We start from the raw sequence: 72,089 nt of genomic DNA, 5'->3' as shown, positions 1-72,089 counted from the left end.
GTCCCACAGATTTACATATGTGTTAAAACTCATATAAGAACCACACATAAAAAAAATTTCAAGTTTACTGAATAGCTTTTTAATTAATTAAATTAAATCAAATTAAAATTTAGAAGGTCTTTTCTAAGCAGTCAAGAAATAAACAAACCCATAGGCTAGTTCATGAAGAAAGTATCATTGGAAGTGTCTGGACAGCCAGCATCCGGGTGCCAATCTTGTGCATTTCTTCACACAGAGGCCCCAGTGTCACTTGGAGATGGCCTCAGGGATGAGGACAGCGGGGCAGTAACTATTCACAGAAGCTAGTACATCTTTTTACAGAAAGGCATTCTCCATGCACAGTGACTCTCAGGGGATCTCCAAAGTGTGCAAAATAAAGCAGCTTGCAAACATGAAAAAGAAAACGCTCCTCTACCTGATTAGTTAACCAGAAAAGTCATCACCAAAAACAAAAAAAAACCCATGCTTACAATGTAAACAGCACAGTCCATTCTCTACAGATACCAGCACAAGCACAAAACTTGCTGCCTGGAGACATCCAATGACTCACAGAAACCCAGAAGCAACCATGCAGCTGGGAAGGAGGCTGGCACACAGGCAGAAAAGCCCCAAAATGAGATAAAATCTTCCATCAGCACAGTACGATGGGAACGCAGAATAAAACTTGGGTTAATTTATGGGCAGGGATAGAATTTGAGATTTCCTACCCATCTGAGATTGGTGCCTGCCATGCCAACAAAACTCACACCCTGATCACCGCTGATGACTAAGTGGTATTTCTTCTTCCCCTCCCACTCCATTTCCCCAGGAGTCACAGGGATGGTCTCTGTGCCACACACAGTGACTTCAGCTGCAGCTGGGACAGCTGATTCCCATGCGTGGTCCAGGGAACCAACTCAAGCATCCTCCTTGTCTCCGCTTGTCTGCCTCAGGGATTTTTTTTCCCTAAATCCCAATTGTTAACAGCAGTCTGAAGGCATTAACACCCACAAGGGCAACCCTCAACCAATGGGGTTGGAAGTCAGTGAATAAAACCACCAGCCTCCCCTCCAGAGGGAGAATCCTGACAGGTACTCAGCAGAATTGAGCCCACTTGCCCATGTGGTAAGCAGCTCACTATGACTCTTCCTCCTTCTCTGTCTCCCTTGCCCCTTTTCCTTGGATCTCTGCCAAACAAACTGCTCCCCAGTCCTTTTTTCAGGCTCCTTAGTTTGGGGAGCCCCAAACTAAGACCAATGGCTAGATTATTACTCTCTACTCCATCTCACTCATTCTGTGAGGTCCTAGAGCCAGCACCTGAAACATAATTGTGCATGGCCATCCAATGCCAATGGCTGGAAAAACATGAATCTCCTAGTGTCAGTAAAGGCACTAAGAGTTTTTGGCCATTTCTTTCTAATGAGGAAAATGCAGCCTCCTCCCCTTCATCTCAGTCGCCTTTAACCATTTCAGGAAGCTGTTCATGCCTCTCACCCCCAGCCTGGGTTCCCTGTGGCCCCCTGACTGTAAGCAGCAGATCCTGACCGTTTGGGTTTTCTGCCCCCATTTGTGTAACGAGCCCCAGGAGGCTGGCACTCTAAGCATTTCAGTGCCCACTGAAGGGCTTGCAATTTCTTCACTAATTAGGGAGGTGAAAGGACGGTGCAGGGGAGACTCTGCTCCTGCATCTGACACCAGCATAACACCAGGTGGCCCATCCTTCTCCCCCTCCCTCATCAGTCTGTTCAAGCCCATTGCCTTCCAGCCACAACTGCTCAGGTTAAGATACACCAAGATGGAAAGTTGCCACTTGATTAAGATAAAAATAAATTAATCAAAATATGTAACACATTTCTCCCTTGAACAGATGGCCGGGGAGCTTGCCTCATAATGTTGAACATCAAAAATGAATCAGAGGCTCATCTTCCTGCATAATCAAGAATTTCCTCACTGTCTCTACCACAGCCAGGCGGGGGATGGAGATGCCATCAGCAAAGGCTGAGAAACATTGATCCCATCTCGAGCCTCTCCTTAGGCCTGTCCTCATCTGTCAGGTAACACTAGTCTGCATCAGACACCATGTCAGTGTGTGCATGGGGGCAGGGTGGGGGAGACAAGAGGGTATAAAATAAATGAAAGATGTGTCAGTCTACCCTTTCAGGAGTGATAAAGATACCCTTTATCAAATTGCACCTGTTGACATTTTTTCAAAGAAAAGGTGTTCCAGCCACCTCCTGTTTTTTATCTCTTGGAGACTTCCCAGTCCAGACACTTGTCACTTCACTCCAGTTACAATATTTGGGCATATTGCGTTATGATTTATTTGTTTACTTGTCTTAGCTCCCTTAAGCTCTTTGAAGGCAAGGATAATTTCTTATCCTGGTATCAGGATAAGATATCTGGTATCACTTATCTGGTATCACTGATCCCAGCAAAGACTTAAATAAATGTTTGATGAATGAATAAAAATAATCAGAATTTTTAAAAAATCTTTATTGAACTTATTACAATATTGCTTCTGTTTTATGTTTTGGGTTTTTGGCCCTAAGGCATGTGGGAACTTAGCTCCCCAACCAGGTATCAAACCTGCACCCCCTGCTTTGGAAGGCGAAGTCTTAACTACTGGACCACCAGGGAAGTCCCAATAATCGGAATTATTGAAAGAGCCTCTCAGTTGGTCTAGCTTCCTCCATTCTCTTTGCTCTATTCCGCATGGACACCCATTTAAATCCTTCCAAAACCTTCAGTAAAACAGACCTATAGTTGTTATGAAATTATCTCCAAGATATAGGATGAGGTGAAAAAGGAGGATTAGGAACAGTGCATGTATAATGCATGTACAATTGATTTAAAAGAAGAGGAGGGATGTGTATATATATGGTTTATATATTCCTAAATATTTCCAAGATATATAAGCAAATGAAAAAAAAAAAAAGGATGACTCTGGGAAGGGGGAACTGGGATCTGGGGATACAAAATAACCTTGCTTTTTTCTTACATATCCCTCTGTTCCCTGAATTTTTACCTTCATTGCGTGTATTTCTTTTTCAATTTAAAAAGCCAGTTAATAATAATTTTAAGAATCACTGGTTAAATTACCCTCCTGCTCAAAAACATCCATTGACTACCTACTTTCTATAAGTCAGTTAATCTCGTAAACCCCAACCTAACTTTCTAATCATTCCCTGATGGATACCCTCTGCAGACCCTCTCACTAGTAAATTTGTCACTACACTCTGGGATCATATCTGTTAGTCGTTAGAGATGTTCACAAATATCCCTTCTTCCAGGCACGTGGTCAGACTGTATTTCCCTGCCTTTTCTAAAGCTAGGGGTGGTCATGAGCATGGATGGAATGTGGATGTGTTAAGAGCTTGTGGTAGGCACCTTCCAAAATGGATTGAAAGAATCCTCGCCTCCTGATGTTTACACACTCATATTGTCTCCTCTCCTTGAGTGTGGGCTGGACCTAAGGACTTGCTTCTAACAAATAGAATAAGGCAAAAATAATGGGATGCCATTTCACTTGGCCAGCACACCTTGCATTCATAACATAGGATGCCTTAAACATAGCACAGTGCCTTGCTCATGGTTGGGGCCAGTAACTGCTAAATTAATAATATACCACAAACTCAACAAAGTATTGGGGAATACATTCATATAGAATAAGCATGTATCAATATAATGGAGTGAATACAATTCTTAAGGAAATAATAGAGCAAATGAGTGCAGAATATGGGTTGAGAGCAGACAAGAAAGGCTTTCTGCAGGAGAGCCTGGGTACGAATTTTTAAGGTGGCAGAGACATGACCTCATATCCAATGGGTACTGTGCCAGGCACCAGGCTAAATGCTGTAAATGTATGATTTTCTTTAACCTTCAAATCAGCCCTGCATGGTAGGTTCTATTATCCTCACTTTACTAGAGAGGAAACAGGGGCTCAGAGAGGTGAAGTGATTTGCTAGAGTTCATGGAGCTAACAAATGGCAGAAATTACAACAGACCCAGATCTGCCTCTCTCCGAAACCCGTTTCTACCATGCCAGAATGTAAATGTGGATGCCAGCCTGGCTCTGCCTTTTATTGGGCAGTTTGCTTAACCTCTCTTGCCCTTGTTTCCAACTTGGGCTTAATCACAGATAGTACCTATCTCATAGGGCTGTTCTGAGTATTAAATGACATATGTGAAGTGCATAGAACAGTTCCTGGGCCACGGTAGGTACTCAATAAACGTTAGCCATTGTTACAATTTTTTTAAATGCATTTCAGAAAAAAGACTTTTTCCCCTCCACCAGAAAGGAATTCCTATTAATGCTCCTTTCACTGGCATCTGCTTTTATTTGGTATTCCTATAGCCTGAGTTTTAGAGCTGCAAGAAGGGAACATAAAAAGCCATGAGAAACCCAAGAACAGAGTTCATTTCACCTGCCCCCTCCCCCTCCCCACCCACTTCTTGCCGACTCCACACTAGCACTAACTCAAGGAGGGGCTAATTCTGACAGATCCTCAAACAGGACTGGCTACACAATTTGCAGGGCCCATAAGGAAAATGTGGGGTACATGTTTTCAAAAGGTATCACTCAAGGTGTCACTCAAAACAGTGACAGCAGAGTGTGAAACCAAGCACAGGCCCTTCTGAGCATGGGGTCCGAGTGACCGCACAGGTCACATGCCCATGAAGCTGTCCCTGTCCTCAAACCTCTTCACAAGGGGCAAAATGGGGCTGGGAGAGCCTGATGGAAATAAGCCATCTCCCACCCTGGTTTCTCCATCCAGGCAAACCCTGATGTCCAAAGCTCCTTCCTGCACATTCACTCAGTATTTTGATTAAAAACCATGATAAATTTGTGGGTGCAACAAAAGAAGAAATTGATGTTTTAATACAACTCATTAGAGCAACTTTATTAACTCCAGAAATAAAAAGAGGATATAAAATAGAAAGATTAGTTTAAAATCAACACTGCACTGGTAAGGGCGGCTGCAATTACAGAAACATTAATTGCTGGGTCGTCTCATTACTGATTAAATAAGAAACCTCAAATACTATTAGACAATTGTGATTAAATGTATGTCATTCTAATTGAATGTGTGGTTTATTGCCTTCCCCTGGATTGGCAAGTCACCTTCCTGTTTGTGTATTTGGAAAGGGCACATCTATGCGGTGACAGCACGCAGAGCCATTATCTCTCACACAGCCCTGCAACCCTCAGAGTTGTATCCTAAAATGTGGCCGTATTTGCAGGTGGGGAAGGAGTGTGCCGTACAATGGGGAGCCTAAGATGATGGAAATAAATCCCACTTAATGTCATGGCTGGGCATTTTCCCCTCTCATCTCATTACCTGGCTCTGGGTTTTCTGACGCTAGAGCTGCTGACAGTCCCTCTGGCTTTGGAATCACTTGAGGACTAGAGGGAGTGGGGCATCTTTCTGGCTCAGACAGGAAGCTCTGAGTCCTTGAAACTGGATCTGGCTGGGATCAGGGAGAAATGAAAAACCTTTGGGCTAACTGCTCCCTCAGTCATGCTAAGGAACCTGGGCATAAGAGTCTTCTAAGGCCTGTTCTTTTTCATTTCCCAAGGACAAGGGTACAAAATTAATTTTGTCATCACTCTGACTGGTTTTTGCTACCCACCTATCCCATGGGACATGGACTACTCTCTCCCTTCCCTGGTCTTACTTTGCTTGGATTAAAAGCCAAAGTGAAGTGGGACGAGCATCAGGCTGTGTGCTTATGAGATCCAATGCCCCACCAGGCACATGATCCAGTTAGGACCTTGGATCCAGAACAGGACAGCACCAGTCCCCTGGGGGGATTATACAGTTGGTTAGTCATTTTTAGGAGCCTTTTGTGGCACACACACTACACACACACACACACACACACACACACACACCCTGCTTGAGTCTGTGCTTTGGAATTCAGGGGAGGGCGAAACAGGAAGTGGGGACGTGGAGGGTCTTGTACCCGGGAAGGCCCCACAGTGTCCTGCTCGGTTTCAGTCCCCCCTTTTCTTTGATACTCATCAATCCTGAGGGCAGCAGGGATGGGACAAGAAAGGGAATAAAGTTTTGGGTAGAAAGGTTACTCATAAACTCAGCAGGGGAACTCGGTTTTAGGGGGACTCAGTTTCATTTTCCTCCCATTTTGCATTCATGTCCCCTTCGCTCTTTCCCTTTTCTCCATCTAGTTCCTCCTTTCTCCCCTCCTACACTCAGGAAGAGCATGATATAGAAAGGCTAAAAGGAAAGCCTTGGGTCACTGCTATTGATACCGAGCAGGACCCTGTAGGGCTCCTGGGCACAGAAGCCTTTCTGGGTCCCCCACTTCTTGAGTACAGGAAATAGGCTTCACTCAGCCTCCATGACCTTCCCTGAGCTCCAATGGGCAGGTTCAAACGCTGCTAATTAGGGATTGAGGAGATGCAAGATAAGGGAGGAAAAGTCAAAAGAAACAATAGTGCAGGCTTGGGGCAGGGTCCTGGTTCCCCCTCAAGGAATATACATAACAATATCTTTGAGCTATTTTGCAGATATTCCCCCACCAGGTGGGAGAAATTAACAGTATGCTGCCCACAAGCAGGTAGACTCCAGACCAGTTGGAACCAGAAGGCTGATGATGCCGACTCCCACTTACGTCACCACCGACTGATCAGAAGAATGTCCACGAAGCTGACCACGTCCTCCTCTTTGAACCATTACTGTAAAACTTCTCACTACCCCCTCTAGGTTGGGATTCACACAGTTTTGAGGGCATTAGCCTGCTGTGGCCCCCCTTTGCCTGGCAAAGCAATAAAGCTATTCTTTTCTACTTCACCCAAAACCCTGTCTCTGAGAATTAATTCGGTGTCAGCGTACAGAGGCCGGATTCAGCTTCAGTTTTGTAGGTAGATCACAGACAGAAAAGGCTCTACCAAAATAGTTATGCTGCTTTATTCAGCCAGCTTCCTGACCAGCAATCCTCTGGGTAGAGAAAGCCTGAGCACTTCTGTGCAGTCTGAAATAAAGGATGAGGGAAGTACAATCACTGGGCTGACAGCACCTGTGAGATGCAAATGCAGGAAGGCTTTCTTTCCATTCCATCAATTCTTCTTTGGTACAGAACAAAAATCAATAACAGCTCACTTCAAATTTACAACTTTCGCAATTTGGAAGTTCAACTTTTAAGCCTCCTTTAAACATGCAGTCCTAACTGGGGCCTCAGTTCCAGAGCACAGAATCCCTCCACATAGTCCATAAACACAGCCAAGAGAGGGTCCTTGGGAAGCCAGGGCTGCAGCCACCTCTGAGAAGGGTGTCTCTGCATTAGAATCTGTCAAAGGCCCCAGTCTGCCCTGGTTCCGGAATCTCATTTCATTTCTGCTATGTACTTCGCAGGCTGGTAGGTGTGACAAATTGCCTTATCTTCGTCTAACCTTTGTTGGACCCATGCTTGCTTCAGGGTTTCACTTTAATATATGGCTTCAGTTTAATAGCAAAGTGGTTCTCTTAAAATGTCAGATGGTAAAATGCTGAATCATTCACCAAGAAAAGACTGGTCCTGAGTTAAAATTAGAATCACTGGGATATGCAGAGTAAGACCACACATCTTCAGTCTAAATAGAGGGAGATGGAGCTTAAGTTCAGAGTAAATTTAGAAGGTAGCTCTGAACTCCAAAGATACTGTGCGCTCTGTGAGACCAGAATGAATCAGCTAGAAGGATGAAGCATCAATGAAATATTGTTACACCTGAAAGCAAACATAGCGAGAGCAGAGTGGATGTGACATTCAACGTTTTATGTACTTAACCACTGACTATGCTGTACTAGAGACAAAACTATGAAGACAACCTAGCAAACATATTAGAGGTGTAAGAAGAGATACAATCATGCTCATAGGCCCAGAAGGTTCTTTTATTTTTGCTTTATAATTCTCTTGTCTTTGCGTTTGTAAGTGAATTAAACTCCCGAGTAATAATTGTTTCAGGCAGAACCATTAATGAATCCTAAAATCAGTGGGCAAAACCTGAGAAGAAACAGGATATTTATAACGTAACTCCCCACCAAATACTTATTACAAAAGTAAAAGCAGTAAGTTTACAGGGGAGAAACCTGGCAGTCCCCACCTTAAACAAGAGACCAAAGTGAACATCACAGGTACCAGAACAAAGAGAGGTCATGTGCCTCCTGATATGATGCTCTGAGAAGGACACAACGTCACTTCTGTGGTGTTTTTGCCAAAAATGCATAGCCTGGATTTAAATCACAATGAGACATCACATAAACCCAAATTAAGAACATTCTAGAAGATAACTGGCCAGCACTTTTCAAACATGAAAAGGTCATCAGAGACAAATTAAAACCAAAGAACTGTTTCAGATGAAAGGGCACTAAGGAGGCAGGACAATCATATGTAACGTGTGATCCTAAATTGGATCCTGGATTGGATCCTGGACCTGAGAAAGGGCATAGTGGGACAACTGGCAAAATCTAAATTAAGTCTACAGACTAGATAATAGTATGTATCAATGCTAATAGCTTTGATCATTGACCTCTAGGTTATACAAGATGTTAACGTTTGGGGGAATCTGGGTGAGGGGAATTTTTGGTACTATTTTTGCAACTTTTTTCTTAAGTCTGAAATGAATTCGAAATGAAAAGTTAAAAATAAATAAAATGTTAAGTGAGTTAAAAGATCTCAATTTAGCAGTTGTAAGGATAGGCGGAGGGGACCCTTGTCCTGCAAAGTCCCTCCTCCCCAGTCTCAGAGAAAAAGAGTTTGGATAACGGTTGATAACATAATAGTACAATCAAAAATATACAAAACCAGCTATATAAACAATGAAGCATACGGCATGGGTTTCTTTTTCCCTGTAATTGTGTAAAATCTGTGCATTTTTCATCAAGATGGACAACCTGAGCTTTGAGGCTAGAAGACCCCAGTGTGAAGTGAGGCCGAGCGGCGCTGTCCCCAGTGAGCAAAATAGAGGCAGCCGCCACCACTGCCTGGAGGCCCAGGCACCCTGGCTGAGTTCCTCGCAGCTCTGTCTCCTCCTCCATTAAACAGATCCATCTTGGTTCCTGTGCTAAGAGGTATGAAAGGGCAGTGCAGGCTGAGTATCCCTGTCCCCCTGCAGAGCGGGGCAGGGCTGTGCTGCCAGAGGAGCAGCCCGGGCCACTGCAGCTTGCCTGGCTGGAGGAGAGGGCCGCCTTCACTCCAGGACAGCCAGGTGTGAAGGCCCTGGCCTCAGCCTCCATGCCTCCAGGCCAGGGGCAGGCGAGGGTCCTCTGCAAGGGACAGCACAAGCCCCACACTCACCACCAGAGTCAGGCCATTTGGGATTTGAGCTGCCAGCTCCCTGCAGCACCCCCACTCCCCTTCCGTGCTCTCTCTCTCTCATCAGCACATTCCCCGCTGCCAGGCTGCTGTGTTAGAGGCACAGTTTACATTTTACATCAACAACCTGGTGGCAGGCAGGTGCCGGGGTCTGGCAGGAGACGGGAGACTCACAGGCTTGGGTCCCACCGAGCTATTTTTCACGGAGACTGGGGTGGGAGGCTGTCAGGGTGCCCCATTCCACCCCAGCCACAAGGAGATCTCATTCATTCCCCATCCACAGCACTCACTCCTGCTGCCACCGGCTCATTCTCAGCCCCTAGAGCGCGCGCACACACACACACACACACACACACACACAGACACACACACACACAGACACACACACACACACACAAATTGCTGCTCTTGTGGAGGGCATAGAAGCCTACCGTTCCTCCAAGTCCTGCACTGACTGGTTCACAGGGCAGGGGCCAGGCAGGCTGTGCTTGTTAGTGTCAAAGTCACTTTCTGACCCAGCCCATCAATCATTTAGCCCCTGCTCCTATCCACCTGCCTGTCCTCCAAAGGCAAATGGAGAGCAGTGAAGCTGCTTCCCAGCCTCTGGGAGCTGGTCTCCCTCTCCCCAAATGGCTAAGTCGACAAGTGTTTATGCAGCCCTCCTGTCTGTCAAATAAGGCACAACTGTCAAAGGGGATCTGCAAAAGCCTTCAAAGTCAGACAAATCGGGATGCAAGTCCCGGCCCTAGAGCTTGCTAGCTGGGCATCCTTGTCTGAGTCACTACCTTTCTGATTGCAATGACCTCACATGAACAACAGAAAAAAGACCTACCTTGCAGGGTTGTTCTGAGGCTCAAACAAGATAATGTCTACTAATCACCTAATGCAGGAAATGGCACATACTGGACAGTCAGTAAATGTTTAGCTCCAACTTCCTTAATAATACAATGATTGTTCATGGAGCATACCAGTCTCTGATGTGGACACTTTACCTAAATCATCTCGTGTAATCTCACTGTAACCTTATGAGGCAGCGATCTTTATCCCCTTACAGAGGCCAAGTAACTTGCCTAAGGCCATACAGGCAGGAAGTGGCAGAGCAGTGACACGTCCTTCTCATCCCAGACATGAGGCTTTCTGGTCTTCAATGCATGGGCTCCCTCCTGCTTTTTCACACATCAGGACTAGGCTGACATCAACAAATTGGGTGACTGGGAGGCACCAGATCCTGGAACCAGAAGCAGGGACAGGAAAGAAAGCCAGACCAGGATCCACAGCAGCAGACCCAGTGGTGGAAGGAAGGGAAGGCGCACCTCAGCTCAAAGTACAATCACACAAACTGAGAGTCGCACACCAGCTTGGTCGGGGGCGGGGAGCCAGCAGGTCCACCTGGCCGACTGAGCACAGCTGGGGAGCCTGGGTGGGAGGACACTCAGAGCACTGCATGGGAGGTGTGCTGGTCAGATCACCCTTCCATTCAAAGTGTGGTTCCAGGACCAGCAGCACCACCTGGGAGGTTGTTAGAAATACAGAACCTCAGGCCCTCCCAGACCACCTGAGTCAGAATCCCATGCTGAACAATATTCACAGGTGTTTCTTATGTACATTCAAGTTTGATAGGCACTGGGTCAGAAGGTGGCTGGTCCTCAGCCACTAAACTTGGGAAAGCATAGAGAAGCGGTTCTCAAGCTGGACTAGATATTGAATCACCTGGGGAACTTTTTAAAATCTCAATGTCCAGGGCCAACCCCAGATCACTTAAATCAGAATCGGATATCAGTGTTTTAAAACCCTCCGATAGGCATGAGAGTATGGTTGCTAAGTGGAAAAATTCTGGATTTAGGTTCAGATTCTGATTCTATTTACTGATGGCCTCACCTTGGGCATGTCAGCTCACGTCCAGGATCCTCATCTGGATAGCAGTGACAATGACATTAAGCGGTCCACAGGGTTGTTTGTAAGGATCTGTGACCCAAGAATCAGGAATTGCCCTGGCAAATTCTAAAGTGCTAGAAGGGTGGGGCCTACTCTTTTTGCTTTTCACATCACATTTCCTCTGCAGCTCAAAACCAAAGGAAGTGAGACCTTGTTGCTTTGGCTTTTATCATTTAACTTAACCTTAATTCACACCCCCCCTCCACACACACACACACACACACACACACACACACACACACACACACAGTCCCTAGAAGGCACAGGAGAAGAAAACCATCCTCTGGATTTGCCTCACTTAGTCCTGAGTTTCCCACCTACCCCAATCCTTCTCATCTCCCTCTCAACACCCCAAGGTACATGATACACTGAAGCAAGGGGAGAAAGAGCAGGCAGGTCTGAGCTCCCAGGCCTTAGAGTCTGACAAACCAGTCAGAACTTTTAGCTCTGAAGTCTTGTCCAGGATGTACACGGATGTACTCAACACGTGGGCTGGGGGTCAACAGCGCTACTTCGATCTCAACACAGCCTCTTCCTCTTGGTCAGATCAGGATGGGTCAACTATAGACTAAGACAGGAGGTCCTGCTAGAAAGAGCAGATACATGGAGAAGACCTGTGATCACGTGAGAGAGTCTTCAGGTGGGGGAGGTCCAGAATTTCCTGCTTATCCCCAGCTCTGCCTCTGACTTACCTGTGCCACTGGATGAATTGTTTAACCACTCTCAGTTCCTACCTCTCCTCCTGGTGTTGCCCTCCTGCATAAATCTCTATTAACCCCTGAAATATTGTTAGAAAGTTACAAACAGTCCATCCAGTGTCAATTAATCAAGAATGGCTTATATTTATAGATCTTTGATCCTATTTAAAGCACTTGATAGATGGTAAGCAAAGTAAGTATTATTATCCCCATTTTATAAATTTAAAAACTGGAATTTGGGTCCACTGATAAAATTGCTCAAAGTCTTAAAGTTTTATGTGAAAGGCAATGTGGAGAATAAAACCCAGGACTTCTGACTCCTAGGCCAGTGCTCTCCCACACTGCTAACTCCAGCTGCATTCTACTAAATGTAGCCATGAGAAACATATTTCCATTTCTACCCCCATAGAGAAAAGCAATGGTGCAGGTGTCCCATGTCCAGTTGTGACTGGTCCTGCTTTAGAGCTGAAGGGAGTGTTTACTTTCCAAATAAAGTCACTGCTAGAAAGAAAGTTTGCAAAATCTGGATTTCATACGAAAGAGTTTTTCTGATTAGAGGGAAGCGGGAACAATGCCAAGGAAAATCTAATGGGAGACAGCTGGAGATGCAGGTGTGCAGACTTATAAATTACTCTGCAACTCTTCAGGAGAGCTCCCCAAGACCCACAACTCAGTGGGATGAATGGTGCTCTCTTCCACCCAAGTAACACATAGGCCTGAGAGGAGGGTCATGGCCTGGCACTCCAGCTCCCCTCAGGACAGGACCTAGTGGGCTTTCTTCCCAAAGCCAAGAGTGATAGGCACCTTTGGGGAGCCTGCCCAAGGCACAATGAGCCTCTTTCTGTGAGAACTGCTGGCCCCCTGCCACCCCCTCCAAGCCCTGAGTTGGAGCCAGCAATTACGGTAGTACCTTCACATACATATACATACCCAACCACAGCTGATTGGGCCAGACTGGTCACCTGACCCAAGCCAGGCCCGTCAAGTTCCCTCTCTCCCTGGAGTCTGGAATTAGGACAGACTCCAGGAAGAGCCGTCAGTCAGCCTGAGGTGGATTACTTGAACAGAGAAAATGCAGAAGCTCTGAGGCATGCATTTTACTCCACACCCTTGAGAAGCAGACAAAGTCACATTACATCCTGAAAAGGCCCGTGTTTACGAATAATGTTTCTTTCACAGGAAAGCAGGAGTTAGAGAGTGAATGGAAGGTCTGGGTTCCTAACAGCTTTGGAGCTTCTAGTCCAACTGTCCTTGTATTCTCTAAGGTACTCCAGCATCCCAATATACGGGGTTTTTTTTCTTTTCTTTCTCTCTTTCTCCCCCTTCCCCACTGCCTGTAATTAGTTTCTATCATTAACAATCAAAAATACCTTGAATAAGACCCCAATAAGAATTACTCTCGACTTGATGACGGTTTGACATGGTTACCTGCTATCAAAAGAAGTCTCACCCCTGCCTCCTCCAAAGGCCCATGCAATGAAATTTAGAAAAGTATCTGAAGACAACTTTGGACCCAGTGGATGCTTCATGAAGTGATTTAAGGTAAACAGAACATAAGTAAACTGAACAAATTCCCAGACCTACTTTTTAAAAAAATCAAATCAAATCACTTAAGGTTTAAAATGGCATCTGGCTAGATGCTCCTGATGAAGTGTCTCCAAACTTTTCCCTAAATTACTTACAAAACAGAAAAAGAAAAAGGCAAAAATTCACAACAACATCAAAAGTGAAGATGAACCAACAAACTGTTACCTGAATCTAAAAGGAATTTCTATTACCTCAATAAAGCTAATGAAGCTAAGCTGCATTGAGACAAACAACCCATGTTTCACCTTGTAAAACAGAGTAACCCCACCCACCTGAAAAATGATAAGAATATGTTGCCTTTCTCCTACTTTCTACCTGCAGTTCAGAGATCCAGGACCTAACCCAACAAACAACTGGCTCTCTACTATGGGTGCTACTCTCTGGATAGGCCAGAGAACTATTCTGTCTCCCCCAATCTATCTACATCCATTCACAGACAATTCCTGGGAAACCATGGAACAGGAATTAGCAGAGGACCAGCAATAGCACATTTTGGAAGGTATCTTTCCCACACATGATGCTTCATAGGCAGGACAAAGGCAGTTTGTGCTGGAGAGTAAGATTTTAACATACTCATCAGTTCTGACTGTTAGAGGACAGGCAGAAGTAGGAGGAGATCCCACATCAGTTCAGCAGGGCTGCACAAAATGAATCCCATCAATTCTGGGAACTGCTGAGGAGCTATGCACCTCAGCTGGCCCTCCAGCTGCACACCTAAGGAACAGGGCAGTGAGGAAAACCAAAGACAAGCCACACTTCCTCTGTTAGCAAGCACCAAGTCTCCACAGAGCTCTACATGCTTTAAGGTAAATAAAGTGAAGAGGGTAGTGGGGTAGGGGCAATGGGACCTATACAAAAACAATGTCATAAACAAGAAAAAGAGAATCACCCAGAAGACTAAGAAAAAGAACACATCTCTGAAGATGATTTACTACAGAAACCAGAAGAAAAGTTTAGGAAATTGGCATCTATAATATGAAAAACATAACATGAGGTTTTTATGTTATGAGGTTGAAACTGAAAACAAGCTGAGATAAAACTGATAGCAGGATAAACTTCAAAGACTGCCACCTTGAAATGACATTATAGGTCCTACAAAAATGTGATGGGGGGAAGCTCCTTTGTTTATGCAAAGCCTAATTGTGAATCTTTTAAAATAAACAATAAGATATAACTTTTAATAATAAAAGAGACAACAGTTAGTTAAAAGAGTGGAGTGTTTTAAAATGTCATCCAAAACAACATTAGACAATGTTCAGTTATTATCCATGCAGGTTTCAGTCACTTGCTTGTGAGAGTTCTTCTTTTCTTCTTTTATCAAATGTCTGAGCAAATCAGAACTCCATATACCCATTGGGGAAAGGTGGTATTCTGAAACTTTTTTTTTTGGCAGAAGTGACAGGAGTGTTAAAATCCAATAATTAGGACTTCCCTGGTGGCACAGTGGTTAAGAATCTGCCTCCCAATGCAGGAGACACGGGTTCAAGCCCTGGTCCAGGAAGATCCCACATGCCACGGAGCAAGCCCGTGCACCACAACTACTGAGCCTGTGCTCTACAGCCTGTGAGCCACAACTACTGAGCCCACGTGCCACAACTACTGAAGCCCACAAGCCTAGAGCCCGTGCTCCGCAACAAGAGAAGCCACAGCAACAAGAAGCCTGCGCACTGCAACAAAGAGTAGCCCCCATTCGCCGCAACTAGAGAAAGCCAACGCACAGCAACTAAGACCCAATGCAGCCAAAAATAAATAAATTTATTTTTAAAAATCCATTAATTACTTCATTACCTCATTTGAGATAGTTTCAGTGTCTAAGTTACTCTCTTTTCTTAGCAGCAACAGTAATTAAGAAAGCAAAATTTAAGGCAGTTCTCATAGAAATTTTATAAGAATTTTGTAAAAATCTTTTAGAAAAGGTACATGGTGACTTCAGAATATGTATTATTACAGTAAATTCAGCTGCTGTACAAATACACCCAATATTTATATATTGGATGAAATATAATGAAAGTTGATTTGTCACTTAGAAAACAGCCTAAGACAAATGTTCCAAGTTGCCAAGAGCAGCTCTCCAACCTTGGGCACACAGGATAACAAAAGTTCTGCCAACTTCATCATGTGGCCTCCAAGGCTGTCATTGTCATCTGCTGGCACTTAGCTGGAATAAGGAAAAAAGAGCACGGAGAAGAGCTCAATGAATGCTCTTATGGGGAAGTTCTGTAAGTCACACACATCACTCGAATTCACTAGAACTCAGTTGTATGGTAAACATCCAGGGGCTTCAGGCCTATAAAAGAGAATCTGACCAGTGGTTTCCAAGAACAGATAGAAAGGAAGCTAGTTTTGATAAGAAAACTATCCGCAAGAAAATAAAATTATTCAACAATAATTAATAGGAAGCAGTAAATGAGTGGAATTGACATGGCAGAAAATCGAATAAGTATTATGGATGGCAAACTTGAGAAACACTTCCAAAATGCAGAGAAAGAGAACAAAGAATTGAAACTATCATATTTCACTGATTCTAAGATGTCCATTTTTGCACATGTTTACAATTCAGAAATCAGGTTACGTCTTACAATCGGTGGCATCTTACAATTGGTGGCATCTTACAATCATAGTGGACCAGGGGTCTGTCCTGGTGAGGTTGTCAAGTCCTGGGTATGGCCAAACGTGGTCTCAGTTGTTCATGTTGTAAGCACTTTAATTGATTTATGTACATTGTTGTGATTACATGTGAGTTTAATTGCCATTTAAAATGTCTTTTATAAGATTACACTATGATTTGGCATTGAAACAAGAAGTTATTGTGTATGCAGAAAGGCGTGGAATTAGAGCAGCGGGATGTAATTTGATATTACTGAAGTAAATATCTGTTATTGGAGCAATGACTGCAATTCCTTTTTTTTTAAGCCAAGTTCTTTAAGGGATCAAAGAAAGGTAAAAGAAGTTATCCTTAAGTAGAAGCTTAGAAGCTGTGTTATGTTTCGTAACTGAGATACACGCAAAAGATATTGCCTGTCACATGCCAAACAATGCAATTGAAGGCAGGAGAAACTTCCAAATCTCTCAAAATAGATGAAATACTTCAAAACAAGAAGGAAGCTGGTGGATCAACTTACCAATTTCACAGGGCTATAATTATGGCATTACGTCATAATTTAATTGGCAACATTTTTTCTTCCTTAGTTGTACATAAAATATAAGTGCTTCTTACAATCAATAAAATACAGAAATTAAAAAAGAAGATAATAGCTATGGAAGACCAGGAACAGAGATTCAGCCCAAGAATTATGTTTCTGAAGAAGAATCCAGAACAATCAAAGAAGAAGCCATCACTGAAGATATAGTAAAAGAAAACTTTCCAAAAAGGGAGGGGAAGAGGGAAAGCTGAGAGAAAGAAACGGGTTCACCAGGTTCCAGGAAAAAGTAACTAACAGAGACTCACACCTAAAAATATTCTGACAACTTTTTAAATTAAAATAGAAAACATGTTTTCTATGTATCTATCTCCAGACCAATAAAAGAAGATAAAAATATCTATAAAGGAATAAAAATCATGCTGACCTTGGTCTTCTCATCTATGATAGAGTGATGTCTATAGAGTTTTGACATAGAAAAAATTTAGATTCAGGTATTTTACTCACAGATAAGTTTTAGTTTTTGAGAGGAGTTAACGAAAAAGACATTCATAAGAGCTCAAAATGTCTGCCACTCATATACTGTTTAAATCACTTTAAAATATATTCCAACTGCTCAAGTCATGACAAAATTAGGAGCTCAAGAATGGGAAAATCAAAATATAAAAGGACTAGCAGTGAGCATTGAAGCCAATCACACATAAAGATAGGTCTAAGATAGTTCTTTAAATACAGTTACAAGACAGAATGTAAGTGTCAAAAATATGTGTCAAGAACATAAGTGTCAAAAATCTAGATCCAGGACACACAACATCAAAAAATAATTTAATAATAACCCAGGTTGTAAACCCATAATTAACTCATAATCTTTCAGGTAAGAAGGAGGAACAGAGGGAAATGAAAAGATACAAAAGTCATTATCCTACACAGTTGTGAGCCTAAAAATACTGTTTTACTCTTGACTTTACCACTGGGAGAAATATTGATTGGTGTTCACATACATTTTTAGAAACACATTACATATGAGAGTAGGGGGCTGTCCTTAAAAAGATTAAACTTCACCCCTGACTCAAGGTCTTTAGTCTGAGGACAGAGGATAGATTTTAATTTGTTACAAGACTAAACAAATGTTAAATTCCTGGAAGAAACCTATGGAGAACCAGTCTTCAAATGGTGATTAGACTTTACTGCTTACCAGTATTTTCCATTCCTTCTGGTAAAAGATTCCTAAAAATCTGGTATGTAAGGATGCAGAGTTCTTTACAGTTCTTGTTCACATTGGTGCATCTATACCTGAGAGCACCACACACACACAGATACACACACACACACACCACAGCCCATGTCTGTGTAAACTGTGACAGTCCTCAAACTGGACAGCCTTGTTCAACAGCATCACTGGTGTCACAGAGAAAGAAAAATACAAAACTTCAGACCACAGGGAGGTGTTCCATGGTGACTATTGTGACACACACATCACTTGAGCCTGAATCAGTACATACACCAGATGTTTTCCATGTGCTATCTAATTTAATGCTCACAACAACCATCCAAGTAGGTACCATTTTTCCAGCTTTACAGAAGCGAAAACTGAGGCTCAGAGAGATTGTTTTCCAGAATTACACAGCCAGTAAGCGGGTGGCAGAGGCAGATCTCCAAGCCAGGAATTTCTGGAGTAAAAGTTTCATCACACCATACCATACCACTTCCCTAATTCAAAGAGAGAAGGTAGAAGGAAAGAGAAGAAGAGATTAATTTTATAATTTATTAAAACCTTAGTACAGGTGCTTCCTCTTCTACAAAATAATAATAATAATGCAACGCACTGAACTAATCACCCTGTGCTGGGACCACATTAATCCTCTCTAAAGCATTCACACAGTGGATATGGGGCTGCTTTTTCTCTAACATAAATGGTTCTGAAACATTCCCAGGGAGTGCCCTGGTCTCTGGGGCGTGATTAGCAAGTACCAATTAATGTGCCTTCACGCCTCTTTGTTTCTTCAGTATTCTGGGCTTTTCTCTTGCCAGGAAGAAAGATTAGATTAAGTCATTGATTTATTCTAAAGAGTTCAAGTTCTATCTAATGCATTGATCCTTCCCAGGGCCTTGAGGAGCGGACAAGAGAATGCATCTCTAACAGTGGAATTTTAGACACCAGCAAGGGAGTTATTTTTAATCCCTGCCACCCCTCCCCCACCCCCCAAAAAATTCTTCGCATCACACCATATTGAGCCAGTGGTTGCTCATCTCGCTGTTCCTAACTCAGTGTCTTGCACCCCTACAAATCCTGTGTAAAGAGACTCAACCAGGGTGTAACCAGACTGGTCCAACCCCAGCTCTCAGACTCCGGGAGACATCGGGCCGTCGCTGGGGGCACCCCGCGTCCGTTTCCGCGGTTCCTCCCCCGCCTGCCCCCGCCACCGGGGTCAGCCCGGCCGGCCTTGGCGCCCGCATCCCCGAGCCACTCGCGCGTCCCCGAGCAGCCCGCGTCTCCGCGACCCCCGCCCGGCCTGACTGCAGGCTCGGAGGCTGCGGGCGGGCGGCTGCTGCCACCTCTCGGCCGCCTCCCTCCCAGCTGCACTCAGCCCTCTCCCTCTCCCACCCCGCCCCAGGAACCCTCCCTAGGCGTCCGGCCGTCCGCGGCGGGGGCGGGGAAGTACGTGATCCCTGGACCTGGGAGGGTGAGGACCCACCCCGCAGAGGCGTCTTCCTTTCGGGCCACTCCCGCTGCGCACCCGCAATGGATGTGGGGATGAACGCGGCTAGCACCCACCTACCCCCGCGTTCTGTGACGCAGCTGCCCGTGCCCCTTCCCCGCCTGGAGATCCGGAAATGCCACCTCGTTTCCCCGGGCCACAGCCTGGACCCCAGTACACCCGAAAACAACCAGGACCCCGCAAATCTGGGCCTTCCTGGCTGCCTAAAGGAATGCGGGTTGGAGCAGAGGCTTTTAAACTCAGATTCCTCCGTCAGACACCCCTGAATTCGAATCTCCAGGGCAGAGGACAGGAAACTGTTTTTACAAAGTTCCCCAGGTGATCCAAATGGCAGGCAGACTGGGGACCCACCCAGTTAGAAAATCTACATGACCTTTTCCCATCACCTGCTCTCATGCACAAACAAGCACTCCGCGGCTATCAAGAGACATCCAGTATCAGGCCCAGGGCTTGGAAGGAGAAGTGTGTGACTGACAGCACTGTCACCTAGCCCAGGGGTGGCTTTCCAACCTTCTCTGTTCAAAGTGCTCTTAGAGGCTCAGAAGTTTTTTTCACAGTCCTCTGAGGCCGAAAGAAATACCTAAGGGTTCTGTTCATTTAGTTAGGCCCAAACCATGTAATAAGTATTTATGTCCTAATAGCTGAGTAGCCGTTCGAAAAAATAATACATATAAATTAGGGAATAATTCATTCTTAAATAACCACAACTACTTACTAACGGGATGTGTGGTGTGCCGGTTGGGCAGTGCACAACCTCTCAAAACTCGGAATCACGTTAGACACTGCCACCCTCATTTCCTGTTCTGCACTGATTTGCCCATGGTGCTTGCTTTTTATCACAGCAACCACTGAAAAGCCAGCTTCACAAAGATATGTCATCGAAAAGCATGTAGGGCAATCTCATGGTGAAACTGCAAGCTATCCTGAGCTAGTTAGTAGCTTGCATGGAGTCCAACAGACGTTGAGTGTTCTCTTAAACGTTTAGCATCCCGTGGAGCGCTGTGAATTAATCGCAGGGCTCCAGGACACCCCGGAGCAGAGTTTGGGAACATGCTTAGCTCTTGCTCTCCATCTCATCTCACACCACACTCCCCAGGGTTCACAGTGCTTGAACTACTAGGACCTTCTTTCTTCCCTTGCATGAGCCAGGCGCTTGCCCTCCTTGGCACGTTTCCTGCATCCTTGCTGTTTTCTCTGCCTTGAATGTTCTTCCTTCCGCAGGTCCCGGCAAGGCAGACGCCCCCTCGGCCTTCAGGTCTCAGTTCAAATATCACTGCACACCCCGAAGCCTCCTTGGGCCTCCTACTACATCACCCTCTATCAGCCTCTCTCCTTGTATTTGTAGCTCTTATCACTATCTGAAATTATCCTGTTTATTTATTTGTTGGTTTACTTATTTTCTGGCTTCCCCATCAGAATGTGAGCTTTATGAGAATTTTGTTCATTAGTTTTCACAGAACCCAGAACAATGCTTAGCAATAAACAGACAATCGGTAATTGTTTACTGAGTGAATGCAGCCACCTTGCCCCGCTCGAGAGGTAAAGGTATGAAGAATGTGCTTTACATGTGCTAATTCTTTTGATCTTCACAACAGCTACTAAACAACAGATATGATGAACCCCACTTTATAGATGAGTGAATCAAGGTTCAGAGAAGTTAAGTGTTCAAGGCTGTCAGAACTAAGAGTCAAATTCAGGGCCAGCTGACTTCAAGGCCGCTTTTCCTAAAATCACATTGCCTCCCGTGGATTTCCCATTACCTGCCCAGAAGAGCTAAGGCCGTGGCAACGCCAGGAAATGGAACATGGAGTTAATCCCCAGAGTCCTTAAAAGAGAAACTGGCCCAGGTTGGAGTTCACCGTGTAGAGGGCCCGGCGCCCACCTCCAGTAGAGACCAGCAAAGGTGGCCCTCCCTGGGGAGGTCTTGCCTCTGCAATCCTCCTTCTGCCAGTGCCAGGCTGAGGGATGCCTCTGGCAGCCGTATCTTTGGCCTGCCCCATGTTCCATTGTAAACTTAACGACTTGTGTAACTGGTGGCTGCCTCTAACTGCCAAGTTCCTGTTGATCACCCTGACGGGTAGGGGGCCCAACACACACAGATGCGATCTGTGGATCTGATGGGCACACACCGTGCTCTCTGCACTGCACTGGGTGCTGAGGGGCCCTGCCTTTCGGACAGTCCCTGAGTGAAGCAAGGATTATGAGGACACACTCATCTGCAGTCCCTGCAGGGAATTTTAGGTTGCGTGACACGCCCCCAGGAACTGTGAAGGGACTCACAGGTCAGACACTGGGTGGCTGGCCATTGAGTTTGAGACGCTCGTACAAAGGAGAGGAGATTAAAATTTGGTCTCTAAAATCAAGGGACCTGTCCCTTCCTCATATGCTTTGCTTTTACCACTATTAAACTGGGTGGTTCAGACAGGAAAACAGTTCACCTTTCCTCTCCTCCCCTCTACGCTCCCCTTTGCCTGGCCTAGCCAGCTCCTGCTTCTTCTTTCAAACTCAGTCTCCTTGATTCCTCTTCCAGCAAAGCCTTCCTGAGACCCCACTGGGCCAGGTACCCCTCCTCTGGGCTCAAAACACCCCACGAGGGCTTCCCTGGTGGCGCAATGGTTGAGAGTCCGCGTGCCGATGCAGGGGACACGGGTTCGTGCCCCGGTCTGGGAAGATCCCACATGCCATGGAGCGGCTGGGCCCGTAAGCCATGGCCGCTGAGCCTGCGCGTCCGGAGCCTGTGCTCCGCAACGGAGAGGCCACAGCATTGAGACGCCCGCGTACCGCAAAAAAAAAAAAAAAACACCCCACGAATGACTGGATCCTGGTCCTGACCACATTGCACTGTAATTACATGCGTGTGCGGCTCTGTCTCCCCCACCAAACTGGACGCTTATTCACTATTGAATCTCCAGCCCTTAGCACCATGCCTGGCACAGAGAAAGAGTTTAGCGGTAAATATTTGTGATGGGTGAGTTACTGAATTCCCAGACCACATGTTCTAACATAGTTGGGAAGATCTGTCACCCCTGTTCTAGTCTCTGTGCTATCAGCATTCGTAGGATCTTAGACAAGACCTCAAAGATCATCTAGCCCAGCACACAGGCACCTGTACCCTGAGGTCCCTGCACTGGAAGGGTGGCCCTTGAAAACCACAAACAGCAAGAGAATGGTACCCTGGGAAAGGCTTGGCCACAGGCTGCTGAGAGCTCCTAAGGCTCTGAGCCTGCATCGCTGACTGTTTAGAACAAGCTGTAGGTGACTGGGTCCGGGACCGGGCCCCCCACACTGTGTGACACTGCGATTGCTCCCTCTCGGGTCTGTGACATCACCTCCACACACAGCAGCCACTCTAGCCTCCCTGACGCACAGATAGCCTGCCAGACAAATTGTCAGAAAACAATTAACCTGAGACTGGGTAACAAGAAAGTAGAAACATGTAAGAACAAAGGAGATGGCTCCTAATAGCAAAGTTTGCCTTGGGCTGCCAGCACCAGGAGACCTGGGGGTCAGGGCTTCAGTCATCAGGATCTGCCCCTGATGCTTCATCTCAGGACAACAGAGCCCCCCCCCTTTCATCATGAGCTTGCTGCTTGGCTGGCCTGGGAGCCTGCAGGGACCCCCTGTGGCCAGTGACGAGAGGAAAAGGCAGCAGCTCAGGAGAACAGAAGACAGGCTCCCCGTTGCCCGTGGAGAAACAGCAGCTTCTCTGCAGCCGGACTCGGAGAGGCAGGAAAGAGAAGAAACATTTAGGAAACATCAGGTGACCGACTGCTGACTGGCAAGCTCGTGGGGAGAAATGAGAGACAGAGACAGAACAGTGGGGAGGCGACACAGACACGAACACAAACTGAGAAACAGAAGTCCAAAACTTCAGAAAGAATTGCTAAAAAGAATGAGTTTTCACAAGCAATGTGATCCTGAGAGCAGGAGGGGCCCTCCTGAGGGTTGGGAGGGGAATATGAAAGCATAACCAGAATGTTCCGGACCTCATCCCCGGCAACTGCAAAGCCAGAGCACATTTCCTTTCAATTCCCAAACTGTGATCACCTGAGGCTTAGGTTCCACGCCCCCGCCAACCGACCTGTCGGCCTGTCTGCAGCTCCAGCCTCCCCGGGAGGCCACCCCCATGGAGCCCATGAGCTTACGGCTCTGCGGGGAACAGCGGGCTTCTGCCAGGGGGTGCCGCCACAACTGCCACGCGGGCCACTAGAGAAAGGGCCTTGCTCTGCCCCTGCTTCTCAGTCCTTACCGTGGGATCCACCACACAGCATGCCTGAGACCAGCTACATTTACCCTGAATTCCCCAGAGGACTGGAGGTACAGAAGGACCTACATAGGCCCCTTACCCACCTGCCTCCCACCTTCTGCCCACCCACCTTCATAGGGCCAGCTGTCGCCCACCTCCCATGACCAGAAACATGCCAGGCACCTCCACGCTCTGGAGTCTGAGTCCGAGAGATATTGCCTCACCCCAGTCTAAGGCCTCCTCCTGAAACCAATGTGTGCCCGGGATTGCCCCCTTTCACACCCCACCCCTTCCAGGGGGCACCACTCCCACCCACCCTGTAGTCCAGAAGTGTGCGGGCAAGACCATCTCATGATATCAGAAAATAGTACATTTCCCAAAGGCTGGCTGATCCTTAAATAACCTCGGGTGGGGAGTGTCAAAAGCCCAGCTCAGGGGGCTTCCCTGGTGGCGCAGTGGTTAAGAATCCGCCTGCCAATACAGGGGACACGGGTTCGATCTCTGTTCAGGGAGGATCCCACATGCCGGAGCAATTAAGCCCGTGCACCACAACAACTAAGCCTGCACTCTAGAGCCCGCAAGCCACAACTACTGAAGCCCATGTGCCTAGAGTCCGTGCTCCACAACAAGAGAAGCCACTGCAATGAGAAGCCCACGCAACAAACAGTAGCCCCCGCTCTCTGCAACTAGAGAAAGCCAGCACGCAGCAACGAAGACCCAACGCAGCCAAAAACAAAATAAATAAATCTATTTAAAAAAAAAAAGAAAAGGATGTGATGATAAAATGCTATAATAATTTAAAAAAATAAATAAAGCTCAGCTCAGTTTCCTTTTAGTCTCTTAAGAGTTAGGGGCCCAATCCCACACAAGTTCCTTTTCACATGTAGATGCCAGTGAATTCACTCCTCAAAACTATCAATTGAGGGACTTCCCTGATGTCCAGTGGTTAAGATTCCCCCCTTCCTCCCTGGTGGTGCAGTGGTTGAGAGTCTGCCTGCCGATGCAGGGGACACGGGTTCGTGCCCTGGTCCGGGAAGATCCCACATGCCGTGGAGCGTCTGGGCCCGTGAGCCATGGCCGCTGGGCCTGCGCGGCCACAGCAGTGGTCTGCATACTGCAAAAAGAAAAAAAAAAAAAGATTCCCCCCTTCCAATGCAGGGGGTGTACATTTGATCCCTGATTGGGGAGCTAAGATCCCACATGCCACGTGGTGGCCAAGAAAATTAAAAAAACAAACAAACAAAAAACTATCAATTTAAAATTTGCAAATCATCAGGGAAATTCGAATCAAAACCACAATGACTTATCACCTTATGCTTGTTAGAATGACTATTAGCAAAAAGACAAGAAATAAGTGCTATAAGGATGTGGAGAAGAGGAAATCCTTGTGCACTGTTGGTGGGAATGTAAATTGGTGCAGCCACTATGGAAAATATAGTGAGGAGGTTCTAGAACTACCTACCGTATGATCCAGCAATCTCACTTCTGGATTATATCCAGAGAAAATAAAATCACTACTTCAAAAAGATATCTGCACCCCTGTGTTCACTGCAGCATTATTTACAATAGCCAAGATATGGAAATAACCTGTGTGTCCACTGACAGATGAATGGATAAGGAAAATGTGGTATATATATATACAATGGAATATTATTCAGCCCTAAGAAGAAGGAAACCCTGCCATTTGTGACAATATGGATGAAACATGAGGGCATTATGCTAAGCAAAAGAAGTCACATAGAGAAAGACAAATACTGTATAATCTCACTTATATGTGGAATCTAAAAAAATAAAATAAAATAAAAAGGACATACACACGAAACTAACTCGTAGATACAGGGAACAAACTGATGGCTGCCTGAAGCTGTGGAAGGAGGGGGCTGGAATGGGTGAAGGTGGCCAACAGGCACACACTTCCAGTTATAAAGTAAATAAGTCCTGGAGATGTACTGTAAAAAGGAAGGGAGGGAGGGAGGGAAGGAGGAAAGGATAAAACAAACCATGTTGCCCACCATCCAGTTCCACCTACATACACCCTGAAAGGAACGAAGGGCAAAGATCGGGAATGAGGCATGCTGTGCTCCGGGAAAACAGGTAGAACAGGCCCTCAGGTAGTTAGATATTTTCAGGAGAAAATTTCACGCACCCAGATTCTTGCGTCTTCCTGTATGTAGAAAAGCACTAAAACCTTTAACTGAGATATCTATTCCTTGTGATTAACAGTAACCTACCAAGATGTGTGCTTGATCGCACATAACCCCTCGCCAAAATCACGTATCTACTGACCTCCCCCTACCTCTTCAGAGCAGTTCCTCAGAGCTATCTGAGAGGCCATCTCCCGGCTATAGTCCTCAGTAAGTCCCCAAATAAACCCAAATCTCACAGCTCTCATGTTGTGCATTTTTATTTCAGTCAACAGAAGGAAGAGAGGGAGGGAGGGAGAGAGAAAGGAAGAAAGAAAGAAAGAAAAAGGAAGGAAGGAAGGAAGGAAGGGAAGGAGGGAGGGGGGAGGGAAGGGGGAGGGAAGGAGGGAGGGAGGGAGGAAGGGAGGGGGGAAGGGAGAGAGAGAGAAAGGAAGAAAGAAAGAAAGAAAAGGGAAGGAGGGAAGGGAGGGGGAGGGGAGGGAGAGAGAAAGAGAAAGGAAAGGGAAGGAAGAAAGAAAGAAAATAAGGTTACTTTACACTCTTTGGCTTCAAAATGGGAGTCCACATGGTCTGGCTTTGCAGAGTTCTCTCCAGCCCTCCTCCAGCCACTTTGGCGCATTCAAACCTTCGTCCCATCCACTTCCATCTACTTCCAGGCCTTTGCACAGCTGTGTTCCGCCTGGCATATCCTTCTTTGCAATTCCTACTCATCTTCAAAACCCAGTCCAAACATTTCTGCCTCTAGGGAATGTTCCCTGACTTAAAACATACAACCTAGTCGCCCCTGCTCTGTGCTCCCATCTCCCATGCCTGCGCGACTCATAAGAGGTACTTGAAAGTGCTTCTTGACTGGAAGAGTGATTGAAAGAGGACACCAGGATTAAATTCCCTTGAAGGCTACCAGGGAGACACTCATTGGTCACTAAAATCTTTCTCCTTCTATTATAGGAATAGAACTGTAGCTGGGCACTGGCTACAGGAAGGGAATACTTTTCCCAATGCCCCTTGCTTCCATGGGACTAAATTCTCACCATTGGAAAATGAGCAAACGTGATGGGCCACTTCAAATACATCCACATGCTCCTCGTGTTCTTTCTGGAACCCATTAGTGCCTGCATGCCAGCTTTAGGCAGCAGTTCTGGCTAACGCCCTAGGGATGGTTCCAGGTTCCTGAATGCCCTTGTGGAATAAATGAGCTCATTGATTCACCATAGACTGTTGAATGAGAGAGAAATAAACCTCAATGTTCTTTAAGCCACGGTATTCTTGGGTGTTTTTCTTACAACAGCTTTTCCTTTCGCCCTAACTAATAATAAGAGCAAGTGGTTTCCTGGCATGAGTCACATCTAGTTCCAGCTCACAACAGCGATCAGGCCCTCTAAGGATCAACTTCATATGACGTGATGGTTAAAAGCATGTACTGAGCACAGGTAAGTGCCTCTCCTGTACCAACTATGGCCTCTCTCTTCCAACAGGTGACCCATCCCTTCCCTGTCCCTTCCCGGCACAGCAGAGGATCCAGTAGGAGCCAGCACACACTCAGTAGCAACACTAATCAGCAAGTGGTCTCAAGCAAGTCACTGGCCTCTGGGCACATTTTCCCTCCTTCTCTACAATGAGGGGCTGGACTAGATCAGTGCTTCTCAGCCCTGGCTGCTCAGTAGAATCACCCAGGGAGCTTTAGAAAACTGAGATGCTGAGTCTCATGCCAGACCAGTTAAAACCACATTTCTGTGGGTGGGGAACCTCTGACGTGGAACTAAATTCGGTTTTCAGGTTGACTCCATCATACCCTGGAGGCATATCATTCCACTCCCAGTCCAGCCCAGCACAGCCTCCAGTGGGATCTGAGTCTTGCTGATAACCCAACACCTGGGACAGTAGTAGGTGTCCCGCATAGTAGATGCTCATTTTTCCTTCTGAGAGGTGGCCGTCATTTTGGATAAAATTCCATATTTCCTGCACTTGATTTCAGAATATGTAAACGGAACTTTCTCTAAGGAGAAGGAAAAAGCTAACTTCATTTGCTTTTACTCCTATGGGGTCCCCAAGAGAATGATGCAGCAGGAAGAGCATTAGCTGTGTAGTCATTCAGACCTGGGTTTGGATTCCGGCTCTGCCCCTCCCTCGCTGTGTGGCTTGGGCAAGTGACTTACTGGCCCCACCCCTAACCATCATGCCGCTTTAACTACAAAGTGAAGAGCATCTCCTAGAGAACGAAAATATACAACTTGCAGCAGCCCTGGTGGAACCTCTCAGCCCAGTTTCCTTACCTGTAAAATGGGAATAATAATAGTTACAACAGACTTGATGCAAAAATATGAACAATGTATATGAAACAGCGTAGCACCTAGAGTATAAAAAGTGTTCAATAACTGTTTATTTTCTCCCACTCCCCCCTCCAACATTTTCGATATGGCAAACCTATGCACATGTGTCCCCTGAGTGGGAAGGACCCCTATTTCATAGCCATGTGGGATCCTTGCGAGGACCCGGTAGATGCAAGGTGGCTGAGATGCAGGTGTAAAGGAGTCTGTTTACTGCAACTAAAAGGATTTGACTAAACCACTTAGCAAGTAGGGACAGGCAGAGAAAATCATGAAAGGAGCCAATTATTAAGGAAGCCACCTAAAAGAAGAACAATTATTCTGGAGTTTCTGGGAATAATATTAACATATGTATAACCATTTGCAAATTTTGGCTTAGGAAATTATGAGAAACATGGAAACTGAAGCCGAGCTCTCTCACCCTCACCAGTCACCACTGCAAAATCAGTTCATTTTAGTCAGAAAGTCAGATGAGGGGCTTTGCAGTCTACAGCTGATCCACCCACCGCTCAGCGGCTCTTCTTAGCCTTATAAGGGAATCCTCATGGACCAAAGAGCTAGGAAAGGGAGGACAGCATCTTGCGATACACCCTGGTGGCCACTAGAGGGAGATGCTTCCTTGTGAAACATGCCTTAGCCGGCTACCTACCAGGGAGGATTCTTAGCTGAGACCAGACGATGTGAGGGAATCCATTTTCCGTCTTCCTCTTTTAGAGACGTCAGGAGGCAGCATCCTCTCAGGGACTAAATGTCTGTCTGTACACTTTGGTCAAGGCCAGGTGGTGTTTTACAAAGTCCATGTGATAACCCAGAGTTCCCGCAGAGCAAGAGAACACGACAGGTGGGGTAGAGGGAGGTTGAATGAGGGAGCCAGGAGAAGAAAAGTCTACTGCTGCCCTCAAACAGCTGAGAGGGAATGCAGAGGGGGCATACCTACTCAGTGCTGCTTCAAATGGCAGAGAGCATTCGTGGGTGGGTGCTACAGAGAGAAACAGATGCTCAATACCAGAAGGACTCCTTGAAAACAGAGCTGTGCCAACGTGGAGTGGATTCTGGACAGGAAGCTAATCCAGCTGGCCTTGACCACCTCTGGAGGTAGTGTAGAGGGGATGCCTGCGCTGTGTAGGAGGTTGGTCTCATAGTCTCTGAGTCCACGGGAAGGAGGAAAATAGTCTGAGTGTCCCCTCTGCCCCCTCCCCGTTATACTACTGGCAAAGCAGTCTAACTTTCCCAGTTACACTACTCATGCCACCAGTGGGCGTGGCTGCTCTGAGAGAAGCCATCCCAACCGAGGTTTTCAGAGCCACACCTGAGACCGTGCCCACCATGGATTAAAAGACTACCGACTGGGTCAGGATAGCACAACGAGTCCAGCTTTGTTGCCTCCCTGCTGCTCCAAACACTTTGCAAAATATAAAAAGGGAAAGCCAAAAGATATAGTTGGACTGAAAAAACATCTCTTTGGATGACAAGTGAGCAGAGCTGAAGCTCGAGGCTCCTGGGTGCCAGGTCTGGAAGCCAGCAGAGTGTCAGGGGGCTCAGCTCTAACAACAACAACAAGGGTCGGGACACCCGTGCAGGGTACCACAGGCCCCTCTGGACCTTCTCCATGTATTTCACCAGCCCGTCCTGTGCGCCCCTCCCCCTGCCCTTTCTCTCCGCTGGTGAACGTTTTACACAAAGTACTTCCGGACGACACTCAACCAGAAAGTCGTGGAAAATTCGGCTCTCTTGGCTTGGTGTCCCTGACAACCACTCCAGGTGACCCTGTGGAGGCTGCAGCAGGACTGGACAGGCTGCAGAACTCCAGGTTTAATGTTGTGGGGTCGCCGAGGGAGTGGAGAGGAAGGCCTGGAAGCGCTCTGCTGCTTAGACTTAGCTTTGGGTAGGTCGCCCCTAATCCAGAAAGGAAGCTGACGAAAACTGTGGCCAAGTGCAGCCTGGGGCGACAACTTCCTAGGAAGCCGTGGGCCCAGGGAACTGGAGGACAAAGCCTTTCTTCCAGGAACCAAGTTAAGATGGCCCACTGTGCCATCCCCATCTCCAACCACCAGCCAGCCATGTGAGGCCTGTTTCTGGACCAACCAGAGGTTCAGGGGGCCAAGAGGAACCAACCACAACACCTTTAGACCGGTAGGGTTGAACACAGAGGAGAAAGAAAAAAAATCCAAACACTTCCTATTCCAAATGAACCTACAAATCTAAAATTACAAAACACATGAAGAAATGGAATGCTAAGCATAACAGCCAAAAACATCAATAATCCAAACGTGACCCAATCCAGATGAAATCAGTTTTAGCGAGCAGCGTAACAGACATATGTAAGTATGTTGAGGAAGTTCCAGAAATAAAGGAAGGTGTAATGTCTGCCTGCTGGAGCGGCAGCCACTGCAGTAGATCACAGAGAGGAGCAGGTCCCCGTGCCCTTTTCTCTTAGGGCCGCACAGAGAGGTCCAGCATGGCCAAACCTGAGACTGTAGGAGAGGCACCCTGACTCTCAGCTGTTGACTGGAGAAGGCTGGGCCTCTTTCCAAAGCAATCAGAGGCTGGGATGCAACAGCAGTAGGACGTGGCAGAACCTGGGCTCAGTGTTCTTGATGGGAAGAAGCACCAGCCTAATCCCTTTTCATTGAGACCGAGGTCCAAGCTGAGTGGTTGCAGCTAAATGCGTTAGCGACCTAGTGCTGGGGATTCCTAGCTGTGGAAGAACCAGCCCCCCTCTCCAGGCATGATGTGGGAGTGAGGGCATGGGGCTGGTACCCAGTCCTTGCTGTTGATCAGGATCAACTGTCATAAGCCCTTGGGCCAGTTCCCATGGATTCCTGCAGGAAGCCAGCTCCGTTTCTGGGAGGACCATCTGTGGGGGGGGGGGTCAGTCCTAGAGAGACCCATTTTTACCTCTCAATATCTACTTCAAGGAGAACAAAAAAAATTATGAAACCAAAACAGGTAGATATGAAAACAATTTTTTCATCTTGGAAATAAAAAACATGGTGATTGAATTTAGAATTCAGCAGCCACAAAAATCTCTACACTGGTCGCAGTCAGAGAGGGAATTAGTAGGTTGAAAGAAGGCACTGTAGAATTCACCCAGAATGCAGCTAGAGCACAAAGAGATCAAAGGGATGAAAGTTTAGGTAAGATGGCGGATGGACTCTATGAGGGTCTAACAAACAGACAAGTAGGAGTTTCAGAAGAGGGTGAAGGGAATAGTGGAGGTCTTAGTTTTCGCTCACACCCCACATCCAGTCCGTCAGCAGGCTCTCTTGACTCAACCTTCACAATACACCCTGAATCTGACCGCTTCCACCCTCCCTGTTCCTCCCACCAGGACCCAAGCTGCCGTCATCTCTTGCTTCTTAAGTGATCTCTAGCCCCGTGACAGTTTTGTCTTCGTGTAGCAGCCAACGTGATCACTAAAAGACATAAATCTGATCCTGTCACTCCCTGCTCAAAGCCCTCCAGTGGCAGCCGAAGTTCGAAGCCCTTACTGTGATCTACAAGCTCCTTCCTGACCTGGCCTGGCGTGCAGTGAGCGTGCCATGCTGCCTCTCATCCCAGCCTCCTGGCCACAGCACTGCCTCCTTGATTTCCCTCCAACACTGGGGGTGCTTCACCCCAGGACATCGGTGCTTGTTTTGCCCTCTGCCTAAGGGAAGCACCCCCAGATAACTGCATGGTTCACTCAATTCCTCATTTATTCAGCTCTCTGCTCAATGTACCCTCATCAGAGAGGGCTTCCCTATCTTTCTATCTAAATACCCCACCCCACGCCCATCACTGGCATTACAGGTCCACGGAGATGGAATGCTTTTGATGTAACTGGTTATCCATATGGAAAAATATTTGATTCTTATCTCCCACAGTCACAAAAATAAATCTCTGGTAAATTCTAGACCCAAAGGTGACATGTAAAGCTTCCCAACTTCAGGAGAAGATACAGAAGATATCTTTTTAATACTTCATGGAAGGAGAGGATTCCTTTTAAAAGACTCAAAGAAACAAAAACACTGCCCATAGAAGAAAAGGTTAGAGATGTGACTACGTTAAAATTAAAAACGCATACGTAGCAAAACACACCATAAAGAAAGGTGAACGACAAGTCACATTTTGAGAAACAATATAATACATGCGATCAACAAATGTTCAGCACCTGTAAAGAACTCCTACAAACCAATAAGAAAATGACAAGCAACCAAATAGAGCAATGAGCAAAGGTTATGAAGAGGTGTTTCTAGAAGAGAAAGCCAAAATGGCCATACTATAAATGTTATATAAAGGAAATATTCCTTGAAACAATGAGATACTGATGCACACCAAATTTGCAAAATTAAAGCACGACAATTACAAGTATTAGCAAGGTTGTGGAGCACTTCCCATCACCCCTGACAGAGGGACATTAACCCAGAGACCTGAAACAAAACCAAAAAGGAGCCTGCAATTCAAGGAACTGAGGGAAGGGCTTCCAGGCGGAAGCTTGTGGGAGGCCTTGAGCTGCGAAAGAATTTAGAGGAGCAGAGAAAAGGATGGTGCCGCCAAAGCGCAGCCACAGGAGGAGGAGGGAGGCTCTCGGTGTCACACCTGCAGGATGCAGAGTAAGAGGTGACAAAGGACAGCGTGTGCTGAGCAGCCTGCACTGAGATTCTTGGTGACATGCCCATCTGAGAAGGCTTCTTCCCTCCCTCCTTACTCTCTATCCAGAGCACCAGGCACAACCAGGTTCTATGGGAACTGAAGCTCATGCCACGTGGAAGGCTGACTTGAAGAAGAAGTTTACAAAATCACAAATTCAAAACAGCTAGGGCCCCGTGCAAGGGAGAGACATTGAAGGGTAAGCACCATTAGCTTCGGGTGAATCTGCTTCCTTCTGCCTACACATATCATAGTTTGCAATTCATGTGTTTACTTCTTAATTGCCTGTCTGTACCAATAAACTGTATGGTACACGGGGGCAGGGGTGTCTTTCACACCATCTAGCCTAGTACTTGTCACAGAGTAGGACTCAATGAGTCTCATAGAATGAATTAAATAGATTGCACCGGCATCCCCAAGGAATGAAAATGATGTCCTTGGAATCTTCTCTGCCCCATCACTCAGACCTATGGCTCCTCTGGTCCAGGGCTCTGCAGTTAGGAAGCCTGTATATGAAGTCAAGGCCTTCTGCAGGCTCACACTAGCCTTGCTTTCCTCATCTGTTTCCCACTATCACCCTCCTCCTTCCTTCTCCCATGAGGCTCTAGTCCTCCCTGATCAACCCCTGGTCCTTTCCTCACCATGCCTTCATACATATCCAAATCCTACACTGTCCTCAGTCCAGATCAAGTGCGTCCTCTTCTCTGCCACCAAGCCCCCACTAGAACTGACCTCCCCTTCATCTCAAGCCCCACATCCCACTATCTTCCTTTGCTTATGGTGACCATCCCTCTCTACCTGATTTTACAGCTGTTTATGTACCTTAAACCCTCTCCCAAGGATAAGCTCCTCGAGGACAGTTTAGTTCATCCTCCTGTTTCCTCCTATCTACCCACTATGCAGATGGAGAGTGCCTTATGCTAATCAGTACTGACTGCATGAATGTGAGTTGTTCATGGGCTATATCAGCAAGACTTAACTAATCAATAAGGGGTTAGAAGATATGATCCAGTAATCCCACTCCTGGGCATATATCTGGAGAAAACTATAATTCAAAAAGATACATGCACCCCACTGTTCATTGCAGCACTGTTTACAGTAGTCAAAACATGGAAGCAACCTAAATGTCCACCAACAGATGAATGGATAAAGAAGATGTAGTACATATACAAATGGACTACTACTCAGCCATAAAAAAGAATGAAATATTGCCCTTTGTAGCAACATGGATGGACCTAGAGATTATCATATTAAGTGAAGTAAGTCAGACAGAGAGAGACAGATATCATATGATATCACTCATATGTGGAATCTAATCTTTAAAAAAAGACACAAGTGAACTTATTTACAAAACAGAAGTAGACTTACAGATACTGAAAACAAACTTATGGTTACCAAAGGGTAAATGTGGCGGGATCGGGGTGGGAATCAGGAGCTTGGGATGAAAATACAGACACACTACTATGTATAAGATAGATAACCAACAAGAACCTACTGTATAGCACAGGGAACTCTACTCAATATTCTGTGATAACCTATATGAGAAAAGAATCTAAAAATGAATGAATATATGTATAGGTATAACTGAATCACTTTGCTGTACACCTGAAACTAACACAACATTGTAAATCATCGATACTCCAATAAAATTAAAAATTTTTTAAATAAATAAATAAAGTTTTTTGGGTTTTGTTTTTTGTTTTAAAAAAGTAGGAGGCATGGAGAATGACACCCTGGATTCTGGTGCTGCCATTTTCCAAGGTGGAATATGGGAGGAGAAACAGGAAAGACAATAATTCCATTTTAGACACAAGGGGTTGGACGTACTCGCGGAACACACATGTGTCAATAAACAGACGGCTCTGGCCCCCTGGAGAGAGGGCTGGCCTGGAAATTATGCCAGACATTTCCAGTGACATCACTGTCTCCATTTAATGAATAAAAAAATAGAATTTGGAGAAGGAATTTGTTCAAACTTGGACGGTGGAAAGTAAATCCCAGTGGTGGACCCTATCTGACACTACTCTGCGTGGGGAGAGGAGAGGACACAGAGGTCTCTCCCCAGGAGATTCAGAAGATTCTAGAGATTCCAGATTCTACTGGTGACTCCAGAGGTTTGGGGGATATCCAGGGCTAAAGGCACCCCTCTCTTGAGCCCCAGTCCTCAAAGACAGACGAGTGCAGTTGGAAAAGCACTGGCTCAGGAAATGTGACACCCGCTACTAATTTATGTTTTATCTTATATATTTCCCTGTCGGTGCCTCAGTTTCCTCAGCTGTAAAATGAAGTTAAACAAATGATCCCTAAGGGCTCTTATAATCCTACCATAGATGAATCAGTAGTTCATCTCTTTAATTCTTTTATTTTTTAATACAAGCCCAGGGCCATTTCTTTTCTAAGCACTTTGTTTCTGATTATATTAATATCATTTCCATAATGTTCACTGTAGAAAATTTGGTAAAAGAGAAAAACCCAAAGAAGGAAAGAAAAATCACTACAATATCACCAGTCAGAGACAACACTGCTAACACTTTGCTGTAATTTCTACTGGTCTTTCTTTCACCGTGCAAGTATACGTCTTGTCTTTTTTTAAAGCAGAAATTGGGTAATAAAAGCCACTACTAACTGAGCATCTGCTACGCATCAGGCTCAGAACCAAGTGCTCTATGTACACATCAACAGTCCTTACAGCAACCCTGCAAAGAAAACAGCCACGGCTCAAATTTACAGAAAAGAAAACCGAAGGGCAAAAAAGGCCAAGTAACCTTCCTGAGGCCACACGGCCAGTAAGGAACAAACCAGAATTCCAGAATGCCTATTGTTCTAGCTTTCTGAGCTGGTTTTTTGTGATATTTTAAAATTTAATCTATCTTTAATATGCTCCCATTTTTCAAATACTTTTCTACCACATTATTATAGGTTCCTTCAAGATACTAATCATACAGTCCCTTAAGATGTTTTTGACTTTCACTACCATGACGAACGCTGATTATCTTCCTTCCATATAATTCTTTCCTCTCAGCAGTAATTTTTGCCTTAGGGTAAATTCGTAGAGACTGAAATCTAGGCAAAGGGATACGTGCATGCTTAAGGCTATTGACAAAGAGTATCGGTTTGCCTTCCCCCAAAAAACTGAACAATTTTTCTCCCTTTAACGATTTATAAAAGCTCCATTTACCTGCAGCCTCATTAATGTTGGGAATTATTTTTATTCATCTTTGCTGATGTTATAGGTGAAATTTCTTATCAATGAAGCTGAACTTCTAACATCATTGACCATTTCATGATTCATCTTAATAATCGTTTATTGTACAAATCCTTGGAAGACAGGAGAGAAATGAAGGGATGGGATGAAAGAGAGGGAAAATTAATTTTATTCATTTAAGAAAACCAAGTACCTAACACATGAAGAGCATGTTTTAAGCCCTGTAGGCATTGAAATGGATAGGAGGGAGCAAATATTGAGCACCTACTCTGTGCTTAACCCCAGGCATGTAGAGTATCGTGGGAGACACAAAGGGAGATACAAGATTTATCCTCCAAGAACTTGCAATCTTTTTGGGGAGGAGAAAAGAAACAACACACAAGAAGGTGTTCTGAACTTAATTCCCCACTTTCCTGTTCTTTCAGAGAACTGCCTTTCCATGTCCAACACGGCTTTGGGGAGTTAATCTTGAACTACTGTTACGTGTCCACATGCCTCTCTTCCTGGATCACCTGAGAGCCCCAGAGGGCAGGGACGGTGTCTTACTCACACTCCCATCACATCATGTCAGGGAATGATTTCATAATTCCTACACAATTAATTATTCCTTTTTGTAAAATAGTGGCAGTGTGCCATGTCCTCTGCCTACTGCCCTGCCCACCCCTGCCCCCCATTAGTCCACTGTATGCCTGGGAGCATCAGAAGCACAGGCAGGCACTCGTCTACAGGGGTATGGGAATATTCAGTAAATTAACATGAAGAGCATGAAGTGATTGGTTTGATTAAGTAACCACCACACTCCCTTCTGCCGTCAGATTCTAGGATTTTCCTCTATCCGTTCATTTACATGGCTGAACGTGCAGGGGGATTCAGGGTCTGGGGTTTGTTTGCAAGCTTGCTTGCTTGTTTTTCACCTTCTCATACCTTACTGATGTTCCTGTCCTCCCAGGCCCCACAGACCTCGTGATCATCTCCTGCCCCTCTTCTGAGTATCTGACTCAAGAAACCAGCCCCTCTGCACGTAGGCCAAACAAGGCTCATTTCACAAGCCCTCTCGGCTTGTTTTTCCCCCTTTCACCTGCTGCACTTTCTCCAGCCCGTCTCTCAGCCCCACTCCTGACAGTTTCAAACCCAGCCTTGCAAGGTCTCCTTTCTCTTTTCTCTAAGGCACAAGAGTTTTCCCTTTACTGTTGACTGATGTATATCATCTGTATGGCCCAAAGCATCTAGGGCCAGTACAACTAAAGAAACATTCGCTTCACTCAAATTCTGATTTGTATTGAAATTGAATTAATTCAAATTCTGCTTAGAATTTCAAGAGAGTTTCAGATCAGTGCAGGCTGAAGGGTCTGGGAAGAACTGGTTGCCAAGGTGGGACTGGAACCCAGGTAAAGTGTAAGATTTAGGTGACAAGGTGAGCAGGTCTTTTTCCCCTAGGCTCATTCTTTCCTTTTCCCTTCCACCCCCTTCTGAGGAGCCTTCAGTAAGACAGAGACAAGAGGTAAATTATTAGCAAAGTACCATATTTTGAAGGAAGTGAGGGTAGGCCGTTGGTACCCCTGCCTTGTTCACGGTCCATACACCAGCCTCAGAAATGACCCGGGCCCCGGACTTGCAGCACAGCCGTGAGAGAGGCTGCGAATAGAAAAGACTAAGAGGCCTGTGGAAGAGAAAAAGGGGGAGACCAGAGCAAGAAGGGGATCCCCAGAGGTATGACTGAGAGATGCTGTGAAGGGAAAAGTGAAGCAATATTCTGTCCCACCCTCTGGATGGCATGTGTATCAGCTAATAGTAAAGTCTCTTTCTGGTGCCTACACACCTACCGTGTCACCGATACAACCAAGGAGTTGTGTGTAAAAACTGTCATTGCCCAGATACGCCCTGCACAGGTGCTGTATCGACGTTACCTCACTGAATACCACCATGCGCTGTGCACCCAAGACCACCAAGACTCCCAGTCAGGGGTTCTCAGACTTTGGGGTGCTTAAGAATCACATTGGAGCTGAGCACAATGGCACACAGGGGTGTCACACCCTTAGATCTGGGGTGGGGTCCAGGAACATGCATTTTTAATAGGCGTACTGACACTGATGTAGATGTCCAAGGACCACAGTAGTCTATCCAAATGGGATCCTTCTGGAGCTCCAGACTGGCCCTGGGAGGCTAGTGGCTTCCCTTTGGACCCTTGGAATCAGCCAGTCTGTTAATGCCTCAGAGCCTGCCATCCCCGGTCACCGTACCAGTGAAAGCCCCTCCAGTTACCCCTGCTCCACAGGACACTTCAGGGCTGCTCCTCCCTCCCCACCCCCACCTCTCTGTTTTGCTCTCTCACCAACCTTCCCTCTGGGCCACTTGAAGCCCCCGCTAACTGGTAAACGCCCCTACATCTCGGACCCGTTTCCTACACCCTGTGATCTTAGATGAAACCCAGCTCTCTGCTCAGGACATCACTCCCCAAGGCCACCACTAGCCTTATGGTGCCTTTGGTAAATTAGAAGAAGGTGGCCCCTCTGGTTAGAAGGTCACATTGATTAAAAGCGCCCCCCTAGGCAGTCCAGCTTCTGAGGACCCAAAATGTGATCAAAGCTCAGATTTCAGTCCCTCCCCTCCTCGGACGACGTACTAACTGACAGATCCCAGTCTGACCACTTCCCTGAAGCCCTTCATGGAGACGGCTCAACATCCCCACCCCCCACCGGACCCAAGGTCAAGAAGGGGGGTGCTCTCCTCTTCACCCCCCGCTTCCAAACCTTCACTCTTCCCCTTCCTGCAAAAGCCTCTGCCACGAGGTTGTATGAGCCTCCAACGTTCCTCGTGACCATCGACCACCAACCTCACACTGAAGACCGACAGCCCTTCTCACTCTTCCACATCCGCCATCTTGCTGGGAAGCCTGGCTCGTCCAGCACTGAGTCACAGCTCACAGACCTCCTCAGCCCAGTGGGCTTGGTTTCATTTCCTTCAGACTCCCCCAAATCCAGGAACCTTGTCAGAATTGTCCCGCATCAGAAATCTCAAACTCCAGTAGCCCAGCACCCAACAGTAAGTCTCCTGCGCTCACTCCCTCTACACCTGTTCCTCAGCCTGAGGCTCCTGGCCCGAGTCCTTCATGTTCTGTCCCTCAGCCTAGACCACACAGTTGACCTGAAAGCATCTACCTTCTATCTCCTTCTTCTGAGAGAACCCAATGCATCCCATCATCCGCCTCAACCCTCCTCTTCTGTTGAAGAAAAGCACACAGTTCTATCATGGCACCAGGGGCTCCAAACTCAACTGTGTGCTGAGCGCTTCAGACCAAGGATCTTCCTTGTGCTTTGTCGGCCACCTCTCCCATTCTCCTCAGGAACCGCTCCAACCTCCACAGCCCTCTTCAAGACCCCACCCACCCACCCAACCCCAAGCCCTCCATCTCAGCAGACCACAACTCTTCCTATCTTAGTGAGAAAACTGAAGCCCTAAGATGAGAGTCTCCCTAACTTTCCAGCCCCCACCTATACACTTACCCATGTGCACTCCTTCTTCTCCTTCTTCCCCAGAGTGAGTGTCCTTCTTCCTACCCCAGGCCAGTCCCTACCTCTGTGTTCTCCACCTTTGGAACCTGTTTGTATCAGTTGTCACTCCTTATCTTTCTTTTTTTTTTTAATTTTTATTTATTTATTTTTGGCTGTGTTGGGTCTTCGTTTCTGTGCACAGGCTTTCTCTAGTTGAGGCAAGCGGGGGCCACTCTTCATCACGATGTGCGGGTCTCTCACTGTCGCAGCCTCTCTTGATGCGGAGCACAAGCTCCAGACGTGCAGGCTCAGTAGTTGCAGCTCACTGGCTTAGTTGCTCTGCGGCATGTGGGATCTTCCCAGACCAGGGCCCGAACCCGTGTCCCCTGCATTGGCAGGCAGATTCTCAACCACTGCGCCACCAGGGAAGCCTCTCTTTTTTTTTATTTAGAGTATACTTTATTAGTTTCTGTAATCAAACCCATGTAGATAAGACCTTACATATTTAATATAGTGTGCTACCCCTGTACAAATGGAAAAAAATGTTTGATGTGTTTAGACCAAATGCTTGTTAATTTCTGTACAATGCCAACCAAACATGGTACAACTGGGATACTTCTTCCAAAGTTGAGGGCACCACTAATGTTTCTAAAAATTCAAATTTTATGTATATAACAATGAGTATATATATGAAGAGAGGGAGAGAGACCAATAGCATATGTTATGCGTTGACAGCAGCGACAGCTTTTCCAGATTCTGCAGTCATACAGAGACATCCATTAAAAAAAAAAAAAAAGATAAAAAACAAAACCCCAGGAAACAGCAAAGTTCTGTTACTGTTGTGGTACCTGGATAGGTACCTGTGGTACCTATCTTTTTTATTGGCTTCTCAATCATCATCTGAAAAGAAAACAGTCTAGAATAGCCTCATTGAAAACAGCTCTGATAAAGCACAGTCACTACTACACATCATAAAGCAGGTACAAGGTAATTCACAGGGGTAGGATACAGTACTGTCCTACATCTTTAATACCGGAGGATACAATTTAAAAGGCATCATTTGAGTCTTGATTCTACTTTTCCAGCAGAGGGCCCAAAGGTTGGTTATGCCACAGCTCTGGCACAGAAATGCACCTTCTTGGATAGGATTTCCTTTCTTTAGTGGCACTGTTCTAGGTACTCACTGATCTTCATGAACATCAGTTAAAACCCATTTAAAAAAACAAACAAAAACAACCACTGGATTCATACAAAGATGACCGAGGAGAGGCAAGCAAGACTCAACAAGTACTTGACCAAATCTGTCAGGTCTGAATGGGAAGAGCTCCATGGAAGAAAGGAGATGCCAGGTAGAACTTCAAAGCTTCGGGCCACAACCAAAACCCAGCATCATTTCAAACAGAGGCAGTGGCCAAACACTGCCCACTTGGATATGTTCAAGGATGCTGACATCAATATTTCCCTCATCCAGGAAGAGGGGGAGATCAGTTGCTGAACTTTGATTGTGTTCAATTCAATCACCATGTTACAAAAATAGCAAGTTGTCATAATAAAAAATAAGGCTCCTCTACCAGTTATCTTATGTTTTCACCACCAAGCCTACAAATGCTACCGCCATATCCAAAGAACACAGGGAGCAAAGAAACCACATCTGATGTCTTAGCTGAGACCACATTGTTCAGGCTAAGCTATTCCTCTGTGGTGTCATTTCTCTCGTATTTCTGGTGTGTCATCTAACCGTAAGGATTTTAGTTCTAAATTATATGCACTCAAGGAATGTGTGCACATATTCGTACATAAATTCTGGTTGAAGATGCATGGCCATCCAGAGAGCATGTTACATAGTAGGGGCGAGCTGGCAAAGCCTCGTTTTCCTGGGTCAGCAGCTGTGTGTCACTGTAAATTGCTCCTACGTCCCTTGTGCACCTCCAAGCTCTGGGCAGGATATTGTCCCAGACCATTTTACCCCTGGCTGCCGGCATTATCTGACTTCATTCTCCCTCTTTCCCTGTCCCCTCCCCCAACCCTTGCAATAAACCACATTTTTGAGCCTTTATTTCTTCCATTTTGATTGCCTGAGGTTTAACTGGTCCAGTTCTAACAGGTTTGGTGGCTATGGTGGGTGCAGGGGGTGGCTTTTCTTCAGCTTTTTCCTGACCAGGAGGGTCAGTCAGTGTTTCAGGAGGTTTACTGTAACCACTGTCCACTTTCTGGACTTTGCCTCCTATCTGTTTGCTCTGTTGCTGTTCAGCGAAGAACCACTGCATGGACTGAAAAACCTCTGCTCTCTGCCAACACCTAGGACCAAGCATCTTGTGGCTGAGTCCTGTTCTCACAGCTCTCTTCTGGGGTGCCAACTGTGTAGGAAATGGTTGTGTCATTCTCACAGTGGCAGGGGCTGACCGGAACGGCTTCTCATAGACAATGCTGTTTGTTTTGCTGGACTGGCTGTTCAGACTTGTGGAAGTAGCCCGGAAGGGACTAGATGTTGGTATGGTGCTTCTACTGCTGATTGGAGGTATGCCTGGTTTTATATCAGTGCCACTTCCCAAGGCTTTTAGTTCCATTTCAGACATTTTTTTACTGCAGTTGTGATCATGCTGTGCTGAGTTCCAGCAGGAATTAATCCTCTGAAAGGCTGGCTTATTTGCGCAGGACGACTCATGCTCTGTGCCTGCACTTGTGGGGTGGGATGCTGTAATGGGGGCTAAAGAGTCTGAAGCAGAGCAGTTAAAGGCTGTCCCGTAGACCCAAAATTAGGCAAGAAAAGCTGGAATGCTGGTAAAGGTACTGCAACCTGCTGGAGAGCCCTCGGTGACTGGGCAGTGTTATAAAAATTTGTCTGACCAGGCTGTTGTAGTTGTCCAGAATAAAGATTTGAAGCCTGGGTGAGATCCACTCTAGCCCGGAGAAGATGTGTATCAGTCAGTTGGGAACCTTCTAGTCCTGATGCCTGACACAGCTGATGTTCATACAATACAGGAATAGGCTGCATATTTGAAGTTTGTTGAAAGCCAAGACCCAATTGTGCCTTGGCAGGTCTCCGGAGTTGGACAGCTGGAAAGTTGCGGATGGCAGTACCAGAAAGGACCATAGACAGCAGGGATAGACTGCTTTGAATAAAGGCTGGCTGAGATACATACAGTTGAAGTGAAGAACTAAATAATGCCTGAGCCTGGGAAACAGCAGGTCTAGCACCCAGTAGGGCTGGATGCTGTCCTTGCAGTGGTGCATAAATAGGGATTGGAATCTGCTGGACTGAGTTTGGCTGAGAAAGACCTTGTTGGAAGCCTCATTGCTGAGCCAAGGATGGTGGAGCCAATCGTGCATGTTCAGTGTTGAATAATGACTTGGGTCCATAGAGAAAGCTGGGATTTGAGCTGCTGCAGACTGAGACACATAGACTCGTGGACTCTGTTGCTGCTGGGTGATGAGCGAAGGCATACAGCTTAACTTGCAGAAGGCAGGCTGCTTGTCTGGGGTTTCAGGTTACAAGTATTAGGAGGGTGTGATGTGGTTGTATTCACTTCTTATCTTTCAACCTCTCCTTCTCTAGTGTTTTCCTGCCTCTTATCCTATAAATACATTCAAGTATTGCAACATTTTAAAAACAAACAAAAACCTTTTTCACTTGGGTCTCCCAGCCCCACCTTATCTCCCTTCTTCCTCCCTTATTAAAATCTATACTGCTCTCCCCACTTCCTTCCCTCCCCAATTCAATCCACTGCAGTCTCTGATCTCCTAGTCACCACTCCTCAGTCAAAAATCATCAATACCTTCCTATTGCCATATCCAGTGGAGAGCTTTCTATACTTTTCTTATTGATGCACTTGACTCTATTATTCACTTTCTCTTTCTTAAAACTGTCTACTCCCTCATGACTGTAACGCCATCCTTTCTACACAAGTGTGAGTCTCCACTTTGGAATCCCCCTCCATCCACCTCTTAATCATTGGGGTTCCCTGTCAATCAGCCCTTAAACTACTACTCTTCACATTCCACACGGTGTTCTTGGACAATAGCATTCAATGTTGAAGTTTTCACTATCATCTATATTCAGGTAACTCACAAGTCTATATCCCAGGCTGGATTTCCTTCCTGAACATCAGATTCGTGTATACAACTCTGTGCTAGGCATCTCCACCAGGACATTTCACAGGCACCTCAAACTAGATCTGTCTCGAGCTGAACTCATCCTCTCCACTCTTACCCCAAACCTGATCCTCCTGTGTTCCCCATCTTAGTCAACGGCACCATCATCCACCCTTCCGGTCATCCTTAACCCCACCCTCTCCTCAGCAATCTGCCTCTAAGATCTGCTCTATTTATTGCCCTGATTTTTAAAATCTATCCCCTCCCCTCTATGCCCTGCACCTGCTGCTGATGAATTGTGTGGTGATTCATCACCGCTCACCTGGACTATTGAGACAGCCTCCTAACTGGACTCCTAATTCCAGATTTTTCACTTTCACATCTGTTCCCCACATAATCGCGGAAGTGTGTGATCCAGACCAAGATCTGGCCATGTCACTCACCAGCTTTAAAACCCATTGCCTATAGGATAGAGTTTTAAATTCTTGGCATGACCTACAAGGCCTCCCATTACTTGGCCTCTATTCAGTCTCCAGCGTCAGCCCCATCAATCCTGGTACTGAACATTATGTCGCAGTAATTCTCTGCTCACAGCACAGTTTCATCCTCCACACTTCTCTTATTCAGGAAAACCTCCCCCCACCTCTCCCACTTGTCTGGGTCATCTCCCCCCATCTTTCAAAACAACTCATCCACTGTTTACTCCAAAACTCATTCTTGCCCTTCATTTGTACTCCTAAAGCATCCTGTGCTTACCTCTATCTTAGCATTTACCCATGACTTTGAAGCTACCTGCTTATGGACCTACCTCCCAACACTAAACAAAATGCAGAATCAGGGATTGGGTGCTGGGTGCTGGTCTTTGCTGGGTGATTGCCCACTGCCCCCACCACCCCCGGGCTGAGCAGAGTGCCTGACACGTACTAGGCACTCAAATAACAATTACTGGATTGACTGTCACAGCAGGGCTATGAATCAGAGACAAACAAAAATACGCAGCCTCAGACAGCAAGTCACACACTAGTAGGTGGGAGAGCAGCAACTTGAAACCAACGCTAAGGCCTGTGCTCTTTTAAGCACAACCTGGAAAACATAAGCTAAGTGTGGAGGAGATGAGAATGACGTGTCAGGGTACCAGCCTAGGGGTGATGGTATATGTGGAGCGATCTAGGGAAATGAAGGTGAGCTAGATTCTGGGGGCAGCAGCATACAGTCCTAAGGCCCTGGCGTTGCTGATTCTCAGCAGAGCCCTGATGTGATAAGCTGCCAGCAGTGCCAGGCCTGAGCTGCCCGGTAGGTAAATCTAGATGCTAGGCCTGAGGCAGCCAGTGTCCCCACAAACACTCAAGACTGTGCTTCACAGCCACCTTCTGAGTCCTGCGCTTACCCCTCTCTCGGGCACAAGCCTCCAGGAAGTTCCTAGTGTAGATCAAGACAGGGAATATCCAAAGGATATTACAAGATAAATAAATGTGGACCTGTGTGAACAAGAGCTGCCATGTCCCTCAGCCTCTCTTGAGGGAGGTTCCCATCCTTCCCCCACCCACCCTCCAGCAGCCTTCCCATACCACCTGAAACAGAAGGCGGCCACCAAAAGGAGTCAAGTGGCAGAGGCTGAAATAAGCCAAGGAAAGCTCAAGTCCAGGACCCCACAGAATGAAGGGAACATTCTGAGACAGCAGGCAACAAGGGGGACCGTTAGATGTAGCTGAAGGGCCCACACCTGCATGCATCGAAACGGCCCTCCCTGCCCTGGAGGAGGATTGTTCTGGACAAAGAAGGTACAAGGGCATGGGGTTGGAATAACACCAGTGAAAGAAAACTAAACATATCTATGTTTACAAAACACAGGAAGCCAGTAAGGGTGTGGACAACAATGGATAAAGATGGGGTGCCCTTCTCTGGTAAAATCCATGTCAAAGGCAAAGAGCCAGAATGACCTCATTAGCAGAGAAGCTGGCAGGTATCCAGGGCATGAACACCCCACCCTTTGTCTTCACCTGAGTGTCTGGGGGCAAGCCAGCCTATCACCTCCCCTAGAGAGTTCTAGAGAGCTCATGTCCTGCCTGGGGAAGAAGTCTGGAGCAGCCTTGGCTCTAAATCATGTTTCATTCACAGATGGAGACATTCACACACCTCTCTCCACACTGCTTCTGCTCTGCAGACTGCAGTGAATGTTTTCAGTTTACAAACTTTCACAGGAAAAGAGAACTCGCTATCTATCCTCTTTCCCACCTCCTCCAGCCAATCAAGCCCAGCGCCACCCCAGTTCGGCTGCAGTGAACAGCTCATTACAAGCTGGACAGGTTGCATCCTAGAGCCCAAGCGAAGCACCCACAACCCTGATTCGCCTGTCATCGCTCAAGGAGGCATCCTCCTCCGGAGGAAGTGTGGGCAGCTCCCAGGCCCCACCTCAGTGGACTCTCTCCAATAATAATAACAAAAAGGAAAGCAAGACTTTACTGAGTGCCTCTCTGTGCCAGGCATTGTGTTCCACATGTATCAATATTATCTCATTAAAATCTCCCAACAACCTTATGATATGGGTGCTACCATTATCCTCATTTTATGGAGGAGGACTTATTAGAGCAGTTCAACGTATTGGTCTGAGGTCACATGGATAGCAAAAGGTGAATCAGGAATGCAACAAAGATCTTTCTTCCCAACTTCAGAGATGCTACTCTTAACCACTCACATAGAAGGGACCATCTTCCTTGCCATTCATTGTATGGACTATGATTTTGATAGCTTCTGACAGCTGCTCAAGTTTTCAGAACTTTCTTGGTTTTCCATTGGAGTGTACGCTTCCTGAGGTCAAAAACCATTTTTAATGGACCTTTGGACGTGATACCAAGAACATAAATGCTGACTGATCAACTGAAGGGTTCAAAACACCACGGATGTTTAATAAATGGTATTTATTGGTTGTTATTAAAAGTCACTAATATTTCACATACCAGGTAATTCCCTTCCTCTAGAGCAGGTTTTCACAACCTCAGCACTACTGACACTTGGGTCTGGATAACTGGTGGTCATGAGGGTTGTCCTGTGCATTGTAGAATGTTTGCAGCACCCCTGGCCTCTACTACTCACCAGTAGCACCCCCTCCACCAGTTGTGGCAACAAAAAATGCCTCCAGACATTGCCAAGTACCCCGTGGGTGGCAAAATCACCCCCAGGTGGGAACTACTGCCCTAGAATAAACAAATAAAGATAATAGCACTTATTCTCTCAGCATAAAACACAAGAAAGCTTATTTCCACCTACAATAAAACAGCACTCTTATTACTCAGTTAATAAGTATAGAGGTCCTGAGAAGTACTTACTAAATAAAAGCCCCAGAGCACCAATTTCAGAAGATCAAGATAATGTTCTTGTTATGCCTGAACCAAATCACTTTCTGCTGCTAGAATCTTGTGTAGTGGGATGTCAAGCCCGTGGGAACCCACGGCCAAAAAGGAAAGGCCTGATTTCAAATCCCAGCTTGTAGCCCCAAATCATTTTTTTTGTAACAAGATGGAGTAGACATAAATGTTTTTAAATCTCAGCTCCTTTACTTACTAGCTTCTGGTCAATTCACTTAATATCACTGGGTCTCAATTCCTGTAAGATGGGAGTGATGGTTCCTAGCTCATGGGATTGTTGTGAAGATTAAATAAAACAGATGCAAAGCAAGGTCTGCCTCAGGAGGGCTTAAAAATAGTCACTCCTTTCCCTGTCCTCACTTGTCACCAGGCCCTTCAGAGCATGATACATACCAATTTATTTTTGCTTTCTCCATGCCATCCAACAGAGCTGGCCTCAACTCTGGCTGCACCTGAGAATACCTGAAGAGTTTTCAGAATGCTTTGCTGCACCTGAGAATACCTGCAGAGCTTTCAAAATGCCTTGCAGCACCTGAGAATACCTGCAGAGTTTTCAAAGTGCTGATGTCTGGGCCCCACTGCATACCAACTAGATCAGAATCTTTGGCTTGAGAGTATATATTGTAAGCATTCAAAATTTTATTCATGATAAAAGGAATACATTATCTTTCACATAATTTTCTTTATGCCAAATAATAAAACAGTAATAATGTTTGTATCAGTTCTTAAAACATGGCAATATTATATTATCATTAATAATCAATACATTATAAATAATTTAAATAAATCAGTATATCTCCAAATGGCATCTATTGTATTCTTAGGATCCACATGTTCCATTAGAATTTTTAGATTTTATGTTTCAATTTCAATCATCATTTAAAAATAGCCCTTATAGTTGGGGGGGAGGGATAAATTAGAAGCTTGGGATTAACATACACATACTATGACATACAAAATAGATAACTAACAAGGACTACTGTATAGCACAGGGAATTCTATTCAATATTCTGTAATAACCTATATGGGAAAAGAATCTGAAAAAGAATGAATATATGTATATGTATAACTGAAACTAACACAACGTTGTAAATCAACTATACTCCAATAATTTTTTTTAAATAGCCCTTATATGTTATTTGTTAAAAAGCATCTTTGAAATGGTAATTCTCAACTGAAAGATATGTTAGAATAAGACTTTAATTTCCTAAGTCAATGTTTCTCAAAGTTTCAGGAAACAGTGCTACAAATATTGTATCAATAACAAATTACATAAGTGACAAAACTGCATTTGTACACAGGCTAAAAATAGAGCCTATTTGTTATCAGGAGAGTAGATACTGTTATTTGTTTTGTTTTTAGGAAAGATAAGAAGCTATAGTATACAGTAATAATATTTAAAATGTTGCTACATCGTATCAATTCAGTACAAAAGGAAAACAATCAGAGTTCACAATTAATGGCACAAGTTAGTAGCATCTAACAGAATTAAATGAATTAAAGGATGTTCCTGTGACTCAACTAATGAAATGATATTGAAAAGGGAAAGGTATGGGCTGGATTCAGGGCTGTGTTTCAATAGGGTTGTATATTACATCAGCACACCATAAACTCCATTGGAGCAGGGGTTTGTCATTCCCTCAGTGCCTACAACAGTATCAAACCCAGAGAAACAGTCAGCCAACGTCTCTAAAATAACGAACCCCACCTTCCTCTTACTGTGTTATTCTTTCTACTCTTATTACCCTTAGATCCTTAATTTCTTCTTTTTTAAATCTTATATTTCTGTTAGCTACCTGAAATCCTATATGAATAAGGTAGGATTTTAGAAAATCAATACACTTTTAAAGAATTGGAGGTAAGGGAATTCCCATAAGTAGCAACTTTCTTTGACTTTACCTCTGGAGAGCTGTCTCCATCACTTTCTCATCAGACGACCACATAGATCCATGGCTCATCCAGGGAGTCCTAAGTCACGCCCCACTGATTAAACCATCCTATGTTTTCTCACTATTGAGCTGTCCAGTTAAACAGTACGAACAAGAATGTGAATTTCTTGATAAATACTTCACCCTGCAAAGAAATTTCAAAGTCTAACTAACAGGAACTAAAGGGAGAGCCAACTGTTTCCAGAGGTTATTGACCAAGGCTGGCTAAACTCTCTCCAAGCACCTTGCAATGCACCTCCTCTCAGGCAGAGCTCTTGCCTCTCCAGGGAGAAACCAGTCACCAAACCAGGTGCATGTGCACAATGGGCAGCAAGCTAAATGCTGAAATGCTGAGGTTTGTAACAAAGAAAGGGTTTATTCACGAGGCAGCCAAATGAGGAGATGGGAGAAGGACTCTCAGATCTGCCTCGCCAAAGGCGAGGGGCTTGAAATGTTTACAGGATAAAGAAGCAGAGTGGTCTTAGGCATGAGGAAAGATGACTGGAAGTAGGGAAAAGGTGAGGTAATCTGTGTTCTACCCAGGTTCAGTTTTAGGGTCAGTGGTCCCAACTAGTCTTAGCTGACTCGAACTGGACAAGAGTTGACTCCAAATTCCTAGGCTACGTGAAGCTTCAAGGGTATGCAATGGGCAACAAAGTAATTAAGGCGAGCTTGCGCTTACGCTTTGCTCAGAGAGGGCAGGCTATAAGCGGAGGGGGGTTTTAACAAGCTATTCCCTTACCTGCTGTTCTGTAAGATAAGCTCAAATATTTCTGTTAGTCACCAGTTTCTGTTAACGCCGTGGGGCATGGTTTCAAATGCATGCTGGCCGGCCACATGAAAAGGGTGTCCAAACCTTCCTCCTCCCTCTGCCTGGGATGCAGTTTCGAGTCCCTCTTCTGCTGGGGGTTGGGGAGCATTGAGCCTGGACTTCTCTTCTTGTCTCATTTCACTTCTTCACCCACCAAACCAGACCACGAAGTGCCCTCAAAAATGAATGAAACCAATTTTCAGTTTGGGGGGACTATGGATTCTAACGTTGGAATCCATTAAAAGCTTCAACCTCGCACTCAATGAGGAAGAGTTCTTTGACACTCACCCTGAGACAGCTTTCCAGTCCCTACTTAAAAGCCAGCAATCCCAGCTTCTTTCCACAAGGCATTTGGGGAAGATATGAGGCAAAGTCTTCACAGACCCTGGTTTCCAGACTTTGGATTTCAGGGACCTAGATAGGGTGCTAATCTTTCCAAATAAAGCCAACTTATTTCTTACTTTGCCAAATAAGGACATTTTAAAAATAAACAGATGAGTGGGAGGGGGTTCTACTATCTACAATCTACGAGGACGGTATTTTCATTTAAGAAAAAGGACATTTTAATAATAAAATGTCAAAAAGCTGTAATGTCGGAATAAAAGGCAGACCTTTAAATTAAATAAATTTTTGTGTTTTTTGTGTGATTTTTGTTTTCGTTTTTGTTTTCTGCGGTACGCGGGCCTCTCACTGTTGTGGCCTCTCCCGTTGCGGAGCACAGGCTCCGGACGCGCAGGCTCAGCGGCCATGGCTCACGGGCCCAGCTGCTCCGCGGCATGTGGGATCTTCCCGGACCGGGGCACGAACCCGTGTCCCCTGCATCGGCAGGCGGACTCTCAACCACTGCACCGCCAGGGAACCCTGTGTTCTCTTTTAAAATCTCACCATCTTACTCTCATTTCTCTCATTCCATGAAGACAAGTGAACGTTGATCAACCCTCTCCCTGGTGGCCCTTCCTCTTAGATTTGCACTGTGACCTGCCATCAGTGGCTAAGAACCACTCCTTACAAAGCACTGACTGTGGCAGGCACATTATCGCTTAAAGCTTGACACAGTCCTGCTGTGTCAAGCTGGTATTATTTTCTCCATTATATGCATAAGAGTACTGTGGCTCAGATAGTTCTCTTATTCATAAGTGAAGTACAATCCAAGGTTACGATGAGGTCTGAGGCCTCTCTGACTCTAAAGCCTGCGCTCTTTCCCCCATGATGCCCATGTTGCATCCCAAACACCTTTGACATACCCAGGACACTGGATCAAGAACCCCGAAGCACCTCAGGCTGATGATCCCTGCAGTCGCCAGGGGTTGCTTCTGGTGAATTTCAGGGGACCTCCTCTCAGACTTTGACCTTAGAAGAGCAGCTGCCCTCTCCTCTCTGACAGCTCTCCTTCCCAGAGAAAGCAACCAGGTATTGAAGTGCCCACCACACTTTCTACAGCATGAAGAGTTTCAGCAGATAAGCTCTAGGCGGACTGGAAAGTTTGGGGTGCACGGTACAGTCATAGAACCCAGCTTTTTCAACTTTAACAATTAGTCTAACATTCAGCTTCAATCTGTTTTATGTAGATCAGCTGCTAAACCTTTGCTATTCAAGGTGTGGTCCATGGATCAGCAGCATCTTGGCATTACCTGGGAGACTGTTAGAAATGAGGGGCCTCAGGCCCCACACCAGACCGACCGAATCAGAAACTGCATGTTAGCAAAATGCACCAGGTGATTTGAATACACGTTAAAGTTTTAAAAAGCACTGTTCTAGAATCACCTATGGAGTTTTTTCAAAGTGTGCATTTCCAGGAAATAGAGTCCAAAATTTCAGAGAAAGGGGTGGAGGAGAAGGAAGCCCAAAGGAGTGCATTTTTTAAAAACTAGTTTTCTTGTGTTCCCTGTCCTGAAGAAAAATCAAGTCATTTCTGGCTGGAATCAAAGAACAACTTTGTTTTGTCAACAGCTATCCCTGTAGCTAATAGCTCCCTCCTTCCTAGAGGCAAAGTTGATGACTTCCTACAGACCCTCTCTTGGGCTGAGCTCCACATTGCAATGAATGAATGGAAGACTTCTGCTTAAATCAGAGTTTTCCCCTCTGAGTTGTCCCCCATCCCCCCAGTCTTCTGCCCCAATTCACAGGGAAGGTTAGACTATTGTCTCCATATAATAGCAGGACTCCTATATTTTTTTTTCTCCTGATCCAGTGCCTTAATCCAGTATGAAGGAAGAAAGGAAAGAAGGAAAGGAGGGAGGGACAGAGGAAGGAAAGAAGGAAGGAAATAAATTACCATGCGTTATACACCTACTATCTGTCAGACCCACCCCATCCCCCAAAACAGTTTACATATATTTCTCATTTAATGTACATAAAAATATGTAAGATTGGTATTAATGCCTCAATTTTCAGCAGTGGAGACTAAAGCTCAGATAGATTAAAACTCTCCTAAAGCCAGGTTTCTAAACAGGATCTAATACTAAAGTTCTGTCTCATTCTTTTTACTACCCCAACTTGCCTTCACAGAATAGTATATAAATAAAAGAATTTACTGAGGTATAATTCACATACCATAAAATTCAATTCAGTGGTTTTTAGTATTTTAGTATTCACAAGATTTTGAGACTGTCACCATGATCTAATTCCAGAACATTTCCATCACCTCAAAGAGAAAACCCAAACCAAGTAGCAGTCACTTTCCATTCTCCTTGTTGCCCAGGTCCCTGGCAATCACTTTCTATCTCTATGGATCTGTGTATTATGGATATTTCATAGAAATGAAATCATAGGATAGATGCCTTTAGTGTCTGGCTTCTTTCACTTAGCATAATGTTTTCAAGGTTTATCCATGCTGTAGCATCTATCAGTACTTCATTCCTTTTTATAGTTGAATAATATTCCATTGTATGGATATGCCACATTTTTTTACTCATTCATGAGTAGATGGACATTTGGAGGTTTCCACACATGTTGGCTATTACAAAAAATGCTCCTATAAACATCCATGTACACGTTTTTGTGTGGACAATGTTTTTAATTATCTTGAGTACATACCTAGAAGTGAAGTTGCTAGGTCATATAATAGTAACTCTATGTTTAATTTTTTGAAGGAAAGCCAAACTCTTTCCCAAAATGGCAGCATCCGTTTACATTCCAATCAGCAATGCATGAGAATTCTGATTTCTCCATATCCTTGCCAACACATGTAATCATCTGTCATTTTGATTATAGCCATCTTAATGGCTGTGAAGTGGTATCTCTTCACAGTGGTATCACTTTGTAGTTTTGATTTGTATTTTCCTAATGACGAATAATGTTGAGCATCTTTTCATGTACTTATTGGCTATTTATACATCTTCTTTGGAGAAAGTATTCAAATCCTTTGCCCATTTTTAAATTGGGATATTTGTCTTTTAGTTGTTGAATTGTTAGTGCTCTTTATATATTCCAGATACTGGGCCCTTATCAGATATATGATTTGCAAATATTTCCTCCTATTATTTGGGTTGTCTTTTCACTTTGACAGTGTCCTTTGAAGAACAAAAGACTTCAGCTTTGATGAAGCCCAACTTATCTATTTTTACTTTGGCTGCCTTTGCTTTAGGCATTATATCTATTAAACTGTTTTGTTTTGTTTTGTTTTTACATCTTTATTGGAGTATAATTGCTTTACAGTGTTGTGTTAGTTTCTGCTGTATAACAAAGTGAATCGGCTATATGTATACATATATCCCCATATCCCCTCCCTCTTCAGCCTCCCTCCCACCCTCCCTATCCCACCCCTTTAAGTTATATCTATTAAACTGTTGTTTAATCCATGGTCTTAAAGATTTACATCTCTGTTTTTTTTCTAAGAGTTTTATAGCATTTAGGTCATTGATCCACCTTGAGTTAATTTTTTATATGGTATGACATAGGAGTCCAATTTCACTCTTTTGCATATGAATACCCAGTTTTCTCAGCACCATTTGTTGAAAAGACTAGTTTCCCCCCATCGAATTGTCCTGCACCCTTGTCAAAAATCAGTTAACCATGTGGTGATCATTTTGTAATGTATAAAAATATCAAATCACTATGTTGTACACTTGAAACCAGTGTAACACTGTAAGTCAACTATACATCAATTTTTAAAAATAGTTTTTAAAAAAAGAATGTGTGATGGGTAGAAGAGGTTATAAGGTTCAAGACAAAATGGAGTTTGAGAGTGTTTCCAAGCACATAAATATATTATTTCATAAGAATTCTTAATTACATAAAAGGAGTCATAGGACCAATAAATTAGCAAATTGTTTTAATTCTAACATTCAAAATGATTTCACTCTTTTTTGAAGCAACCTGCAGCAAAAGCACTCTAGAAGATACATTGAGTAAAATTCATTTACTCAGATTCATTGGGAAAAGGCCTTTAATCTTGTATGAATCTCCTCCTAACAGAAGTTTAATCTTCATGTAATAGAATTTATCTTAAATGACCAAAAAAATCAGTTGATCATAAATGTATGTGTTTATTTCTGGATTTGCAACTCTGTTTCATTGATCTATATGTCTATTCTTATGCCAGTACCACATTTGTCTTTTTTTAATTAAGGTATAGTTGATTTACAATATTACATTAGTTTCAGGTATACAACACAGTGATCCACAATTTTTATAGACTATATTCCATTTAAAGTTATTATAAAATATTGGCTACATTCCCTGTGTTGTACAATATATCCTTGCAGCTTACTTATTTTATACATGGTACTTTGTACCTCTTAATCCCCTACCTCTATCTTGCCCCTCCCTCTTCCCTCTCCTCACTGATAACTACTAGTTTGTTCTCTAAATCTATAAGTCTTTTTCTGTTTTGTTAAATTCATTCATTTGTTTTATATTTCAGATTCCATATATAAGTGATAACATACAGTGTATGTATTTTTCTGTATGATTTATTGCACTAAGCATAATAACCTTCAGGTCTATCCACATTGTTGCAAATGGCAAAATTTCGTCCCTTTTTATGGCTGAGTAATACTCTATTCTATTACATATATATATGTAATAGTAGATAGATAGATGCACATACACACAATAGAATATAAATATAAATATAAATATATATATATATATATATATAGAGAGAGAGAGAGAGAGAGAGAACAGATTCTTTATCCAATCATCTGTTGATGGACACTTAGGTTGCTTCCATATCTTGGCAATTGTAAATAATGCTAGTATGAACACTGGGGTGCATGTATCTTTTCAAATTAATGTTTTCATCTTGTTTGGATTTCTGGATCGTATGATAGATTCTATTTTCAGTTTTTTGAGAAATCTCCATACCATTTTCCATAGTGGCTGCACCAATTTACATTCCCCCCAACAGTGTACTAGGGTCCCCTTTTCTCCACATCCTCACCAACATTTGTTATTTGTGGTCTTTTTGATGATAGCCATTCTGACAGGTGTGAGGTGATATCTCATTGTGGTTTTGGTTTGCATTTCTCTGATGATTAGCAATGCTGAGCATCTTTTTGTGTGCCTGTTAGCCATCTGTATGTCTTCTTTAGGAAAATGTCCATTCAGGTCCTCTGCCCATTTTTTAGTTGCATTGTTGGTTTCTTTGATGTTGAGTTATATGAGCTGTTTATATGTTTTGGATTTGGATGTTTTGGATATTATATATTTTGGATAAGGATATTAGTCATATCATTTGCAAATATTTTCTCCCACTCAGTAGCTTGTTTTTTTCTTTTGTCAAGGGTTTCCCTTGCTGTGCAAAAGCTTTTAAGTTTAATTAGGTCCCATATGGTTATTTTGGTTTTGTTTCCTTCGTCCTTAAGAGACATCCAAAAAATATTGCTACAATTTACATCAAAGAGGGTTTGCCTATGATTTCTTCCAAGAGTTTTATGGTTTCCAGGTTTACATTGAGGTCTTTAATCCATTTTGAGTTTACTTTTGTATATAGAGTGAGAAAATATTCTAGTTTCATTCTTTTACATGTAGCTGTTCAGTTTTCCCAGCACCATTTATTGAAGAGACTGTCTTTTCCTATCGTATATTCTTGCCTACTTTGTCAGATTAATTGACCAAAAGTGTTGGTGTTTACTTCTTGGCTCTCTATTCTGTTCCATTGATCTATGTGTCTGATTTTGGGCTAGTATCATACTGTTTTGCTTACTGTAGCATTGTACTGCAGTCTGAAGGCTGGGAGCATGGTGCTGCCAGCTCTGTTTTTCTTTGAGATAATTTTGACTATCTGGGGTCTTTTGTGTTTCCATACAAATTTTAGAATTATTTTTTCTTGTTCTTTGATAAACATCAGTGGTATTTTAATAGGGGTGCCACTGAGTCTGTAAATTGCCTTAGGTAGTATGGTCATTCTAACAATATTCATTCTTCCAGTCCCTGAACATGGTAAATCTTTCCATCTGTTTGTGTTGTCTTCAGTTTCTTTCATCAGTATCTTATAGCTTTCTGAGTACAGGTCTTTTACCTCCTTAGCTATTTTATTTGCAGGTATTTTATTCTTTTTGATGCTATTGTGAATGGGATTGCTTTCTTAAATTTTCTCTGATAGTTCACTGTTTGTGTATAGAAATGCAACAGACTTCTGTACATTAATTTTGTATCCTGCAACTTTACCAAATTCATTGATGAGCTCTAGCAGTTTTTTGGTGGTGCCTTTAGTGTTTTCTATGTATAGTATGATGTCATCAGCAAACAGTGAGTTTTACTTCTTCCTTTCCAATTTGCATTATTTCTTTTTCTTCTCTGATTGCTGTGGCTAGGACTTCCACAACTATGTTGAATAAAAGTGACAAGAGTGGGCATCCCTGACTTGTTCCTGATCTTAGAGGAAATGCTTTCAGCTTTTCACCATTGAGCATGATGTTAGCTGTGGGTTTGTCATATAGGCCTTTATTATATTGAGATATGTTCTCTCTATGCCCACTTTCTGGAGAGATTTTATCATAAATAGATGTTGAAGTTTGTCAAAGCTTTTTCTGTATCTATTGAGGTGATTATATAATTTTGATTCTTCAGCTTTTTAATATGGTGTATTACGTTGACTGATTTGCAGATATTGAACCATCCTTGCATCCCTGGGATAAATCCCACTTGGCCATGGTGTATGATCCTTTTAATGTATTGTTGGATTTGATTTCCTAATATTTTGTTGAGGATTTTTGCATCTATGTTCATCCACGATACTTGCCTATTATTTTCTTTTTTGGTGATATCTTTGTCAGGTTTCAGTATCAGGGTGATGCTGGCCTTGTAGAATGAGTTCAGTGAAGTTCCTCTGCAATTTTTTGGAATAGTTTAAGAAGGATAAGCATTAAGTCTTCTCTAAATGTTTGGTAATATTCACCTGTGAAGGAATCTGGTCCTGGACTTTTGTTTGTTGGGAGTTTTTCTTTATTACTGATTCAATATCACTATCTGTAAGTGGTCTGTTCATATTTTTTATTTCATCTTGGTTCAGGCTTGGGAGATTGTACATTTCTAGGGATTTGTCCATTTCTTCTAGGTAGTCCATTTTTATTAATATAGTTATCTGTAGTAGTCTCTTTAAGCTCCTTTATATTTCTGTGATGTTGGTTGTAACTTCTCCTTTTTCATTTCTGATTTTATTGATTTGGATCCTGTCTTGGGCCCTGGGACCTCTGGCTGCAGGGCCCTGGGCATTCCAGGTCTAGTGCATGTGCACTAGTGTGTGGGGCCAGGTCCTGGGCCTTCTAGTGGACAGGGCCTTGACCGGGGTGGCTGTGGGCTCTGGGGGTATTAAGGTAGCCTGCCTGCTGGTAGGTGGGACTGTGGCCCCCACAGGTAGTTGCTTGGCCTGAGTTGTCCCAGTATTGGTGCCAAAAGCCTGGTGGGTAGGGCAAGGTCCTGGCATTAATTAGCTAGAGGGAGGATCCCAAAATGGTACTTGCCAGCACCAGTGTCTTTGTGGTAGAATGAGCTCCCAGAAATGGCTGCCGCCAGTGTCTATGTCCCCAGGGTGAGCCCCAATTGCCTCTTGCTTCTCCAGGAGACTCTCCAAGATCAGCAGGTGGGTCTGACCCAGGTCCCTTTCAAATTCTGCCCTGGGTCCTGGAGCATGTGAAATTTTGTGTGCACCCTTTAAGAGAAGAGTCTCTATTTCCCCCAACCCTGTGGGTCTCTGCTGGCCTTCAAAGCCAAACATTCTGGGGGGTTGTTTTTCCAGTGTAAGACCCCCAGGACGGTAAGCTTGATGTGGGGCTTATATTCCTCACTCCTTGTAAAGAACCTCTGCAATTGTCATTTTTTTCTCAGGGATATGGGTCTTGATAACTCCTGACCTCCTACTTGTCTCCTTGTGGTTCCTTCTTTATATCTTTAGTTATAGAAGATCTTTTCTGGTAGACTCCAGTGTTTCTCATCAATAGCTGCTCTGTAAATAGCTGTACTTTTGGTATGCCCACGAGAGAAGGTGTGCTTATTGTCCTTCTACTCCACCATCTTTCCACACTGTCTTGATTACAGTACCTTTGCAGTTTTGAAACTGGTAAATGTGAGTCCTCCAACTTTGTTGTTGTTGTTTCAAGATCATTTTGGCTATTATATGAGTTCTTTGTTATAGTTTTCAGTATACAAGTCTTGCGCTTCGTTTGTTAAATTTATTCAGTATCTTCACTGAATATCTTCAAGCTTATTGATACTTTCTTCTGCCAGTTCAAATCTGTTCTTAAGTCCTTCTAGTGAATTTTTCATTTCAGTTATACTTTTCAACTACAAATTTTCTGTATGGTCCTTTTTACCATTTCTATATCTTTATTAATATTCTTTTTTGTTGAGACATCATTCTTAAACTTTTCTTTTATTCTTTAAACATGGCTTTTGTTAGTTCTTTGAACATATTTATAATGACTGAGTTAATGTTTTTGTCTAGTAAGTCCAACATTTGGACTTCCTCAGGGACAGTTTCTATTGGCTGGGAGTTTTTTTCTATATACAGAACACACTTTCTTGTTCCTTTGTATGTCTTATAATTTTCTGTTGAAAATTGAACATTTAAAAAATATAATGTGACCATTGACCATTATGCACACCAGATTCCCCTCCTTCCCAGGGTTTGTTGTAGTTCACATTAGTTATTATTTGTTGTTGCTGCTGCTGCTGCTGTTTATTTAGCAGCTTTTCTGAATTAATTCATTCTGCAAAGTCAGTATTCTTTATTATGTGTGGTCACTGAAGTCTCTGCTTAGTTAGCTTAGTGGTCAGCTAATGAATAGACAGAGATTTCCTAAATGTCTTGAACCAGTAAGTCTCTCAATCTTTGCCAACTGCCTCTCTGTGTGCATGCCTTCACTGGTCAAATAGGCAGTTTACAACTCAGCCTTTGCCTACATTTCTTACTTGTATAGACCCTCAAGGTCAGCCAGAGATAAGTGATTAGGGCTTTCTCAGATCTTTTCTGGGCATGTGCATAGCTCTGTACATGCAGATGACCTTTTAGATCCCCAGGAATTTGTCAGAGCTTTCCAAGGCCCCCAACCAACATCTCAGTCCCAGTTTTTTCTTTTAAATTTTGTGCTCAGCTCCTTGTTAGTCCCAGTTGCAACCACTGCTTCAGACAGCTGCAATGTTAAAAACTTCCCACTGATTATTTTCAACAAATACCCTAGCAATAAGGCTGTTTGCAGAGAAAGTTCTGAAAGCCCTGAGAATTCAGCTGTATAGGCAATTTGCAGACAGGTCATATAGGGACAATTCTCTGGAAATGAAGCTTTTTGGAGCACTCCAAGCCCATTCTGCCCCCTCCCTATTGGCTGCTAGTTTGCTGGTCTTCATGGCTATCATAGTTGCAAGGCTGTTGGTTTCTAAGGTTACTTGAAGAGGTGGGGTAAGAGGGATGGGAACAGGGCAAGTTAAAATGCCTCGATGCTCACTATGTTTAAAGAGATTCAGCCATTTTTCTTAAACAAATGCTCCTTGAATTGTTGCAAGTCTTTGCTTAATTTCTAGAGTTCTGAAAAAGTTGATTTAGACTGTTTTTGCTCATTGCTTTTCTGGAGGAGTAGGTTTTTCAGAGGTCCTCACTCCACCATTCTGTAAGTGCTTCTCCTGAAAAAACATTTATAAATATCTCTTTGATTCAATTCTACATTTTTTGTTTTCTTTCCACTCACACAGAATACATCTCTCCTCTTTTCTCCTTCAGTGAGTGAATTAAAATCAGAGAAGAAGTATGAAAAAAACATATTTTCTGATTTTTTTTCAGTAGTTTCCTTGTGCTACAGTAGTATAGAGGAAAGTGTCAGGCAGAAGCAAGGTGAACCAAAGCTGTTTCTTTCCAAAGAAACAAATATAAATCCAGAAGCACAGTCTTTCTAGTTCTATGATAGTCGCTAAATGAACTGGGACAGGAGACATATTCGATTAAGGAGACTTGGAAAGGATACGTAATATTCCATGAAGAAAAGTGCTTTAATGCCTGAGTTTCCTGTAGCGAGAAGAGTGTAGTTCCTAAACAGGACAGGTAGGTGATGATTACTCCACTCTGAATTTCACTTTGCCAGTATTAACCCCTCCTCACAGCTTGCTTCAAATGTCAGATGCTGAGGTGAATGAGAGGCAAAATAAAACCACGATCAGTACATTCCCCTTCATGAGCAAAACTGGAATTCGCAAAGGGTCGTGGTGACAGATACAAGGAGATTCATTCCTGGTGATATCTTGGGCCAAATTCCAGAAGCCCGTTCATCTTAGGGAGGAGTGGGCAGGAGATTTGCATGTATGACCTCACCCAGAAGTTCCAGCCCCAGAGCATATAAACAGGTGAGTTGTAGCTCTTACCCAGTTTCAGGCCCAGTAGTTTCCAAACAGATCAAGACCATGGCAATCCTCGGGTCCCTGCTGCTGCCACTGGGGCTGTTTCTGTGCCTTGGACTGCTGTGTTCTCCTGCCAGCTGCATAAGTCACAATGGCAACTGCATGCTCTTCAATAAGGTCATTGTCGCCACTTACTCAGAAATCCATGCCAACCCAAACGTCTATAGAAGCAATACAGTCTACACAGGTAAGTAGAAGCCATTCCCTCTGCTGTCCTCTGTTTTCTGAGGGTAGATAAAACCGGAATTGCAGAACATACCCCTCCATCCCTGCTCTCAATGACACAAACAAAACATGTGTTTTTGACCCGTCTGGGACACAGAGGCAGAAAGAGGGAGAATGAGAACATGTGAGAGGATGGGTTGGGTGGGACTATTTCCTATTTCTGCATGTCCCCTGCGTGAACCTGAGCCATGGGAGTCATTACATCCCAACACTCAGGTTAACCGAGTCCCAGCAAGAGCACAACTGTGGCAAGTTCTCTCACTTAAATAATTTGGGCTTTTTTTTTTTTTACTTAAAACAGTCTGTATTGGGGGGGCATTTTTATTATTTTAAGGGATTAAAAATTGCACCACAGCTTGTAGTCTTTTCCCATCCACTTGATGAAACAATGCCACCATGGATGATTGTATACGGCACAACTCCAGGAGACGCTGTTCACTTTTAGTCTGTGGGTGGAAAATCTAGTGAGCTAGACAGGGAAAGTATTACTATCCCACCTGATAAATGAGGAGCCTGAAGCTGAGAGAAGTTAAATGACTTGCTCAGGGTCTCACAACTAATAAGTGGCAGAACTGCCTCTTGAATCTTGGTCTTTTCATTCCTAATCCAGTGCTTTTCTTTGAGGTGCCTAGAAATATTTTACAGACATCCCTTTTGGGATCAGTCAAACCTACAAGTCAAGGCAAGTGCTCTCGAATAACTTTCATAATAACAACAAATTTAATATGGCTGTTTACATGTACTAATGTATTTAGTCCTCACAATGACCTACTAGATAGATACTGTTGTCATTTCCTGTGTGTCAATGAGAAAACAGAGGTAGAGATGCTAGTGACTCGCTCAGGTCACAGAGCTGCTTAAATGATGGACCTGGGACATGAACCCAAGCATTCTAGCTTCAGAGACCCTGCTCTTAACCACTAGACTATATGCCTCTCGGTTAAGGTAATGAGAGCTAAGACGTCATACTGTGTGCTGAGTACTGTTCTAAGGGTAAATGCTATTATCTTCCCCATTTTACAGATGAGAACTGAAGCACAGGAAAGTTAAAGTTTTACCCAAGGTCACTAGTAGGTTGCACAGCTAACATTTGAACCTAAATAATAGCCAAGATTTGTCCTGCTTTGTCTAGCCAAGCCGTCCAGCTTCAGAGCCTGACTCATCTACCATGTTATCCTGCCTCTCTTAGAACTCTAACCAAATTTTGCAGAGAACACCAGGGTGATATCTATACCCATGCTCTACAGATTCCAGGCTTCAGCAGGAGAATGACTATGGCCTGCCTTCACACACTCATCCTGGCTAGTCCTTTTTTCTATTTTTTCTTGGGGACTGTCACTAAGTGCCTCACCTGTGGTGGGTCTCCCTATGTCCCACTCCCTCAGGCAGCAGATCTTGTCCTAAACAGGGCAGGGAGGGTAATCTTGTGCTTCAAGATGAGGACCAGGAGGGCATGTGTGTGACCTTGTATACAGAGCAGGACCTGGATGGTCAGGTCTCATACCTCTGACTTAAGGTAACACATCACGAGGTGAAGAATTTTGCTGTTGAAATGGAAAAAAAAGAAACCTATCTTGTGAAGATGCAAGGGGTGCGGGGTTGGAGGTGGGGGTGGCAGAGGAGCCATGTGAAAGTAGGAAGACAGAAGAAAGAAGAATCAAAAGATGATCCATAAGACCCCTTGAAAGGGAATGTGCTGGATGAGAGGGACAACACAGCATTTACAGAGGCACCGGGTAGAGCAGAGAGAAAGGAGAAGAGGAACTAAGGCTCACTGAATGCCTACTACGTGTCATGTGCTCCTTATGAGGATCATAAGAGCCATGCACTGGGTCCTGCAAGCAACAGAAGCAGAAATATAAAACCAGAAACGTTTAGAGGCTCTAGAAGAGCACTTTGAAGGTTTTGGACAGGTGTGTGTCCTGATGGAAGTGTTGAGTGTGGAAGTCTGATCAGTCTGAAGCCTGAGGGAGGGGACTGTGGAGGCCAGGAATCTGGATAATACAGATAACTAGGAGGGATGAAAGGCAGATTTAAGCCAGAGAGTGGGGTGGAAAACAGAAGAAAGGACAAAGGCAAGCCCAGGGGAGAGCTGACAGGCTTGATGACTGGATGACACCGTCACTCATCACCATCCACCTCAGCACCATGCACACACATCTAGGACAAATGTCAGGTTCTCGCTGAGCAACTCAGGGCGGGGGGATCTGGCTCAGCAACATTGACTGGCAAAAACAAACAGAACAGAGAAATGTTTCGTGCTAAGAATAACAATGGCAACTTATCCAACACCCACCAGTATTAAAGTCTTTACATTCTTCTCTTCAGTCTCCCAGGAACCTTTCAAGATAAGGTACCATGATCTCCATACAATGAGAGATAATGTCATTATCCTCAGACCTAGAACCAACCCTAGTGCAAAGCGGGCATTCAATAAATATTTGTGGAGTGAATGATGAACAGGAAAGAAACCAAGGATTGGAGGTGAAGTGACTTGGTCTTAAATGTTAGGGCTAGGATTCAGATCCAGGACTGTCTAATCCTATTGTGCTGCAAGATCAATTTTCTTTATTTTGTAAAGGAGAAGCCTTTAAAATAAGTTGGGGTGGCTGAGAGGACCCTAGCATTGAGAAATTTGTTCAGAAGGGATCTTCTAAGGGAGGAAACGGACAAACTGAAATAGTCTCTTGAAATTCCCTCCCTATTACACATCAGAAGGCTGAAAATAACAGGTGGAATTAACAAGTGTCAGTGGGGTCCCTGTGGGCACACGCTGGGCTAGGTCAACAGGTGAGACTCACCTGAGTGGAGGGGGTCACGGAACCCTAAGTGCTTACTTAGAGGTACTTGGATTGGGGCTTTGGCAGGTACTTGGACTAGGTACCTGGATTAGGGCCTCTGGGTCTCAGAGGCCCCCCTTCCCTCACTCTCAACAACAAAGACCAAGAACATCAGCATTTCTGGAACCAGGAAATAGGCTTTGCTTTGACTTGGCAGTAACAGTTCCTTACTTCTGGAAGCATTTCCCAGGAGGTCCGCTTGACCCTTTCACATGCATCCACCCCTTCTCTCCCCACACTGCATTCCTCCTGAGAGAAGGGCAGAACTCTCATCTGGCAGAAAGGAACAGGGCTCAAGAGGTTAAAAGTCAGCCAGGACCTCATCCCTGATACGTAGCAAAACCAGGGCCAGAGTACAGGTCTTCTTTTGTTCACCTTTTCCTGTAGAAAACTTAGAAAACACAAAGAAGAACTAGGAAGAAAATAAAAACCATCTATAACCCCACAACCAAGAAATCCTCATAGTTAATATCTTCATGTATTTCCTTCCAGACTTTTTTCAACTTATTTCACAAAAATGGGACCACACTATATTTACATACTACTTGTAACTTTCTTTTTTCACACTTAATTTTGATTTCATGATCCCCATCTCTTGTCTTACTGCACAGATGGCTGATTGTTTCCTTCTCATTTCCTCCTAGTGTCAGTTCCTGTGAATAAAAATATTACCTCTGTGATCCTGCGAGCAATAGACCAGGACAACTCACTCATTGGCTCCTGGCAAAAAGCTGACAAGTATTGCAGCAGCAGCGTCTTGTACCACATGAAGAGCCGATACAGCAAGCTCTTCGAGGCAAAATGGGTATCTCCTAGTTTCATGAACATAACTACAGTCGAGCTACAGTAAGAACCTATCCATATATGATTTGCTTTGGGCTTTTACAATTTCATATTATGTTTGTACAGTTTTATACTGACTTTAGAGGACTCAAAATGCAATCCAGATATGATATGGATAATTCAGTAGCTGTACTCCTTTTCTGCCTCACCATTCTTTGTCCTACCTTTATCTGTAGAAGTTTATACATCACACACACACACACACACACACCAGGTATGCTCAACATAAACAGAAAGAATTGGTGTTAAAGAAAACCAGAGCTGGATAGCAGTTAAAGCAAAACTAATGAATGAATGAACAAAAACAGATTGTATTCAGGACTATCACAATAAGAGAAAAGAGACCTCCATATGGAACAACTCTCAACTCTGAATACAACATGGGCAAGTGGGAATTTACAGCCCAGGAACAGGGTGAGGGCTCAGTGGATGGAAAATCACTAAGAGGAAACATCAAGACCTGTAAGGGGGCTCTGGCTAAACTGACCTAACAGGATTCTTGCTTAAGGGAGGCCAAGGCTGATCCGATATCACCTGGGGGATAGTAGAGGATGAGGAATTCAATCAGATAATAAAGGTGATCAGATATCAAGGGTGGAAGGTTCTTGCTAAACCGACTTATGAGGATTCTGGCTAAAACTGGATTTTATAAGGAAGTACACAGATGGGCCTAGGAGAAGGTTCCAGAGCCTGACTAAAGTTTGGTCAAGCAAAGAATCCTTGTCACTGGCACCCAGTTTGCTTCAAATTCTCTATATTCCCTCCTACTCCCACCCAATTCATTCCTATTAGTCTGGGGCAGACAGTACTCCAGAGCCAGGCAGGGTTGGGGGCAGCAGCAGCAAACAGTTAAAAATAAAGACACTCCTCTTGAAACCATCTGGCCACCTGAGCGTTCCCCTCTCTGCCAACCCCCAGGGCAGTCCTCCAGGAGGCCTTGCTAAACTGGGGGTGCAGAGAAGCTGCCAGTAGCCAAGAGCCTGGAGGAGGGGTACTCAGTCCCCATTGTTACCAAACTGAACTTGGGTCCACTCGCCCTGCCAAACAGCAGAGACAATTTACTGACTCCGGGTTGTGGTGAAGGAAAGTGCAGCGTTTATTGCAGGCACCAAGCAAGGAGAACAGGTGGCTCATGCTCAGAAGACCTGGCCTCCCCAATGGCTTTCAGGGAAGGTCTTTTAAAGGCCACATTTGGGGTGAAGTTTTCAGGGGGCATGACTTTCTTCTGATTGGTTGGTGGTGGTGAGGTAACAGGGTGATGCTTCAGGAGTCTGAATCATCAACCTTCTGATTCCAATCAGTCTGGGGTCTACGTGCTTGTGGTCACCATGTAGTCACCATCCTCCACTTGGGCAGGGGTCTTAGTTTCTGCAGAACAACTCAAAGATATGTGTCAGATTGTTGTATGTATCCCTTGAGGAGAACTAGGACTCTGTTTTATCACTGAAGTATTATTTCTTGACTGCTTTCCTTTGTTTCTGCATTCCCTCACTTCCCTAATTAGTAACTGCTTAAGTCTGCTCTTTGGAACTCGAGGAGGGTCTAGGAGACTAAAGCCTTTTTCTACAAACAAGAAATGGGGGGACACGGAGTGGCTTTTGTACTAGGGCGGCCCCCCAGGGTCCTGCTTGGTTTCAGTCCCCGCGTTTCTTTGATACTCTTCAATCCTAAGGGGAATGGGGGTGGGGAGTGGGACAAGAAAGAGAATAAAGTTTTTGAGAGTGGTTAATCGTAAACTCAGCAGGGGATCTCAGTTTTAGGGAGACTCGGTTTCACCATGACACAGAGAATCATTTTTTAAAACATAGATTCATTTTGGAAATGGCTTGCTGGCAGAAAGTGTGATGATTGTACAGTAAAACCGGCTTCCTCCTGTTGCACAAAATGGACACACTCAGATTCTGAGGTGAGGCCACCTGGGGACTCTAACAAAAAACTTCCCTCCCAGCTAGGGATTTATTTTCAAGTTCACTTTAAGAACCAAATGTTGAGAGGTCCTTACACTTTCAGACTGCCATTTTGTACTGAAAGGGCAGGTCTGACCATCAGGCCATGTCCACTATGAACTGCCACTAAGTCTCTGTAGACAGCGGTGATGGTGATGCTGCCAAGTCACTCCAGCCTCTCCAGCCATGCCCAGGCTTGGTCGGACCTAGCTGGCTCTGGAGGAGGTGCTATTATGCCCACAGAGCGACCTGCAAGACTAAAATCCAAAGGGAGGTGCTACAACCCAGCCTCACGATGACAGCAGCTCCTTAGAAGCCGGCCAGGGCTAATGAGGCAATGGTTTTCCTTTCATCTCACCTCCTTAAGGCCTCCACACTCCATGCAACAACAGATAAAACACCAAATGGTGGTGACAATCTTCAATGGAAACAGCACATTCTCACCAACAGTGCGGTCTCCAGACCCCTCTTCACTCGCACCTGCTGTGATGCACTGGCCTCTCTGCTTGTTTACGATGTACACACGCAGCCTTGATCAGCGAGGCTGACAAGGGGAGGGGAGCAGCACATATGATGGGGGAAGCCCACTACGCTGAGTAGTGCACAAAAGGCAACATGAAGAGGTTCCTGCCCACCGAACTTTACAGTGTGGGTTGGGAGGCAGGGCCTATACAGAAATAATTATTGAGGTTACACAGCACTTCCTCAGAAAGCACTCCCTGAACCCCCAGATCAAGTTCCGCTCCCTGTTTACTCACTCTCATCACTGCCACTGCTTCGTTGCAATCACTTACTTGTCAGTTGACTATTCGGTTAAAGTCTCCAGGGTAAGAACCACGCCTGCTGTGTTCACCACTGTTCCCTCAGCAGTAAGCACAGTGACTGGCATGTACTTCACTCTCATTAATTGTTCAATGTATGAACAAGAGACTGATATAATAATGGACCCAATGATATCAGAACAACAGACCAAGCTGTACAGGTCATTTAATGAACATTAAGCACCTATGACGCTACATGTCAGGCGTTGTTGACAAAAGAACTTGCCCTCGAAGAGCTGGCCCTCCAGTCGGGGGAGAGGCTCACAGCAAGGCAGTGTAGTAGAGGGGCATGCATGTCTCTCTGATGGAGCTCTGTCTGGGTCCATGACAACCAGGAGAAACAATTTCATAGAGGCTACTGTCGAGTCTGTGGGCAGATGTGCCCGGGACTGGTATTACAAGCAGAAAGACTAGCCTGAACAAAGACCAGCCGTGTATACCAGCCTGTGGGGAATCCAGGGTGCTGGTGTTGGTGGGGGAGAGGGATGGACATGATCTTGTCTGGAGCAAAACTGTGGAAGATCTTGGTCAAGACAGTATACAGCAGACCAGTACTGAATGATCTGCTACTTGTGCTGTAAAGAATTTAAGCACAAAAGAAACTAAGAAGTTGGGGTCCCCTGGGAAGGCAGTAATGTGAGCTGAGCTTGTGAATTCCCCACCATTATCTCTCATCAATTTTCCCTCCACAGAGTCTTCACAGTCGATTTGCACAACGTGGCTAGAGTTTCTTTTAAGATACTGAGAAGAAATGGTAAGTTCCTCTGCAGTCTATTTACATATCTGGCAGTGAAATCCATTGGCCCGGAAAATTATCTTGTGGGTGCCCTAGAAAAACGTCTTCTAATCATGCGTTACCCAGGTACCAGTTGAGTCTCCCAGCACCCCGAGGTCTACATAAGATTAGCTCAACCCCTTATCCTGTGCCCTGTGGAAAACAAAAGCCAATTCCAGGGGGCCTTCGATTCTCATGGTCACTTGTGGCTCCAGACGCCGGCTTCCTTAAGAGCTGTTTCCATTCAACACCACAGAGACATGGATATGGAAGTTGGTTCCTTCCTCAATTTTCACAAGAATACCACCTCACACAGAGCCTTCATTGGTATAGCAGACTTTACCGAAGGGTTTAAGGGATGAGAAGGGAGATTTGCCCAAAGCAGGGTTGATAGCATAGAAAACCAATAATTTCATTAGTTCTCAGAGTGGCCTCTGGCCTCCAGCACAACCACCAGGAATTTCCACTGGCCTTTCCCAGGCTGTAGTCCTCAACGTCAAACCATTCTGAGGCTCCCTGCCCTTCTCCCTTCTCTGCACCCTTCCTTCTCTCTTATCTCTCTCTCGCAAGCAAAAACAAATTCAAGAAACTGAGGTTCAGAGAAGATAGGTAATTTGCCCAAGGCCACACAGAAAGTAAATGGCAAAACGAGGACTCAAATTCCACATCTTATACTTTTCTCGACTTTTCTTAAACTTACTTTAAAACTAGAAAGACAATCTTTTTTTTTAAATGAAGTTTTTAAATACAAGCTTCAACCAAGAACAAGTAATATTAGTCTTTCTCAGTGTCCAGATAACAGGTCTTCCTCGTGAGCCCCCAAACACTGAAATGCATCTAGTACGCTGCCCATTTTCGGGTCAGTCAAGCATTGCAAATGTGATCAAAGGCATATCTATCTTCAACAACAAATATTAAAGTGATTATGCCTAATGAAACTATTATATGAAAGCCTTAACTGTTTCCTTGGTGGTTTCCCCTCTGTGAAAAGTTTGGGATGTTATTTTCTTTCTCCAGGACATTTTTGAAATGAACACTCGTATACATGCTAGGAAAGGGAAAAAAAAAAAAAGTTTGTCTCTAGTCAGGACTCCTTAGCTCCATGCTAATAAAATCCGGATTTTAAAAAAGGAGAAGAAAGCGGTTCTGTTCAGACTTTGGGCTCAGTGGTGTCCTAGAGAAACATTTGCCCTGAGGAAATGCTAAATGAGATAAGACAATGCCACAGAGCTGGAAGGCACCCTGCAAGTGGGCAGAATGTACAGGTCTGCGCAAACTGCTTTGCATTTCCCTTCTTCGTCCTTATAGTCCCCTCTGTGGTTCACTCAGATCCTTGGAAGTATCATTGCCAAGCTCCAGTTTTTCAGGATCAGACAACCGCCCAGGGGTGTAGGCCTGGCTTTCTCTGCTTCTCTGCAAAGCAACCTCAGAGAACCAACATGTGGTCAGATCAATGCCTGTGAAAATGACCAATGCCTCAGACACCACAAAAAGGGATTCAAGCATTTGGACAGGGCCTCCTTCCACTTCCTTTAAAGCCGAGTCAGCCATCCTCAAGTCTGGATGGTGTCTAGTTCTTATAACCTTTACATGGAAACTTTGAAATTAGCAAAAATAATAAAATAAAATTGTACCACTCTGGATCATATTTGCACTGATTGAGCAAATATAATATTAAGGACATGAGGACATTTGAAGGCAGACTACCTTCCCAACAGCAAATTCAATAGTTATGTAAGTTCAGTATAAATTCCTTCTTCCATAGGTCTTAAGGTCAGAGTGTTTCTTATTTTTTGTTAACATTCTGTAACCCTAATTTCCCCTCCTCTAAATACACTTGGCCCTTGTGAAGTGTTCACTGAATTCTGCCCATGAACTCTGGCTCCAGCATTCCATCACATTAGCCTCGTTTCTCTAGTGCCTACTCGCCACCCAAAAGAGATCCTGATGCCATTTTTTTTTCCAGGGACAACCTCAGACTTGACCACCAAGATCTCCACAATCAAGCCAACCACAGCCACAACCCCAATCCCAACCCACAAGCTAACCACAACCCCAACCCACAAACTAACCACAAGCCCAATCCACAAACTAAACACAAGCCCGATCCACAAACTAACCACAACCCCGACCCACAAACTAGCCACAACCCCGACCCACAAACTAACCACAACCCTGACCCACAAACTAGCCACAACCCCGACCCACAAACTAACCACAACCCTGACCCACAAACTAACCACAACCCCGACCCAGGAACTAACCACAATCCACAAAATAACCACAACCCACAAGTTAACCACAACCCAAACCACAGCCAAAAGTTTGGCCAACAGAGCCTTCCTCAGCCCCATGAGAGATGCCATTCAGATCCTGCTCGTCTTTCTCACCAGCAAACTCCTCTTCTAGAAGGAAGCTGGGGGAACAATTGCTTCTGCCTCCACTGCATCCTTCTATGTTCAGTCCCAAGACAGGGCTCTGACCTGTGTGAATGAAGACTCTGCGTTCTCAGAGGTACAACTCTACTGCCACTGCTTCAGACCCAAACGGAGACCTGAGGGTCACTTAGTGGAGGGTAGCCAGTCTGCTCACTGTTGTTCAACTGGATCTCTCAGGACACAAATTAGGCTTTTTGTAACCTGGTCTGGGTGTAACTTGGAATTCTGGCTCTTAATTTAACATGTTGACAGCCAATTCCGCAGTCAGTCTAAACTTTTGTTTAGATGCAACGCCAGTAGTATTTGAAGGGAAAGAAAATAAGAATGTACCATGTCTGAGTAGCCAAGGATAGGGAAAGATTATGGTATAAAGGCATTATTTTCTGTCATACCAAATACGCTATGCTTCAAGCAAGAATAATGAATGTGTTAAATTCAAATATGTCTTTAATGAGTGATTAACTTAAAATACAGAAAATGTCATCTAATTTTATTCATTTATGTGAGCATTTAAAAATCAATGGATATAAAATAGGTAACTAATAAGGACCTACTGTATAGCACAGGGAACACTACTCAATGCTCTGTAATGGCCTATATGGGAAAAGAATCTAAAAAAGAGTGGATATATGTATATGTAAAACTGATTCACTTTGCCGTACACCTGAAACTAACATAACATTGTAAATCAACTATACTCCAATAAAATTTTTTTTTTAAATCAGTGGGATGGTGAGAGTGTGTATATTTTAAGGCCAGATATAAAAGTAAAATTTTCTCAATTTTAATTTTTCTCAGGTGCAAACTGGTCATTTTTCCCCTAATGGTAACTTCCACTAAGAGAAATGGGCAAAATATTTATAATACTCATAATACAATATACATAATATAATACATAATACATAATACAATATAAACCAAAAGTAAGTATGGTATTTCCCGTAATAAGCAACTGTGTTTTCTTTTAATAGTTATGCTAAATTCCAGTATGCCAACATTCAGTGACTGGATGCCAACTTGCAGCTGGCCTTCCTCAGGGACAGTTTCTGTCAATTTCTTCTTTCTCCCTGTGAATAGGCCATACTTTCCTATTTTGTATGTCTAATTTTTGTTGAAAACTTAACATTTTCAATATTATAATGGTGACTCTGGAAATCATATTCTCCCTTCTCATCAGGGTATGCTGTTGTTGCTTGTTGAGGGCTGCAATCATCCATTTGTCTAGTAACTTTTCTAAACTAGTTTTGCAACGACTGCGTTCCTCGTTGAAAGTGGTCACTGAAGTCTCTCTTCTGTTCTCTCAGTGGTCAGCCAGTGACCTGACAGATTTTCATGTATGTCAAAATTTAGCAGCCTCTTTCCTCATTAAGCATTCCCCTAACAACTACAAGTTTTGTTTTTCTTTTTATTAGAGTCTAGAGTTCGGAACAAGTTGACCCTGACAGATTTTGCCAGTTTAATGGCTGCTTCAGTGGAGGGACCAATTCTTGGCACTCCTGACTCCGCAATTTTCTGTGATGTCACTTGGTAGCCACTATAGGTATCTGCCAGGTGCTATACTCAGCACTTTATATGCGTCATCTCACTTAATCCTCACAACAACCCTATGAGATATAGCCATTTTACAGAGGATGACAGGCAGAGAGAGAGAAATAATTTGCCCAAAGTCAATCAGTGAATACACAGTGAAGCTAGTGGGTTTTGAAGAGTGGTCTGTACCACTTTAGAGCCTGCACTTTAACCAGGACACCCTAAGGGC

At 44.4% G+C, this 72,089-nt stretch overlaps 1 protein-coding gene and 1 pseudogene across 1 annotated transcript; one reads left to right on the top strand and one right to left on the bottom strand.

Annotated features, from left to right (window-relative positions):
* Positions 1 to 38,991: 38,991 nt before the first annotated feature.
* On the bottom strand, positions 38,992 to 43,903 carry LOC132526543 (protein PRRC2C-like; annotated as a pseudogene).
* Positions 43,904 to 60,436: 16,533 nt separating this feature from the next.
* On the top strand, positions 60,437 to 70,301 carry PLET1 (placenta expressed transcript 1). Its single transcript, XM_060160884.1, has 4 exons — positions 60,437 to 60,629; positions 64,152 to 64,353; positions 67,980 to 68,164; positions 69,859 to 70,301. The coding sequence occupies exons 1-4, from the start codon at positions 60,446 to 60,448 to the stop codon at positions 70,299 to 70,301; spliced, it is 1,014 nt and encodes a 337-aa protein (XP_060016867.1). The 5' UTR covers positions 60,437 to 60,445.
* The last annotated feature ends 1,788 nt before the right edge of the window (positions 70,302 to 72,089 follow it).

This window comes from Lagenorhynchus albirostris, chromosome 9 (assembly GCF_949774975.1).
Source record: "Lagenorhynchus albirostris chromosome 9, mLagAlb1.1, whole genome shotgun sequence".
Classification (NCBI taxonomy): Eukaryota; Metazoa; Chordata; class Mammalia; order Artiodactyla; family Delphinidae; genus Lagenorhynchus; species Lagenorhynchus albirostris.
Note: the sequence above shows the minus strand (reverse complement) of the source record. Positions and strands in the feature narration are given on the sequence as shown.

Excerpts from the sequence above, each read along its gene's own strand:
- PLET1 (XM_060160884.1), top strand. The coding sequence starts at position 60,446 with ATGGCAATCCTCGGGTCCCTGCTGCTGCCACTGGGGCTGTTTCTGTGC. Across the intron at positions 60,630-64,151 it reads AAGCAATACAGTCTACACAG|TGTCAGTTCCTGTGAATAAA; the intron begins GTAAGTAGAAGC and ends ATTTCCTCCTAG. Across the intron at positions 64,354-67,979 it reads ATAACTACAGTCGAGCTACA|GTACCAGTTGAGTCTCCCAG; the intron begins GTAAGAACCTAT and ends TGCGTTACCCAG.